At 44.1% G+C, this 72089-nt stretch overlaps 2 protein-coding genes across 3 annotated transcripts; one reads left to right on the forward strand and one right to left on the reverse strand.

Moving 5' to 3' along the window:
* The first annotated feature begins 16595 nt into the window (after positions 1 to 16595).
* LOC123397295 (protein SCAI) lies at positions 16596 to 20923 on the forward strand. Of its 2 annotated transcripts, XM_045091901.1 has the most exons (9): positions 16596 to 17211; positions 17320 to 17526; positions 17620 to 17835; positions 18567 to 18633; positions 18726 to 18872; positions 19105 to 19196; positions 19937 to 20122; positions 20212 to 20348; positions 20433 to 20923. In XM_045091901.1, the coding sequence occupies exons 1-9, from the start codon at positions 16597 to 16599 to the stop codon at positions 20674 to 20676; spliced, it is 1911 nt and encodes a 636-aa protein (XP_044947836.1). In that variant the 5' UTR covers position 16596; the 3' UTR covers positions 20677 to 20923. The 2 variants fall into 2 exon arrangements, with proteins under 2 accessions (XP_044947836.1, XP_044947837.1); XM_045091902.1 differs by lacking the exons at positions 20212 to 20348; positions 20433 to 20923 and having other exon boundaries at positions 19105 to 19200; positions 19937 to 20038.
* A 961-nt stretch (positions 20924 to 21884) lies between these two features.
* On the reverse strand, positions 21885 to 22665 carry LOC123397297 (copper transporter 5.1). Its single transcript, XM_045091903.1, has one exon. It carries the CDS (start codon positions 22537 to 22539, stop codon positions 22078 to 22080), a length of 462 nt encoding a protein of 153 aa, XP_044947838.1. The 5' UTR covers positions 22540 to 22665; the 3' UTR covers positions 21885 to 22077.
* Between the last annotated feature and the right edge of the window lie 49424 nt (positions 22666 to 72089).

The following is a 72089-nucleotide window of genomic DNA, read 5'->3' on the forward strand; positions in this document are numbered from 1 at the left end:
TGCGTGAGTAGTTCACCACAGACCTTCGGGTCCATAGCTAGTAGCTAGATGGCTTCGTCTCTCTCTTGGATCTTCAATACAAAGTTCTCCATGATCTTCATGGAGATCTATCCGATGTAATCTTCTTTTGCGGTGTGTTTGTCGATATCCGATGAATTGTGGATTTATGATCAGATTATCTATGAATATTATTTGAGTCTCTCCTGATCTCTTATATGCATCATTTTGTATCCTTGTAATTCTCTTCGAGTTGTGGGTTTCATTTGGCCAACTTGATCTATAATTCTTGCAATGGGAGAAGTGCTTGGTTTTGGGTTCATACCGTGCGGTGTCCTCACCCAGTGACAGAAGGGGCAGTGAGGAACGCATCATGTTGTTGCCATCAAGGGTAAAAAGATGGGGGTTATATCTATTGCATGAATTTATCCCTCTACATCATGTCATCTTGCTTAAGGCGTTACTCTGTTTGTTATGAACTCAAGACACTAGATGCATGTTGGAGAGCGGTTGATGTGTGGAGTAATAATAGTAGATGCAGACAGTATCGGTCTACTTGTCTCGGATGTGATGCCTATATGTATGATCATTGCCTTAGATATCATCATGACTTTGCGCGGTTCTATCAATTGCTCGACAGTAATTCGTTCACCCACCGTAATACTTGCTATCATGAGAGAAGCCTCTAGTGAACACTATGGCCCCCGGGTCTACTTCACGTCATATTTTCAGCTCTACACTTTTACTTTGTTGCACTTTCCACCTTCAAATCTCACCTTGCAATTAATCGTGAAGGGATTGACAACCCCTTTATAGCATTGGGTGCAAGTTTGTTTGTTTTTACGCACGTACATTGGTGACTTGTCTTGATACTCCTACTGGATTGATACCTTGGTTCTCAAACTAACGGAAATACTTACTGCTATTGTGCTGCATCACCCTTTCCTCTTCAAGGGAAAAACCAATGCAAGCTCAAGAGGTAGCACGTTTCGAGACGAGCTTTATCGCAAAACGAGAATCTATGGGGTCCCCATAACAACCCCAAGCATGTTAGGAGCGTTCAATTATGGAACATAACACCGGTAGCCGAAACTAAGGCGACAAAGGCGGAACAAAACACCATGCTAGAAGGCCAAGCCTTCCACCTTTTACCAAGTATATAGGTGCATTAATTTAAATAACATTAATAGGGTGATATAACAAGGAACCCATGTTATCACATGGAAGCAACTGCACCTGGAACTAGCAACACTATCCAATGGTTAAGTAAGCGTTAACATAGCCAATGAGTGGTTTGCTAGGTTGTGATCAGGTTGAAGGTTTTCATGGCAGTGTTGGAATACTGATATTTAACAGGTGGTAGGCAGCGAGACATAACGATAAAAACGAAACAACTAGCATGGCAATGATAGTAATGGTATCTAGGGAAATGATCATCTTGCTTGAGATCCCGCATTGGAAGAAGAACGACTCCGTGAAGCAGACGAACCGACGTAGTCGAACGGATCCTCACATTCTGACATGCTTGCAGAAATCTATCGAGACGAAGTAAACCGAAACAACAAGAATCAACACACAACAACACCACGACAAAAGCACGATAAGATGCACCTCCTAATATGATCCATGATCAGCTATAAATATGCAAGGCTTGGCATGGCAATTCACACAACCAAACACTACACATTAAGTAAGGCTCGGTATGCAACGGGTTGCATATTGACGAAACTCCAAGTTTAATTATTTAGTTTACTAAAGTTTATTTTCACGGCAATATTAAACATTGTTAAACATGGCAAGGGGTGAAGCACAAATAATATACCTATCTAGGCATTTTAAATGAGGCCGGAAGTTCTAATTCTGTCCAGATTTATCCTAATCACATTTTATGTTTCTTACACGGCAAAACAAAGTGGTTCTCGTGATTCTACTTGTCGTTCTAGTCCATTTACATATATGGCTCATCTCCAACAGAGCTAAGGGTAAATAACTATTACCTAAACCGTTTTTATCGCGTCGACACACAAAACAATGCAAACAGCACACTAAACAACATTAAGTATGCATGAGAGTTGGAAAATAATATTCTACATGAAATTTTAACCAAGTTACATATCTAACTCATCAGAATCTGACGCACGGAATAGAAATTACGGATGTTTGAAAAATATGCTATTTTGTGAAAATAAATAAATTCGCGGACCTAAAAAAATATTAACGGGTCGAATCTTTACACTCGGCCTAAACAGCACAGGGGCGCGGGATAGCTAAAAGGTGCACGGGCGCAAAATAGACGGTTGTGGGGGTCAGCTCACCTAACTGGGCTCGACCCAAGTCGGCTCGGAGGAGATGGCGAGACAGGCCGAAAGGGCGATCTGGGCCGGCTCGGGCGCTGGGCCGAAGCGAGGAGGAGGCCGGCTCGCGAGCGGAGGGAGCAAGCTGGGCCTCCACGGTTGGTGGAGCTGGGTCGGGCGAGGCGAGGCGTGATGACCCACAAGTATAGGGGATCTATCATAGTCCTTCCGATAAGTAAGAGTGTCGAACCCAACGAGGAGAAGAAGGATCTGACAAGTGGTTTTCAGCAAGGTAATGTCTGCAAGCACTGAAATTATCGGTAACAAGTAGTTGTGTGACAAGATGATTCGCATCAAGTAGCAAGTAACAAAAGTAACAACGATGCAGAAAAGTGGCCCAATCCCTTTTGTAGCAAGGAACAAGCCTGGACAAACTCTTATAGGAGGTAAAACACTCCCGAGGACACATGGGAATTTCTGTCAAGCTAGTTTTCATCATGTTCATATGAATCACGTTCGCTACTTTGATAGTTTGATATATGGGTGGACCGTCGCTTGGGTACTGCCCTTACTTGGACAAGCATCCCACTTATGATTAACCCCTCTCGCAAGCATCCGCAACTACGAAAGAAGAATTAAGACAAAGTCTAACCATAGCATTGAACTAGTGGATCCAAATCAGCCCCTTACGAAGCAACGCATAAACTAGGGTTTAAGCTTCTGTCACTCTAGCAACCCATCATCTACTTACTACTTCCCAATGCCTTCCTCTAGGCCCAAATAATGGTGAAGTGTTATGTAGTCGACGTTCACATAACACCACTAGAGGAGAGACAACATACAACACATCAAAATATCGAACGAATACCAAATTCACAAGAGTACTTATAGCATGACTTATCCCATGTCCTCAGGAACAAAAGTAACTACTCACAAAGCATAATCATATTCATGATCAGAGAGGTAATGAGTAGCATCAAGGATCTGAACATATAATCTTCCACCAAGTAATCCAACTAGCACCAACTACAAAGAGTAATTAACACTACTAGCAACCTTACAAGTACCAATTGGAGTCGCGAGACGGAGATTGGTTACAAGAGATGAACTAGGGTTTGGAGATGATATGGTGCTGATGAAGATGTTGATGGTGACGAGTCCCCTCCGATGAGATGAGTGTTGGTGATGACGATGATGATGATTTCCCCCTCCGGGAGGGAAGTTTCCCCGGCAGGATCGTCCTGCCGGAGCTCTAGATTGGTTCTGCTCAAGTTCCGCCTCGTGGCGGCGGTGAATCCTCCCGAAAGCCTCCTCCTGATTTTTTTCTGGAACGTAACCCTTCTTGTAGCAAAAGAGGGGGGACAGAGGGCCAGCTGGGAGCCCACAAGCCCCCTAGGCGCGGCGAGGGGGAGGTCGCGCCTAGCAGGCTTGTGGCATACTGTTGGCTCCCCTCTAGTACTTCTTCGGCCCAGTATTTTTTATAAATTCCAAAATAAATCCTCGTTGATTTTCACGGCTTTTGGAGTTGCGCAGAATAAGTATCTCAAACTTTCTCCTTTTTCAGGCCAGAATTTCAGCTGTCGGTATTCTCCCTCTTCATGTAAACCTTGCAAAATAAGAGAGAAAAGGCATAAGTATTGTACCGTGAAGTGTAATAACAGCCCATAAAGCCATAAATATCAACTTGAAAGCATGATGCAAAATGGACGTATCAACTCCCCCAAGCTTAGACCTCGCTTGTCCTCAAGCGAAAGCCGAGATCAATAAATATGCCCACATGTTTAGAGAGAGAGGTGTTGAGAAAACAAGATACGGACATGCACGCATCATGATCCTATTCAGAACAGAAATACCATCATATGAACTCTTATGCTAAAGTGACAATTCCTTCACAAAGTAAAGTATGGGTCAAGAGCCTTACCGAGAATTAACAACCGATAGCCTTTAGTCATTGAAGCAATTGCAATTTATCATAACATCAGAAACAGTCAAGTAAGAGCTTGTAAAGAAAATCCACATACTCAATCATCATTTTGTCTTCTACAATTGCTACAATTCACGTGGTACTCATGAGACCAAAGTTTTAGTCGGACACAGAGAAAGATAGGGGCTTATAGTTTCGCCTCCCAACCATTCACCTCAAGGGTAAAGTCAACAATAATAATTCATGAATACTTACTTCCAAGCTGACATATGAATATAGATCTTTCCCTAACATATGACATTAGCCAAGATAAAGGCGAAATAAAGAATTGGTGTACATCACCATGACTCTTTCAAGGGAAAAAGGTAAAGGTACAAGATAGGCCCTTCGCAGAGGGAAGCAGAGGTTGTCATGCGCTTTTGAGGTTTGGATGTGTGTCCTCTTAGTGTGGAGGAACGTCACTTTATATTGCCTCCTATGATAAAGAACTTTATTATGCAGTCTGTCGCTTTTATGTCTTCCTCATCACAAGTTCGTACAAAGCTTATTTTCCACACACTAATAGATCATACATATTAGGGAGCAATTTTTATTGCTTGCACCGATGACAACTTACTTGAGGGATCTTATTCAATCCATAGGTAGATATGGTGGACTCTCATGGCAAAACTGGGTTGAAGGTTTATGGATGCACAAGTAGTATCTCTACTTGGTGCGGGAGTTTTGGCTAATATGAGGTGGAAGCAATCGTCACATGCTAAGGGATCTCTAGTCATATAACATTGTTCGGAAATTAGAAAACACAATTCATTATGTTGTCTTCCTTGTCCAACATCTACTTCTAAGCATGCAATAGTTTAGTGAGTGTTCACAATCATAGATGGTGTCAAAGAAGATGTATTTATATGTGAACCTCTCCTTCTTTATCACTCCCTATTAATTGCAGCAATGACCAAGGTCTACGTTTGTCTAGCCTCAACAAGTTTCAATCAACATTCTTTTTATATGTGAAGCCATCACTTCCCATAAGATCACTACATGATCTTTCATGCTTTTGTTCTTTTATCATTCTCTTGATCATGGCATGAGGCAAGGCCCTCAACTAAGACACTCTTTATTATATGGCGAGCTCGAATACATCGGGGGTGACACAAAGCAAAACTCAAGCCTAAAACACTAAGACCTTTATTCTACTAGAGAAAGATAAAGCCAAAAAGGATCGAACTAAGAAAAGGTAAAGGCAAAAGATGTGATGGTGATACGATACCGGGGCAACTCCCACAAGCTTTGCATAAGCCAAGGGGATTGCCCATACCCATGCTTAGTTGTCTTCCTTTGGAGGTGATGCTGGTGGAGTTGTTGCAACATGGGTTTGATCCTCCGTCTTCCAAGGCATAGGTGCTCCATCATGGAAAGATGACCGAGTCTGCGGAATCCTCAAATCTGCAGCCAACCGTATTGATTGAAATCTATACTCATACTCACAATTTTGGTTCTGCAGGTCATAGATCTGGGATTGGAGATGATCAATTCTGTCATAGAGCCTGGAGAGGTGCTTCCCGATGTCATTGGCATCGATCTTGTGCTTGTTGGTGAACTCCGTGATCATCATGTGGTTGGCGTTGAGTCCACGCTCCACCATCCCTTGGCACTTGAAGACTTGTTGCTCCATTGCTTTGAGCCTCGCCTCCATGCTTCCGGTCTTCTTGGGCCCCTCAACATCACGGATGTGCAGCATCCCCTCACACATCTTAATAGATTGAGGGTGTTGCAACACTCCCGTGAGGTAGGGATTGATGACCTTCTCGAAGATCTTGTCCTTCGGAGCTTTTGGTGACGCCATAGCAATCTAGATCTGCAGCAGAAACAGGCTCAAAACGAAAACAGAGGAAATTTGCGTGATACGAGGGTCAGACCTTTTGGGAGAATATATAATGATTTTTTTTCCGACCAGAAGGAGTACTCCGCAAGAAAACGGAGTCCAGGAGGCACACGAGGTGGCCACAAGCCCCCAGGCGCGGCTAGGGGGTGGCCGGCGCCTGCCAGGCTTGTCGCCTCCTCATGTGCTTTCCGGACTACTTTAAATTTTTCTATTTTTTCAAAAATTCCAAAACGGAGAAAAAATCTTACTGGAAAAGTTTTGGAGTCTGTTTACTTACCGAATCACATACCTCTTCGTTTTCGGAGTCTGAAACAAGCTGACAAATATCCCTTAGGTACTCCTCCGGAGTTATGGTATTGATAATATTGCTTTCAACATTTATGGAAGTACGTGAGATATAATGCTTGATTCTTTGCCCATTTACCACTCTCGGAAAATTACCTTCCGTGTTGTTGATCTTGATGGCACCGGAACGATATACTTCCTCAACAATGTAGGGACCTTCCCATTTAGAGAGAAGCTTGCCTGCAAAAAATCTTAAACGAGAATTATATAGCAAGACATAATCACCTACATTGAACTCACGTTTATGTATCCTTTTATCATGCCACCTCTTAACCTTTTCTTTGAACAACTTGGTATTCTCATATGCCTGAGTTCTCCATTCATCAAGCGAGCTAATGTCAAATAACCTCTTCTCACCAGCAAGTTTGAAATCAAAGTTGAGCTCTTTGATTGCCCAATAAGCCTTGTGCTCTAGCTTAAGAGGTAAATGACATGCTTTGTCGTAAACCATTTCGTACGGAGACATGCCCATGGGATTCTTATAGGCAGTTCTATAAGCCAACAGTGCATCATCGAGCTTCTTAGACCAATTCTTTCTAGACCTATTGACAGTCTTTTGCAGAATTAGTTTAATCTCTCTATTTCTTAGCTCTACCTGACCACTGGACGGAGCATGATAGGGAGAAGCAATTCTATGATTGACATCGTACTTAGCAAGCGTCTTATGGAAAGCACCATGAATGAAATGTGAACCACCGTCGGTCATTAAATATCTAGGGACTCCAAAACTAGGGAAGATAACTTCTTGAAGCATCCTGATAGAGGTGTTGTGATCAACACTACTAGTTGGGATAGCTTCTACCCACTTAGTAACGTAATCAACAGTAACTAGGATATGAGTATACCCGTTGGATTTTGGAAAAGGTCCCATATAATCAAAGCCCAAACATCAAATGGTTCAATGACAAGTGAATAATTCATAGGCATTTCCTGACGTTTACTGATATTACCTATTCTTTGACATTCGTCACAAGACAAGACAAACTTACGAGCATCCTTGAAGAGAGTGGACCAAGAAAAACCTGATTGCAATACCTTGTGTGCAGTTCTATCTCCCGCATGGTGTCCTCCGTAGGCCTCGGAGTGACACTTCTATAGGATCTGTCCCTGTTCATGTTCAGGTACACAACATCTAATAACACCATCTACTCCTTCCTTATAAAGGTGAGGATCATCCCAAAAGTAATGTCTCAAGTCAAAGAAGAATTTCTTCTTTTGCTGGTATGTGAAACTAGGTGGTATATATTTGGCAACAATATAGTTTGCATAATCAGCATACCACGGTGCACTACGTGATGTATTGATGACATTCAATTGCTCATCAGGAAATCTATCATCAATAGGTTGTGGGTCATCAAGAACATTCTCCAACCTAGACAAGTTATCTGCTACTGGGATCTCAGCACCCTTCCTATCGACGACATACAAATCAAATTCTTGTAGCAAGGGAACCTATCTGATAAGTCTAGGTTTAGCATCTTCCTTCTCCATGAGGTACTTAATAGCAGCGTGATCAGTGTGAATAGTGACTTTGGAATCAACTATGTAAGACCTGAACTTTTCACATGCAAACACGACTGCTAAAAATTCCTTTTCAGTAGTAGCATAGTTTCTTTGGGCACTGTCTAGAGTTTTACTAGCATAGTGAATAACATTCAACTTCTTGTCAACTCTTTGTCCTAGAACAACACCAACAGCAGAATCACTAGCATCGCACATGATTTCAAAAGGTAAGTTCCAATCAGGTGGTTGAACAATAGGTGCAGTTATCAAGGCATTCTTAAGTATTTCGAAGGCTTCCTCACAATCATCGTCAAAAACAAAAGGAATATCCTTTTGCAAGAGATTGGTAAGAAGCCTAGAAATCTTAGAGAAGTCTTTAATGAACCTTCTATAGAAACCAGCATGACCAAGGAAACTTCTTATACCTTTGATGTCTGTGGGGCATGGCATTTTCTCGATTGCATCAACCTTAGCCTTATCGACTTCAATACCTCTTTCAGAAATTTTATGTCCTAAGATGATGCCTTCATTAACCATAAAGTAACACTTCTCCCAATTCAAGACAAGGTTGGTGTCTTTACATCTCTGCAAGACTCGATCAAGGTTGTTGAGGCAATCATCAAAAGAAGACCCGTAAACGGAGAAGTCATCCATAAAAACCTCAACAATCTTTTCACAAAAGTCAGAGAATATAGCCATCATACATCTTTGAAAGGTAGCAGGTGCATTACATAAGCCGAAAGGCATACGTGTGTAAGCAAAGGTACCGAAAGGGCGGGTGAAAGTGGTTTTCTCCTGATGAGCTTGTGCAACTGGTATTTGGGAGTAACCAGAATAACCGTCTAGAAAGCAGAAGTGTGTGTGTTTAGACAGTCTTTCTAGCATTTGGTCGATAAAAGGCAAAGGGTAATGATCTTTCCTAGTGGCTTTATTCAATTTGCTAAAATCGATCACCATCCTATAGCTAGTAATAATCCTTTGTGGGATCAATTCATCCTTATCATTAGGGACAACGGTAATACCTCCCTTCTTAGGGACGCAATGCACCGGACTCACCCAATCGCTATGAGCAACAGGATAAATAATACCTGCTTCCACGAGCTTTAGTATTTCTTTTCTTACTACCTCTTTCATCTTATAATTTAATCTCGTTTGATGATCAGCAACTGGTTTGGAATCAGGATCAGCTTTAATCTTGTGCTGGCATAGAGTGGGACTAATGCCCCTAAAATCATCAAGAGTATATCCAATAGCAGCACGGTGCTTCCTCAGAGTTTTTAATAACTTCTTTTCTTCATGCTCTGAGAGGCTAGCACTAATAATAACAGGATATATCTCCTTTTCATCAAGATAAGCATACTTAAGAGTATCTGGAAACTATTTAAGCTTGAACACAGGATCACCCTTTGCTGGGCGTGGATCTCCAAGCAGTTCAACAGGCAAGTTATTCTTAAGGATAGGATTTTGTTCAAAGACAACTCTATCTATCTCATCCCTTTCATCCATATGCATATCATTTTCATGCTCAAGAAAGTATTGCTCTAAAGGATCAGTAGGAGGCACGGCAATAGAAGCTAGGGCAATAGTTTCATCCTTACTAGGCAACTCCTTTTCATGAGGTTGTCTACCAAACTTGGAGAAATTGAACTCATGTCACACACCTTCAAAGCCAACAGTGACGGTTTGCTTCTCACGGTCAATACGAGCATTGCCAGTATTGAGAAAAGGTCTGCCAAATATGATGGGACAAAAGCTATATTGTGTGGTAGCAAGAACGAGGAAATCAGCAGGGTACTTCGTTTTACCACACAAGACTTCAACATCTCTAACAATTCCCACAGGGCAGATAGTGTCTCTATTGGCAAGATGAATAGTGACATCAATGGGTTCTATCTCGACAGGTGCAATCTCGTCTTTAATTTCATCATATAATGATTGAGGTATTGCACTAACACTAGCACCCACGTCACATAAACCATGATAACAATGATCTCCTATCTTAACAGAAACAACAGGCGTGCCAACAACAGGCCTATGTTTGTCTCTAGCATGTGGTTTAGCAATTCTAGCAGCATCTTCACAGAAGTGAATATCATGGCCATCAACATTGTCGGACAGGATATCTTTGATAATAGCAATGCTAGGTTCAACTCTAATTTGCTCAGGGGTCTAGGTGTTCTAATGTAGCCCCTGCGTATCACAGTTGAAGCTTTAGAATGATCCTTAATCCTAATAGGGAAAGGTGGTTTCTCAATGTAAGCACTAGGGACAATAGGATCATTATAGGCAATGACTTTCTCTTCAACTAGTTTGGGTTTAACTACATTGACTTCTAAGGGAGGATGATATTTAAATCATTTCTCTTTAGGGAGATCAATATGAGCAGCAAATGATTCATACAATGAAGCCACTATCTCATAGTCTAGTCCATATTTAGCGCTAAAATCACAAAAGGTATTCGTTTCAACAAAGGATTTAACGCGATCAAACTTGAAATTCATACCTGACTCCTTACCTTCATCAAGCTCCCAATCTTCATAGTTGCGTTTAATTCTTTCCAATAAATTCCATCTGAAGTCAATATCTCTCTCCATAAAAGAACTGGTACAAGAAGTGTCAAGCATGGTGCGATCATCATGAGAAAGCCGAGCATAGAAGTTCTGAATGATAATTTCTCTCGAGAGCTCATGGTTGGGGCATGAATATAACATTGATATAAGCCTCCCCCAAGATTGAGCGATGCTTTCTCTGTCACGAGGCCAAAAATTATAAATATAATTCCGATCACGATGTACTAGATGCATAGGATAAAACTTTTGATGAAATTCCAATTTCAACCGGTTGTAATTCCATGATCAAGTATCATCACATAGCCTATACCATGTCAACGCCTTATCCCTCAAAGATAAGGGAAAGACCTTCTTCTTGACCTCATCCTCGGGAAAACCTGCAAGCTTAAATAAACCACAAACTTCATCTACATAGATTAGATGCAAGTCTCGATGTGACGTTCCATCTCCTGTAAAAGGATTAGCCAGCAGTTTCTCAAGCATACCCAAAAGAAATTCATAGCAAATATTTTCAGTAGGTGCAGCAGGTTGAGGAGCAACTCCTTGTGCTTCCGTTCGAGGTTAAGATACCCCGAACAAGCTCCTCAAAGGATTAGTTTCCATAGTGACAAGTGGCAATAAATTTCAGCACACTATATAAATGTTTCCTTACCAAATTCCACTTACCAAAGGCGCTTCACTCCGTGGCAACGGCGCCAGAAAAGAGTCTTGATGACCCACAAGTATAGGGGATCTATCGTAGCCCTTTCAATAAGTAAGAGTGTCGTACCCAACGAGGAGCAGAAGGATCTGACAAGTTGTTTTCAGCAAGGTAATGTGTGCAAACACTGAAATTATCGGTAACAAATAGTTGTGTGACAAGATGATTCGCAGCAAGTAGCAAGTAAAAAAAGTAAAAACGGTGCGGAAAAGTGGCCCAATCCCTTTTGTAGCAAGGGACAAGCCTGGAAAAACTCTTATAGGAGGTAAAACGCTCCCGAGGACACATGGAAATTTCTGTCAAGCTAGTTTTCATCATGTTCATATGATTCGTGTTCGCTACTTTGATAGTTTGATATGTGGGTGGACCATTGCTTGGGTACTACCCTTACTTGGACAAGCATCCCACTTATGATTAACCACTCTCGCAAGCATCCGCAACTACGAAATAAGAATTAAGACAAAGTCTAACCATAGCATTAAACTAGTGGATCCAAATCAGTCCCTTACGAAGCAACTCATAAACTATGGTTTAAGCTTCTGTCACTCTAGCAACCCATCATCTACTTACTACTTCCCAATGCCTTCATCTAGGCCCAAATAATGGTGAAGTGTTATGTAGTCGACGTTCATATAACACCACTAGAGGAGAGACAACATACAACACATCAAAATATCGAACGAGGGGTCGGTGGGTTGGGTCTCTCGCGCGACGGATCTGGCTCGGCCCCGGCCACATCCGGCGAGGAGGAGTCGATTCCGGCGGGCGAAGTTGGCGGACGGTGGAGTTGCGACCTGCTGCAGGTCCGGCGCGGGAAGCTGCTGCTGCTCGGGGGCGACCAGATCGGGGCTTGACGACAGCTGACGGAGGCTGCGTGAGACTGGAGCGCGAGGCAGCAGCTCGGGCACGAGCTGTGGGGCTTCGGGCGGCTCGATTTGCGGGCGCCAGCGACAGCTCGATCCGGGCCCGAGAGGGCCGGATTTGGGCCTTGGCGGGCCTGGCGGCTGGGGGAGGAGGGAGAGGCTACGCTAGGGTTTGAGGGGGCGCATGGATCCCGAGGCAGGGCTGGGGCTGCCCGAATATGGAAGAGGGAGTTGTCTATTTATAGACACGGGCTAGGGTTAGCTATTTTTTCGCCCTGATTTCGACCGTAGGATCGAAATCGGACGGTCCCGGTCGCGGGAACGGCTAGGTGAGCTGTGTAAAGTGGCTAGACAGAGATGAGAGAGAATGTGTGTCCCGACACGATATTTTTTAAGACACCGAAAAAACGTCCGACGATAACCGATGACAGTGCCGCTAAGGTCGACCGTTTGGGTATCGAACGGACTCCGATTGCGACGAAATTTGGCAGGCGGCCTACCTACATTAAAATAAGACTACACGCAAAGTTTAAACCCAATCCGAGAATATTTTATACACACCTTTTAAAATAAGAATTATAACGGTTCCGCGGGCGCGGGCGTGTGTGGTTGGTCTCGAAACGGTCTACGACGAGAACGGAGTGAACCAACAATTAATAACGTATGCATATTTTGAAAACTAGCGGCACCGGAGTGCCGATGCAATGCTGATGATGCGAATGATGTGACGATGAATGCGACACACAAACGAACCATACGACGAGAACGGGATAAAAGAGGCATCTTCTGGAGCGTCGGTCTCGGGTTGTCACACCAACGGACAGCCTGCACGCACTAGTACATATATAGATAATTAATTTCTCAAACAAAACATATATAGATTAGTACCACCTCAAATATTGAAAATATAGTACGCAGGAGGTGGACGGACGAAATTACGGTGGTAAGGAGTAGCTCCTTTATTAGTAGGTATACATAAGAAGAAAAGTGAGAGTTTTCGAAAAATACACTTTGGTTTCTGGTTGTATATTCACCCTTTATAAAGAATTTTTTAATAATTAATTAAAATGTTAAAATAGTTTCGAAGTATTTTAGATTAAACTTGACTTTGTTTTACACTAGTATATAAAATTTACGAAAAAATCAACATTGACTTTTGGGAAAAAAGGCAAAATTTATTTGTTATTAGAAGTCACTATTCACACTATTTATCGAAAATGTGTTTACTTTAAAAAAGTCAAAGTAAATTTTTCTTTTTGTGGAATTTTTCTTATACAAGTAAGATGAACGGTTAAGATTATTTCAAAAATATTTTCATGTCTTTTGACTTTTTATTGTAATTCTTTTTTTTGCATATAGGGAGTACATACACCGAGTTTCCAAAAGTTCCCCCTTGGAGTTTTTCAATTAATTTGCGAAAAATGCCCTAAAACCGAAGAAACCCAACCTACATGACACCGGCTCGGATTTGCTGCTTTTTCTTAAACGAGCCAAGACTTGCCATTTTCATTTATTAAAAAGAAAGTAGGAATTGCACGGTTAATTGATAGAAACTCGGCTAAAACCGATACAATCCAACCTACAAAACTTGGGTAGCATCAGCCAACCTCACCAAGGAACACACATCTGCAAACAATAAAAGACATTCCCCAAGGGGTCGCAAATGTCATGGTCATCACTTTCCCTCCGAACGAGCGACTCTGACTTCATCATAGACCTTCATGTCGAAGCTAACCCACAAACGGCTGCACAAAAACACAAATATTTTCCGAATTTGAGGAACAGTTCTTGAAAACCCATACTCCCTCCATTCCCTTATACAAGACCACAAATTCATATTACACGTACCAAGGCAAATTTAAATGACCGGGTTGAAAGTCAAGGTTTTCTTTTCGTTAACCGGAATCATTAATACGCTGCATGAATGCAACGAATGAGTGAGAAGAAAGCAGCCCACTGTCATTATGAATACATGCATGCAATTATTAAACAAGTTGCTAGTATGAGGAAACATCATTAATGTTACCTCGATTATTATTGGTGGCCTTATATAGGTGCAAAATGTATTTTCCATAATGACCTTGTATAAGGTAATGGAGGGAGTACAATTTTTGAAAATCCAAAATATTTTCTCAAAATCTAGGACATTTTTTTGAAAACAAGCAGAAATAGAATTTGCGAACAATTTTTGAAAACACGGTACATTTTTTGAAAAAATCGAGAACATTCCTGTAATAAACAAAACATTTTTCTAATTTAAAGAATCATTTTTTCAAATCCTGAACATTTTCTAAAAAACCAGAAGATTTTTTTAAAATCCAGAAAAAAATTCTAAAACACAAAAACTTTTTCTAATTTGAAGAACATTTTTTGAAAGTCTTGAACAAAATTTTGAAAAAGAGCATAGATATTTTCCCAATTTGAAGAATATTTGTTGAAAACCCAGTAAATATTTTGAAAATGCCGAACATTTTCTGAAAATCCAGAATATTTAAAAAAAAAAAGTAGAAACAGAATTTGAAGAACATTTATTAAAAATCGAGAACATTTTTCTAATAAACAAAAACTTTTTGGAATTTGAAGAACAATTTTTAAAAATCTGGAACATTTTGTGAAAATCCTTATGATTTTCTGAAATTCGAAAACATTTTTTGAAATTTTATAACATTTTTCTATAAAGCAAAAAACATGTTTCGAATTTGAAGAACATTTTTTGAAAATCTGGAACAGTTTTGGAAAGTTCAGAATATTTTTTGAAAATCAAGAACAATTTTTTGAAAAAAAGGCAGAAACATTTTCCAAATTTGAAGAAGATTTTTTGAAACCCAGTACATTTTTTGAAAATCCCGATGATTGTTCAAAAATTAAGATCTTTGTTAAAATCCAGAACATTTTTTTGAAAAAAGCAGAAACAGAATTTGAAGAACATTTTTTGAAAACCCAGTGCATTTTTTGAAAATTGAGATTTTTTTAAAAAACTAAAATATTTTTCGAATTGAAAGAACAATTTCTGAAAATTGCAAACACTTTTTTAAAAACCAGAACATATTTTGAAAAGCCACAACATTTTTGAAACAGAAATGAAAAAAAAAGGAAGTAGACAAGAATAAAGAAAAAAACCGATGCCAAGAACCTTCTAAAAAGATTATAAAACCGTAAAAAATGGCTGAAAAGTCTACAAGGTTCCTAAACCGGGATCCCGGCAATTGGTAATGGGCTGGTCCAGATTGTGTCGCTCCCTTTTCGTTTATGTGCGAAGCCCCGACATCTTGACGCAAAGAGCGACAAATAACATTTTTCGATAGGATTTTTCGAAATCACTAGTTAGCGAATACACCTTTCAACGATTACTTCACCTTCACAGGTTGTGACAAGTGGACACTGCATGCGTGCCACTTGCCGTAACCTGAGAGTTTCCCTTTTTTCGTAGATTCGTATTTTTAAAACGTTTTATCTTATAAACCTTGCGTTCAAATCTTGAACCGTTTTCACCGTTGGCTTTCTCGCGTCGAGATCTTCAAAACTAGATCCCATGTTGATAAGTTTTGAAGATTTTTTTCATGAAAAATCGGAAGAAAAAACCGGTCGAAAAAACCATGCCTCACGCGATAGAAAAAAAAACAAAAACGCGGATTTTTTCCGTTTCCGAGAGGCACGGATCTTGCCTCTCACGAAGGCAAAACCGTGCCTCTCGCGGAAAAAGAGAGATTAGAAAACGTGTTTTTCCCCTCTCGCAAAGGCAAAATCATGCCTTTCACGGAAGCAAAACCGTGCCTCTCGCAAAAAAAACAAATAGAAACGCGATTTTTTTCCTTTTGGAAGAGGCACAGGCGTGCCTTTTGCGAAGGCAAAACCGTGCCTTTCGCGGAAACAAAACCATGCCTCTCATACAAAATACAGAAAACATGTTTTTTTTCTTTTCTGAAAGACACGAGCGTGCCTCTCGCGAAAGCAAAACTGTGCCTTTCATGAAAGCAGAATCGTGTCTCTCGCAAAAAAAAATGAAAACGCGTATTTTTTTCCTTTACGAGAGGCACGGTCATGCCTTTCGCGAAGGCAAAATCGCGCCTCTCACGAAAAAACAGAAAACGAGTTTTTTCGCGTAAAATAAAAGAAAATGCATTTTTTCATGAAAAAAATTAAAAAAATTCGTCAAAAAGTTACGAAAGACCGGTGAAAACCATAACACCAAAAAAATTCGAAAAAAAACCATACAAAAAGACGAAAACACGTGCGAAAAAAATAATCGAAAGGAACGCTCAGAACGCGACATGTGGTGGCGGCTGGAAACGCGCCCAAGTTACGATGCGCGGGAGTGATCGCTGGAAGGCTCGCGGGGAGCATTCGCTAACTAGTTGCTCCCAGGATTTCCCCGTGGTGTGGCCGCACCCTGGTTGAGAGTGTTGGGCTAACAGTGTGGGCTCACGTTCGGTCATATCACCATTTGGGCTTGGGCCGGGCTCCAAACTGACGGAACGGAACGGAACGGAACGGGAGAATGGAGGAAAGAAGACGGCGATGACTCCAGTCTCCAGCACAACTGTCCAAGGCAACTCCGTAGGAGGGGAACGAAACGCATCAGGCGGAGCGACCATGGCGTCGTCGCCGCAGCAAGGCCAAGGCCAGGTCCAAGGCGGCGGCGGCGGCGGCGGCGGCGGCGGAGTCTGCCCGGCGGAGCAGTTCTGGTCGCTGCTGGACAAGGCGGACCGGCGCTTCGCCCGGGTGCGGGACCTGCCCCTCTTCGGCCGCCAGGAGCCCGCGGAGTACGGCAAGGCCTTCCGCATCTACACCCAGCTGTGGCGCATGCAGCAGGAGCACCGCCACCGCCTCCTCGACGCCGGCCTCCGCCGTTGGCAGGTCGGCGAGATCGCCGCCCGCATCGCCCACCTCTACTACTCCCAGTACCAGCGCACCTCCGACACCGCCCTCCTCTCCGAGGCCTTCGTCTTCTACCACGCCGTCCTCGACCGCGCCTACTTCCTCGACGACCACCTCGGGGCCTCCACCAAGCACCTGCGCTTCCTCGCCAGGTTCCTCCTCGTCGCGCTTATCCTCGGCCGCCGCGCGCAGACTGTGCCCCGCCTCGCCGGCCAAATCCGGACGCTCCTCGACGAATCCAAGAAGACCCTCCAGGTCCAATTCAATTCTTCTCTCTTTTGTTTCATTCCTCGCTTCCCGATCCCGACACAATTAGCTCGCTCTTCGTTCACCGGCTCGAATTAAGAAGATGAAATCTTGCAGGAAGCTGATTACAGGGAATGGAAGCATGTCGCGCAAGAAATCACGAGGTTTCTAAAGGCTGACTCGCCCTACATGAACATGAGACCTCTCAGGTACAGCTATGCATTTGATCCTCCCCCGGAAACTCTTCCGTCCATCCCACCTACAGTCAAGAAGCGCGGTCTGCTCTTAAGCGATGCCATCCTATGCAGCTATTATCATAACGAGGTAATGCTTCCCTGGTTGCTCGCAGTCAGATGCATCGTACTTGCTCCTTAGTTTTAACTGCAAAAAGATCATGTATCTATGTGTTACCTTCAGGTCAAATTTACCGACCTCACTCTAGACACATTCAGAATGCTTCAGTGTCTTGAATGGGAACCATGTGGTTCCTTTGCACAAAACAATGGCTACAGCGCCCATGATGAAAGCGGGCAAAATCACCCCAATCTCTTGAAAGATCTGAGAGACGCTGCGTTGCCCCCCAACCCACTAAAAACAGTTCTCTATCGCCCCTCAGTGCCACATTTCCTGACAGTAAGTTCAGTTTCTCATTTGGCATCTTGTCAACTCAATGTTTGATTTATTGTCTTCATCCTGAATATACACACTGCTCATTGTTACTCAATGCACTGGTTTGGTCCTAGGAGAGAACTTGTGGAGCAAACTCTTCTAGATTCATTTCAAATTAGGAAGTGCAAGTGTAATGTGTAAATGGCTGCCAATGTATGTTTATTGGAATGATCAGAAACGGGCTAGTAGGAGAATTGGAAAAGGTGGGGAATTCTGCAAAATAGGTACACTATGCTACTAACTAACTCATCTGAATTACGTAGCGAGGAAGCATGATGATGAGGGAAGATAATGCAACTATACTGATTATATTTGTTCCATTGCCAATAATACCATCCTCTCCATTATCCACCCATCATAACCAAACAGTCCTTCCTTGATTCCTTTACATCCATAGCAGTTAGGAATTCTAACCTGAAATATATTTGAGGCATAATGATATTAGTGATTCCTGGGGTGCTATGCTATTGAAATGATCCAATAGAGAGATGATTGCTGTTGAACAAAATGGCAATGTTTGGTGCATGCCCTCTGGGTCCTCCTCTCATCCGCACCCTCCTTTTACGGTCGAACATTCAAATTCTTTTTTTCTTTCACTTCACAAGAAAATATAGTTATATGAACTCCTATGTTTACACCATTTTATCATAAATGAAATATTTGCCTGGATAAAAAACATTATGATGGAAATCCAGGTCCTTGCCACCAAATGTGAGGAGCTCCCGTTGAATGCTATGATGTTGATATACCTTTCGGCTTCAGGTTGGTGCCCCAGGCTTGTAGAACTAAAATGTTATCAGCCGTCTGTTAGGGAGTCATTCTAGTTAGCATTCAAATGTGATAATTTCTTTCAGGTGAGGTGGGCTCCTCTGGACTTGGTCCTGATACAAGCGAGAGGGTTGTGAACAGTTTTAGTAAGTTTGACATATCTAATACCAGGGCCGTCACTTCAAAGGAAGATAATGAACCATGTCTCTGGTTAGGTTGCCGTGAAGGTGAAGGTATTTTTTCGATGCTGAGTTCATTCGATTATGTTTGATGTCTCTAATGCAACACATAACTAGTTTCACTATGCTGAGTTCATGCGACTAGGTTCATTATCTGTAATGCGGTACAGAACTATTTTGATGGCATATGGTTGTTTGAAGTTGCCTTTATACAGACTTAAGGATATTTTTTCTTTTCAAAAGAAGTGTATTGTTTCTATCTTTCTGATACATGTTCAACATCTAGGCTCAAACTGCATATACCCTTGTGACCTGATCCCGTTTACAAGGAGACCTCTCTTTTTGGTGATTGACAGTAACGTCAGCTATGCATTTAAGGCAGGTTTGTTTACTCTTCTTTATTTTTGCTGCCATATCTGTTATTCTGGCTAGTGAATACTGAATATATATTCTTAGTGGAAGTGGAGTATCCATGATCGATGGATGCTTCGCGGAATATTGTTATGCTTTCTTGAGATGAAACAGAGGTTATTGGGCCGCTCGTATGCGCATACACAAGCTTATATTTTAATAACATTTTAAAGTTCTGTTCAGATTTGGTGCTTCTCTCAGCATACTTCTTACTCCCTCCGTCAGGAATTACTTGTCGCCAAAATGAAAAGGAACGGATGTATCTAGACCTAAAATACGTCTAGATACATACATTTCTATGACAAGTAATTCCGGACGGAGGGAGTATTTGGCAAAATATGTATTTTATACTTATCCAAATGGCATTCCATGGTTCTTATTCTCATATTCACAGGCCTTTTGCCCTTATGCTCTTATTGTGGAACAAAGTTCCTTTTGCATTTTTTGTTCAAAAAAAGGTTCCTTTTGCATTTTCTTATTCTACAATTCAGTTTGCTCCTTTTCTATGTTTTCTTTTCTTTTTCGTTTGATGCTCATGTTTGTAATCTTACTCTCTAATCTTAAATGAAAAGGCAGAGCACCTGCCATTTGCCTGTAAAAAATTCTGCTCCTTTTGTCCTGTCGTTATTCTTCTCTGTAGGCTGGCTGTAACTGCTAGTTCTGTCACTGATTTTGTCCATGCTAATTGTTGTACTTAATAATTGCAGTCAATTCATGGGGCTGAAAAGGGCGAGACAGCTGCAATGTTACTTTCTCCAAGCTCCCGATCTTGCTCTGCAGGATTCAGTGGGGACTCTAGTCGGCAGAGTGGTAGTCAATTTACTATGTTCCTCGCAGCTCCATTGCAAGCTTTCTGCTTTTTGATCGGTAATAATAGGCTGGACACTGACAAGGTTTGCATTTTTATTTTGTGATAAATTTCTTATTTCTGCCTGGCACTGCATTTTGCAGTTTGAGAATTAATACGATATTTTTTCTGTAGGATTCTTATAACAAAGCCGAGGAGCTATTATCCTTGTCATTGAATGAATGGGCCATGACTTTAGTTGCATCGTCTTCACTTGACCCTGTCTGGGTTGAAGTTTTAGGCGATCCACTCCTGAGGCGGCTGCTTCTCAGGTTACCTAGCTTGTCAATCTGTGATACTATATTCCCCGCTCCAGTTCACGTCCTCGGTATTAAGTTCATTCGCGTTTCTTGCAGGTTTATCTTCTGCCGAGCCACGCTTTCGCTGTTGAAAGCGAGCAACGATAAGGTGGAGTGCCTGCCAAGCTGCGTGCCTCCATTGCCGGAGTCGGTTGGGGGAGAAAACATGCTGTCGCAATCCTGTGTGATGCGAGTGGCATCTTTCTTGGGCGCCATTGACCAATTCTCATTCGCCGAGGTTACTACATGGCCTGACATCGATGAGCCGACCAGCAGTGGAGGTGCCGACAAAGAGTTATGAGCAGAAGCTTGATCGGCAGTATTATGGACCCATTTCTCCTCTTGAGATTTATTCCTCCTGAACTGCTAGTAACAGTTGTTGATTTGTGAGCTCCCGTGGTACAAAGAGAAAGTTGTAGCATCATTCACCCCAGTGTGACATTAGTGAAATTTGACTAGGGAATAAAACCCAAGTACTTGATTGATCTTGTAAAATCGAACGGCGAGAGTTGCAACTGAATTTTGATGTCGCGAGCATAATGATCGAATCTGCAGAAGTGGTCAGTTTTTTTTTTTTTTTTTGGAAACGGATGCAGAAGCCAGCATAATGATCGAATCTGCAGAAGTGGTGAGTTTTTTTTTTGGGGGGGGAAACGGATGCAGAAGCGGTCAGTAAAACGTGGGGATAATCTTTGGAATGTGAGTGTCAATTGTCAAACAAAATCAAAAGGAAAATTGGAAAAGCACACCACTGCAATCAGGAAGCCATGAAGGGTAATTTCAGGTCCGGACTGCTTTATTTTTCTTCTTTTCTTTGGATTGTGATCAACACCACGTCTGTGCTCCGGCACTCTTGCTGAACAAATAGGCGCAGTGGCATGGCGAATGTCGAGATGGCGCCCAGAAATTCGCAGTGTGCCTTCAAGATCAGTCACGGTTCGACCCCTTCCGGGCTGAAGAACCTTCATGAACAGGACTACTCCATCCGATCCATATTAATTGCCGCTGATTTAGTACACCTTCCGTGCAAGTATTTGAAATTTTCTCTTGCGAGTATTTGAATTTTTCTCTTACTCGAAGACAAAGTATAAGTAGTGCTGCCGTACTGAACCTTTACTTCAAATATGAGTAAGCTCACATCGATCACCGGACAAGCAAGGCTCTACCAGCAAAGCATGGCAGAGGGGACAATGACCTCCAACTCCAACGAACTGGATGGAAACAATACGGTCATACCTTTCGCTTCTCCCCTGCCCTGCGTTCCAAAGCGATCGAATCTAACCCGATCGGCCGATTTCTTCTCTTCCCTATCAAATATCGCCTCTTGGATTCGTGACAGCGAAACACAGAGTACGATGCCCATTCTAATGGTTAATAAGTAAGTAAGTAAGAGCATCAATAGGCGATCGACTCCAGAACCCTTAATAATCAAAGGAATCGTCTTCGCACACTCTTCGTCGACTCAGAAACGCGTCAAACAATTTGTTGTGAGAAACACGCATCAAACACTTTCCTGAATCCTGATTCTGTATTGTACAATTTCCTCCCGGGTAAAACGAACGTCTGCAATCCCCCCGAACCACACCAAATCAATTTGTACACCATCTTATTACCACCTGTGTTGTACAACATCCAGTAATCACACACATTCACACCTTGGGGGCAAGCCGGCGACCCACCCCTCGCCTCGTCGGATTCCCTACTAGGCGCAGGCGCAGGGGTTGTCGACGACGACGAGGTCGTCGCCGTCCACGTCGCCGCTGCGGAACGCGAGGTACCCGGCCGCGAGCCCGAGAACCACGGCGATGAACACCCCGCCGTTGAACGACATGACGGCGAGCATGAGGAGGTACCCTATGCCCGCGTTGACCCCGAAGAGCGCCGCCGTGGCCACCCGCGCCGGCATGCGCCCGCCCGCGAAGGCGGCGGCGCCCGGCGCCAGCAGCGGGGCCCGCGCGTCGGAGCCGGCGGGCGGGGGGAGGGGGTCCGCCTTGGCGCCCGCGAGCAGCTTGACCCGGATCCGGAAGGCCTCGAGGTACTGGTAGAAGGCGGCGGCCAGGAAGAGCGCCAGGAGGGAGAGGAGGTAGCCCGTCCACGCGGACGTGCGCCAGCCGTCGAACAGGATCGTCGCGGACGTGCCCCAGTAGAAGGTCATGTGCATCATCGTGGCTCGCAGGCGGGCGGCGAGGGAGGGAGGGTGGGGTTTGGGATTTCGACGCGGCGGGGGAGGAGGGGCGCCGCCGGACGGGGAAAGGGGCAGGCGGGGCGGGACGGCGGAAAGGGAAAGGAAGGACGAGGATTTCCGGCGAGGCGACCGGTGGGATTTTAAAGGGGCGGCCTTTGTTAGCGAGCCGCGGCTTTGGGGCACGGGGTTTCGATTTATTTACGTTCCGCGCCATTGGGAATGTAACGGAAGTTGGGCTTCCCGGCACGTTACTAGTACATCTTGCCTCGCTGTGGTATTTTACCGTAACTTCTCCCTCAAAAAACAAACAGAGCAAGCGATGTCTAATTTCAAAAAAAAAAAAAATGCGCTAAGTTTTGTCTCGTTTTTCCCAAGTTTCAACACATTCTTGTTAAAATGGTAAGTGATTCTCTGTTAAGTTTAATCTAGATTCTTTCGTCAACATCTAGATTCATCATCACACACAATAAACTTTGCATATGCCCCGAAACAAATGTCAAACAACAAGAGAGGCAGAGAGATTTAGAACATATGAGTTCCATGGTGGTGAAAGATGACGTAGCCTTTCACCGTAGAGGGGGTAGACGGTCGGTCGTCAGGGGCGTAGTTGAACTTGAGCAAGCAACCGTGCTCCCCCACAACCCTACCTCCCTCACCTAATGTAGATTATCAAGTGACGCTATTTTAAAGGCATCGCTATTTTCTCAATTGGAGAGAAATGAGGCGATGAGACTGCAGAGATTTTCGATGTAAAAAATGTGTTTACAATGAGTTTCGGTATTGACACGTATATTATTGAATTTGAGTCATATCACACAAGCGCGTGATACGGAGTGAATGAGTGAGGTGTGTGTTGTACTCTCGTTTCATGCTACAAGGACTATATATCTTGGTGTTTTCTACTCAACTATCAATACGGGACTAAAGTTACACACATGTCGTATGCAATATGAACTGGCCTTTGAAATATTTTATTGTGCTCAGCAGAGACCCTTAAAAGCTATTACCTCCATTCCGAACTATATGAACTTTAGGATATTACAATATAAACTACTTTTGCCGTAGAAAATATAAAAGTGTGTATAAATCACTAAAAGTAGATATGAACTGACACTAAAACACATCTATATGCATCTGACCTAAAAAAAGAATATTTTGTAATACGAAAAGGATCTACTCCCTCTGTTCCTAAATATAAGTCTTTTAAGAGATTTTATTAGGTGACTACATACGAATCAAAATGAATGAATATACATTCTAAAACATGTCTACATACATCCATATGTAGGTCTCTAGTAGAATCTTTAGAAAGACTTATATTTAGGAATGGAAGGAGTAGAAGAAATACAAGTCTTGAGAATTCCCCCTACCTCGCCCATTGTTTTTTTTCTTTTTTAAACGCACCACGTCCATGGTGGAAATACGGTGCCACGTTCGAGCTTTTAAATTACAAAATGTCTTGACTTCTTGGATATGCATATACACTCTTTTAAAAACACTTTTTTAAGGTACCACGGCGGGTCAAAACTGCGAAACCCCGAGCCGGCTGGCACGAGGCGCGAAACTCGCCTCCCGCGCGACGCGTCGTGACAACTTGCCAACGGAATCGTGGGCAAGCGACGGAAAAGGAAAAGGGCACCCGAAAGTCCACACCAGCGGATGAGACCGGTAGGCGTCGGCCATAGGGGCACCCACGTAATTAGCCGGGTAGGCCTGCCCGATGAAACACATCACCGGGGTAGTACTCGCGCGGCAAGGGACGCGGGCAGTACATGCGCGCGACCTGTACTGCAGTTGTACTCCCTCCCGCGGCAACGGCAGTGCAGGCGCGCGCCCGGCCCGGCCGGCAGCGCGGTGGGTGTGGGGGTGGAGGTGGCGTGTCCGCAACACGCCAACAGTTCGTTTTCTCCGTTTTATTGCCCCCCGTTGCACTGCACCGTTTTCTTTCTTCCGTCCCTGTTTACTCCGGGCACCCCTTGGTCAAATACTACTCAAATAGCACAGGAATTAAAGTATCAGACTAAGAAAATATATATCCTGATTTGCTCGTGATGTAAAATAGGGCATTTGGTGATGCGAATTTACATCGCCTGCAGCTCTTGAGAAAAACAAGAGTCGTCGCGCGAACACCCGATGATCGCTATAATTTCATACCCCAACCACAAAAAATGCTAGACTTACGGAAACTTTTTACAAGATTTAACGGATTGGTCTTTCTTCTCACTAATCTCTCCTTCCCTGATTTTTAGGATGGGTCCGCTCCATCTTAATCATCAATCAATACATTTCACCTCATCTCAGCCTGTAAAACTCCTGTAAAACTCTCGTACGTGTAGCATTGCTCCCCCAACCACACACGGCCGCCGTGCCGCCGCAACCCACCTGCATCACCCCGTCGCTGCTGGATCTGTCCATTCCAACCCCGTCATCGTCGGATTTGTAACTTCCTCACGGTGACATGACCCCACATGGCCATCACTGCCGCACTTCGCCCAACCATCTCCCATCTACAGTAACATTGCCGCCGTCATCAACACTGCATACTATACTTTTTAAAATTGTGTGAAAAAAATATGAAAATGGAAACATATTTTGAATTTATGAACATAATTTAAAAATAAGAATGTTTTTTGAAATTTAAAACACCTATCGATTACGATTTCAAAATAAATAAGATGTCTTAAAATTAATTAATATTCAAAAGTAAAAGGTCAGTTCACGAACCTTCAAATTTAAGATGATTCATAAATCTTGCAATGGAACTTCGAGAAGGTTACCAAATCAGAATTCAACGCTTGCTCGTTGTTAAAATAAGCTGGCCCAGGTAGGAGCTCGCTCGCTCGGTTTTATGCAAAGGGTCAACAATATGAAGCATTGAGTGTTGTGTAGGGATTGCGGACACGAAACGGCGCCAAATAGAGTGTATTCGGTACGCGACGTACACTCCCTTGACTGACACGACGCGACCCATTTGCTCTTCTTGCGTTTCTTTTTCTGGCTCGTATTTTTTCTATTTTGTTTTTGTCTGGTTTTATGCCCGTGTTTTCTGTTTTTATTATTGCTTCTTTTGTTTCTCCATATTTTTATTTTTCATTCTAAAATCCGGGATTTATTTTTTAAAAAATTCGTGAACTTTCCCAAATTCGACAGTTCTTTTCTAAATTTAAGCTTTCAAATACTTATTTTTTCCAAAATTTGTATTTCCCCCCTCAAATATGTGAACCTTTTCAATTTTGTGAACTTTTTTGTCTCAAATTTATGAACTTTTTTTAAAATTGGGGGACTTTTTTCCTCGTATACGAGAACCATTTTTAAGATCCGTGAGCATTTTTCTCAAAATATTGAACTTTTTTATGATAGTTGGTTTTCTAAGAAAAATGGCCTTTTTTAACTCGTGAACTTATTTTTTTCTAGAATTTGTGAATATTTTCCTAAATTTACTTTCCCCCAAATCCTTGATCATTTTTTTAGTATTCATGGACTTTTTAAAATTCATGATTTGTTTCCACCCCGTGACCTTTTTTGAAATCATGGATACTTTTTAAATCCCTGAACCTTTCCAACTTGTGATTTCTTCCAAATCTATGAACCTTTTTTCAGTACTGTAGACTTTGCTCAAATTAGTGATCTGTTTTAAAATCTAAGAACTTAATTTAAAAACGGCAACCCTTTTTGTGTGTGAACAATAATACAACAGCATAAGAGAAACTAGTTAAGAGATGCCCCCTCCGTAACCTAATATAAGGGTATTTAGATCACTAAAATAGTGATCTAAACGCTTTTATATTAGTTTACAGAGGGAGTAACTCTTAGGACTGAAGTTGACAGTGGGTGTTTGCATTTTCAATCTCCCTGTAGGTCTGAGAAAAAAGTACTGATTCGGTTAGGGTCTCAAGCTCGTTTGACATGGCTACCCACTTTGTCATAGAAGTACTTCAAGTTCATGCATCTCTCATCTTCGAGAATCATATTGTGAAGAATAACACAACATGTCATGATGCTTTTTTAAGGATCGCTTGTCTCAAAACCGACCAGGACCATGGACAATGGCAAATCTAGATTGCAAAACCCCAAATGTTATTTCACTGCCTTTTCGGGCTGCCTCTTGTGCCCTTGCGAATTCAGACTCTTTCTTACTTTGGAGGTCTTTGATGCTCTTCAGAAATGTACACCAAGAAGGGTATATACCATCTGTAAGATAATATCCTTTTGTGTATTCATGCCCATTGATAGTATAGTTGCAAGCTGGAGAATCACCACTAGCAAGTCTAGCAAGCAAATGAGATCGTTGCAACACATTGATATCATTTAGAGTATCCGGCATACCAAAAAAGCAATGTCAAATCCATAAATCATGTGAAGTTATCACCTATAGCACAATTGTTGCATCAGGAGACTTGCCACAATACATTCCCTGCCATGCTTTTGGGTAATTTTTCCAAGTCCAATGCATGCAATCTATGCTTCCTAGCATGTCAAGCCAATCTCTTCTTTCGTTAAATGCCATCATTTTTTTATGTCTTCCTCATTCGGTGCGCGGAGATATTGAGGACCAAAGAAACGGACAATAACTTTGACAAACATACGCACTGACTCAATTGTACTATCTTCCCCAATGTGAAGATACTCATCGGTATAGTCAGCCGGAACGCCGTATGAAATTACCCGCATAGCTGCCAAGATTTTCTCATATGCACTAAAGCCCTTCAAGCCCGCGACATTCCTTCTTTGAGTAAAATATCGACAATTTGCTTCGCAAGCTTCAATAATTTTAACAAAGAGGGATCTGCGCATACGGTACCTTCTCCGGAAGAGGTGCGGCGGGTATGTTGGATTGGCGGCGAAGTAGTCTCACATCAGCATCTCGTTGTCGAGATGGTGATTTTGAGGAATCCAAAGACGACCGACAGTCGATCCACGTCGCCTCTTTCGGTTCTCGTCTCCGTGCTCCTTCACGGCAAGGGCCATCACCAAGCTCTGCTCGCGAAATGTGAGAAGCATCCTCTCAACATCTGAGTCATCCAAAGAGGATGAATCCTCGAGCAGAAACTTCTCAGAAACTTCTCGCACAGGCTCAATTCCATCTTCGGCGGTGGCTCTCCCGCCATCGTGGATTGGTGAATCCAGGGGAGCCGGTTCGCTGGCTTGGCGGAAGAGGGCAGCGACGCACCAGCGACGCGATTCGCCTCGAATATTCGGCTAAAAGTGACGCCCCAGAGCCGGTGGCGGACTAGGGGAATCAGTGGCGACGCGGCGGAGAAAGGGGGTGGGAAAGGGCGCGGGCTGAAATATCCGTCCCGCCAACCGCTTCCCTGCAATACAAGGCACCGTATAGGCGAGACGGAAACCTGTGTTTTCGCGGTTCGGAAGGGGATTTTACGGGGACCCTCAAAAAAAAAATTACAGATCGAACGCGTTTGCGGGGTCTGGTCTCGCAGCATTTCCCGCCCTCACCCTTATTTTTACGGTTACTTTACGGGTTGGGGCATTATACAAGGTCTGCTAGAGATGTTCTTAGACACCTAAAGCCGCAATGCCTCTATTTGGTACGCATGTCGCGTGCGAGCAGCATGGCGTGTAGCCCCACTCACGCTATGGGTATTCGTACGGGCCAGCCCATTCCTAGATATGATCACCGTTTTGGGAAGGTTCTCTCCTTTCCTTTTGTTTTCTCTTCCTTTTTTTTCATTTTTTTGTTTTACTTCCCCTTTTATTTTTCAATTTGTGAACACTTTTCAAATTCATGAACATCTTTTCAAATTATTAACATTCTATGAGACTGTGAAGATTTTGCAAACACATGAACATTTTTTTAAATCGTGAACATTGTTTTGCAATTTTGTGAACATTTTTCAAGGTCAAAAATATTTTTTGGCATTGATTACATTTTACGGAACATGTGAACAATTTTTTAAATTCAGGAACATTTTCAAAACTGTGAACATATGTTATCAATTCATGAATATATTTCAAATTCATGAACATTATTTGAAAATTATGTACAATGTTTTGAACCAGTGAACATCTTTTTTAAATTCAGGAACATTTTTTGCTTTTGACGAACGTTATTTGTAGTCATGAATACTTTTTGAATCGGCAATTTTTTTTTAATTTTGAAATTTGGGTACAATTTTACTAACTCCCAATTTTGTGAATAATTTTTAGGAATTCATGAACATTTGTCAAATAGACGAACATTTTTTTGAAATCATGAACATATTTTAAATCCGTGAGCATTTATCATTTCTTGAATTGATTGTCAAATGATGACCATTCTATAATTTCGGTAACATTTATTTCACAATCCACATGTTTTTTAAATCCCAAATTATTTGTAAAAAAGAAAAAAACTAAAAACAGAAAAAGGGCTTCCCGTCCTCCCCATGGGTTGGCTCATGAGTGCGCGTGGGGGAGCGGGTTGGGGTGAGCACTGCCTTCGTTTCACGCGCGCTAGTTGATGATTACGAGCTCCCTAAATCCTCAACGTACTTCCGTCGTAAGTTACATTTGTGGCCGAGTAATGAAAACAACGCGAATGACCTCTATTGAAAATATGCCGTAGAGGTAATAAAATTGTATTTTTATATTTTTATATTTATAATTAAGAGTTTATATTCTATGCTATAACTGTCATGATCCTGGAATACACTATTCAGTGGTCAACTCATATGCACGTATGGAATGATAAACGGTAAAATAAGGTTACTAGTCTCGCCTTTAAGACTGGTTCAAGTGTTGTTGGTGATCAAGTTTTTTGGATCTTAGGATATCGTTAAGTGTAACGATGATTCTAAAACAAGGTTGAGAGTATGATGTTAGAAGAACAATCATATTGAATCGACCCAAACTTGTTTGTTATACTTTGGGATAATATCGTCTGAAATCAATTGTTATAACATGGAGTGTTGACATGTGTTTTATGTTAGGGCAACACTAGGCAACAGACTACTGATGCTTCTTTTCCATCAGACTAGTATATAGCCCTCCGATTGATTGCATCCTAGTCGTCAGATCAACTAATAAACCCGTGCATGATTTCTCGAGTGAAGCATTAATTGCGTGGTGCATGCTATTGCTACCCATGCGTGGACCCTATGGGCATCCTACTCCTACGCATGCATGGACCCTATGGTCGTTCCTTTTATTTCATTAATTGCTTTCGAGATTGCCTTAAAAAAATTAATTGCTTTCGAGAATTGTTTTCTAGATTTATTACAGGAGATAACGTGCATCTTTCTACCATGCTGACGTTCCTTTGTCATGGAAACATTCCTTTGAACCAAAGGAAGCATACAATTCAAATAAATCCGATACAATAGCTATGTTTTTCCGAGACACATTTTTATGCAACAACATAGATTTTGTGTCATGGAAGCATTTCCTTTAACTTATGGTAAAATATACTTCGTGGTGTGGCGGGAAAATATTTTTCAACAAAAGGATTTGATCTATCTAATGTTTTTAGAAGGTTTGGAAATAGTTTTTTTGGTGTTTAGCAAACACTTTTGTTGTATGACGGAAACATTTACTTAGCAACAAAAATCATGGGGAAGCACAACAAGAATGATCAAGCGTTGATACAAATTAATAATGGACAATATATTATAAGTCTTTTTGCTAAATAAAAGACTACTACAATGCCACTTTTATAGGATGGTCATGGACAAGATCCGCGCATGCCACGATCTCTCCGCCATTCTAATTCAACCGACAACTTAGAGCGGTCATTGAGCTGTCTCAGTTATAGTGAACTTAACGTCATTGCAACACCATTGGCATCTTGTTGGCAACAAAGAAGCGCATCTGGAATCGGGTGCATGTATCTATAAAACAGAAGCATTATGTGAGAAACAAGGAAGCACATATATAGTTATTGATACGCTGGAAGATGTGAAATGTATGTACAATAAACTTTCACCAATAGAAGCAACACCGGCAATGGTTAAAGAAGCACATACCATTAGTAGTTGAAGCATACACTAGTGCCGCTAATGGTACCATCAAAAAATTGTACAACAAAATAAGCACACAATTATAATGCCTGAAGCAAAAGTTCTATACCATATAAACGTAAGAAAGAAATAATATTAGGAAGCTTGGCTATTAGGAAGCAACAACTTCATTATATAGTAACATATACAAAACACGTCTGAAGAATATGGATTGCTAGCATGATTGGATGCAGAATAACACAAGATAAAACTACTGGGATAAATTCAAAAGGAAATACCCCCTGGTCATATAAAAATATAACCTATTTAAATAAAATAAGATCAAGATTTTTAGGAGCAAATAATATTTTACAAAACAACATTAGTTTGATCTGTTTTGTAATTTTATATGCACCTATAAACACCCATTCAAAACCAGCAACTCACATCTCTCATCCACCACAATTTTAGCTAAAACATGGGCATTATTTTAAAAGGGAAAGGAAGAGGTGAAATTTTACATAGGGGAAAATAGAGAGGGGGAGAAGGTGGTTGGTTTTGAAAAAAAATAAGCACTTGCTAACACATGCTACACTCCACACAAGTCACACATCACATGATCACATGAAATATAACACCACAATACTCACTCCTAGTAAGAACATATGCAAACATGATCATGACATGCAATCATAAGGTATGGCAAGGAATGATATGTTATGCATGCATGCAAGGGAAGCAAGTAATAAGGGACACACATGAAATCATGGCTCAAAATGACAACATCACAATCTCTGACAAGGTGGTCCCACATGAAGTAGGTCCAAAAAGGGTAGGTTCTACACTTGGGGCATTACAAACTCTCCCACACTACAAAGAAGATCTCGACCTCGAGATCTAAGACTGAAAGAAATCGGGGAATTCGGAACGGAGGTGATCCTTGCGTTCCCACGTAGCCTCTTTATCGGAATGGTGTGACCACTGCACTCTGAGAAACTTGACAGACTTGTTACGGGTCTTGCGCTCAGTCGCCTCGAGAACCGCAACTGGATGCTCACGATAAGAAAGGTCAGGCTGAAGATCGATATCTTGAAGATGCACAGTGCGCTCGGGGTTCTTGAAACACCTCCGAAGCTGAGAAACATGGAACACATCATGGACATTTGCAAAGGTTGACGGAAGCTCGAGCTGGTACGCGAGGTCGCCCCTCTTGCCAACCACTCTGAACGGACCAACGAAACGAGGCACAAGTTTGCCTTTGATGCCAAAGCGCTGCATGCCCTTCATAGGCGACACCTTGAGATAGACAAAATCATCAAGCTCATATGACATGTCACGGTGCTTGCTATCGTAATAGCTCTTCTGACGGGACTGAGCTGCTCTGAGGTTGTCGCGAATGATCCGACACATCTCCTCAGCTTCTTCTATCATATCATTGCCAAGGATCTGACGCTCGCCTGCCTGGGACCAGTTGAGCGGAGTACGGAACTTCCTGCCATAGAGAATTTCAAACGGAGCCTTGCCAGAACTAGCTTGATAACTGTTGTTATACGAGAGCTCCGCAAAAGGCAGACAATCTTCCCACTTCATGCCAAAAGAGATGACACAGGCTCTCAGCATGTCCTCAAGAACTTGATTCACTCTCTCCACTTGACCACTAGTGTGAGGATGGAACGCTGTGCTGAAGCGGATCTTCGTGCCCATAGCAGACTGAAAGGAGTCCCAGAACTTGGAAGTGAAGATACTGCCGCGATCTGATGAGATCATCATAGGTACACCGTGCAACGAGACAATCCTCGAGGTGTACAAGTCTGCCAGCTGAGCTGCTGAAATGGACTCCTTGACTGGAAGGAAATGCGCCACTTTACTCAATTTGTCGATGACGACGAAGATAGCGTCATTGCCCTTCTTGGACTTCGGAAACCCTGTGACGAAGTCCATCTCAATGTGATCGAACTTCCACTCGGGAATCGGCAAAGGCTGCAAGAGGCCCGATGGTCTTTGATGTTCTGCTTTCACCCTTCGACATACATCACACTCGTTAACGAATTGTGCAATTTCACGTTTCATACGAGTCCACCAGAAAGTCTGCTTCAAGTCATGGTACATCTTGGAACTTCCAGGATGAATAGAAAGCAGAGAATTATGAGCTTCTTCCATGATCACCTTCCTGAGATCACCTTTCGGGACGACAAGGCGGTCCTCAAAAAACAAAGTGTCCCTGGCATCCACAGTGAAACACTTATACTTGGGAAGACTCTTTCCCACACCAATCTTGACCTTCTTCACCATAGTATCAAGTAGCTGAGCTGCTCTGACCTGATCTTCCAAGGTAGGAGAGATATGAAGGTTCGCAAGAAAACCCTGAGGAACCAGCTAAAGATTGAGCTTCCTGAAAGACTCAGAAAGACCCGGCTGGAGAGGTTGCAGAATCGGACTGTTGCAATATGCCTTCCCGCTCAATGCATCTGCCACAACATTTGCCTTGCCTGGCGTGTACTCAACACTCGGATTAAAATCCTGGAGCATTTCCACCCAATGTGTTTGCCGAAGATTCAAGTTAGGCTGAGTGAAGATATACTTGAGGCTCTTGTGATCGGTGAAAACTTCAACCTTACGTTCCAACAAGAGATGTCTCCAAGTCATCAAGGCGTGCACAACAGCTGCTAGCTCGAGATCGTGCACAAGATAGTTCTTCTCCGTAGGCTTCAGTTGCCTGGAGGTATAAGCAACCACCTTCCTATCTTGCATCAAGACTGCACCGAAACCCTGGAGAGAAGCATCGCAAAAGACCTGGTACGGCTTGGAATCATCCGGAGGAGCCAATACCGGAGTGGAGGTAAGCTTCTCTTTGAGTGTATCGAAAGCCAGTTGACACTCTGGAGACCACACATACTTGACACCCTTCTGAAGAAGACTAGAGAGCGGCTTGGCGATTTTGGAGAAATTCTCAACGAATCTTCTGCAATATCCGACAAGACCGAGAAAGCTTCGAAGCTGCTTCACATTTTGCGGAGGTTCCCATTCAACAATGGCTTGAACCTTGGACGGGTCAACCTTAATGCCCTCGACAGAGATAATATGCCCAAGATAAACCACTTCTTTCAGCCAGAACTCGCACTTGGAAAACTTGGCATACAGCTTGTATTCTCTCAGTTTATCAAGCACCAATCTGAGATGTTTCTCATGTTCTTCCTCATCCTCAGAAAAGACCAGAATGTCGTCGAGATAGATCAAGACAAACTCATTCTTGAATGGCGAGAAAATATAGTTCATCAATCGGCAAAAAGTCGGAGGAGCATTAGCCAGACCAAAATACATGACCGTATACTCATACGAGCCAAAACTGGTCCTGAATGCCGTCTTCGGAATGTCTTCCTCGCGAATGCGAATCTGGTGATAGCCCATTCTGAGATCAAGCTTGGAGAATACTTTAGCACCTTTAAGCTGTTCGAACAACTCATTTATGTTCGGAAGTGGATATTTGTTCTTGATTGTCTTCTTGTTCAATGGGCGGTAATCGACACACAGCCGGTCCGAACCATCCTTCTTCTTGACAAACAGAACACCACATCCCCACGGAGACGAGCTTGGTCTGATCAAACCCAAACGCTCCTGCTCATCGAGTTGCCTCTTGAGTTCCTTCAACTCTTCTGGACCTAGCTTGTACGGCCGCTTGCACACTGGCTCTGTGCCTGGCTCAAGCTCAATGACGAACTCCACTTCACGGTGCGGAGGCATCCCTGGCAGCTCTTCAGGAAACACGTCTTGATATTCACAGACTACTGGAACTTGCTCAATGGGATTGATCTCACCCTTTTCATTCAAGGAGAACAAGCGGATTGTGTCATCGCGCGCCGCGAATATAATCACATCCTCCGAAGAGTGGGTAAGTTTCACTTCTTTAGCTTCACAATCAATTGATGCCTTATTCATGGCCAACCAGTCCATACCAAGGATCAAATCAATGTCGGAATTGCCCAAGACATACAGAGACGCCAGAAAAGAATAATTGCCCATCTTGATAGAAGCATCGGGAACTTTACAATTTGACCTCATCTGAGCAGCCGGAGAAACAACACCCAAAGGTCTATGCAAACTTGTCGAGGGAAAATCATGCTTGATGAAAAATGACTTTGACATAAAGCAATGTGAAGCACCAGAATCGAACAAGACTTTAGCAGGAAAATCATTGACTGAGAGATTACCCATGATCACATCCGATGAATTTTCTGCCTCAGCTGCATTCACCATGTTGACTCGAGCTGATCTGGGGTTGAACTTCACAAGAGCGTTGCTAGGAGGTTTGCCTGGAGGAGGAGGCGGTAGACGGAGCTGAGAAGTGCATTTGTTGGCATAGTGACCCTTCTGTCCACATTTGTGACAAGTGACATCTGTTGGCTGCCGAAACTGAATCTGAGGAGGCCCTTGCTTCTGATGCTGGTATCTCTGCTGGAAGCCAGGGTTGGGTGGGTGGGAAGAACCACGTCCACCTGAGTGCTTCGGCTGCTGAGAGTGCCGAGGAGGAGGAGGAGAAACCCAAAACCTCTGTTGCTTCTGAACCACCTGAGTCGAGGAAGAGCTGGAATCTCTGAAACGTTTCTTGGAGTTCTCCACCCTGAGCAAGGCTGCCTCTGCTCTGAGAGCTAAGTTATAGAATTTGTCAAACTCCTCGGGATCGTGCAAAGCGAGTGCTAACTGCAAATCCTCCTTCAAGCCACCCCTGAACTGGTATATCTTGCTCTTCTGATTCGGAACATCCTGCAGCGCGTAACGGGCCAGCTCGTGGAACTCAACATTGTACTTGTACACAGAATTGCTGCCCTGCTTCAAGCGCCTGAACTTCTCACGCATCTCCTCAACAAAACTGGAAGGGATGTAGTGGGACATGAAGTCATGACAAAACTCGTCCCAAGTCATCACCCTGCCACCTCTGGAGTCCTTAAGCTGCTGCCACCAAATAGAAGCCTGCCACTTCAACTGAAACGTTGCAAACTTGACATAATCCTATGGACGCACATTGCTACACTCGAAATGCTTGTTCATATCACGGATCCAATCTTCCGCATCAAACGGCTGGTCGCAAGAAGTGAACGTCTTAGGCTGGTTTGACAGGAACTGACTCAGACTGGCGAAGTGATTGCCACCCTGGTGGAAATTGCCCTGCTGATGATTGGCTCTCTCCTGGATCAACTGCAACAGCATCTGAGTGTTTGCATTGGTAGCTGCCATCATCGCCTGCCAGGCCTCTGCAGGAGGAGGCGGCGGCGGCGGTGGAGGAGGAGGAGGAGGTGGAGGCGGCATATCCTCACGCGCTGGGGTCTGACGAGTTGGTGGAGCCATGCTGAAGACGAACAACATATTAGACCACAGAATAATTGAAGATATTGCTGAATCAAAAGACAGAATATCTGAATAGAATTTAGCATAGCACTCGAACAACGTAGCAAGAGTGCATCCTCAAAGTAACAGACGACAAAATTCCGATAAGGGCCACTGCAAACAAGTGTGAGCTAGAACTGCTCGGAACAAACATATGACTGAGATTTCCCAAACCTCAATCAAGCGTCTGTAGGAAGATAGTCCTATAAGATACTACTAGATACCCCACCTATGAATTCCCGAAATAACTGGTCATGCAATCAGGCACACGGATACAAGGAGTATTTCACACAACTCCTAAACTAACCTGTCACCTGTATCACATCCTTCGACACACAACCAGCATCTCGGACCTTCGTCTACAACAGATCCTCGTGATCACAACGATACAAAGTGTGGTAGTACCCCCGAACAATCTAGACCAGTACTGGGGACATCGGGCTTATCTCACCACTACCCGTATTGAAGCAATAACGAACACCCTCCGTTCTTAGATACTCAGAAATCTGAATGATGGCGATGTGCGCGATAATCCCTGGAGCTCAACTCCCCTGATACTTAGAGCAGATAGGAGGCACCAGGACATGATTCCGTCACATCGAAATCATATAGATTTCACAAATACCCGCGTGATCCTAAAAAAAATTTTGAGGGAGAAAAGGAGTAGAGTTAAAGATTTCCTAAGACGGGAACCTCACCAAAGCAAAGAAGAGGAGAAAAATGAAACCTACTCTCCGATATAACTACGACTCAAAACATTTTCTAGACTCGACTCGGCCAAATACGATCACACTAAGGCTCCTATGGTCGTAAGGCTCTGATTACCAACTTGTAACGACCAAGATGCGTCCTTTACAATCTGGGGGTCGAGGCCCCCGAATAGGAAAGAAGCGCATCTAAGCGTTTCGCAAGCAAGTAACATAGCACAAAATAATATTACAAGTAGACAATTTGGGATTCAACTGTCTTCTTATTAATAACTCAGAGTACAACGCAGATACAAACAAGGTAGTTCCGGTACGGACTACAAAAACAAGGAAAAAATGCTATGCTACCCGCTGCAGGCCCACGATCACGACCACGGCTCAGTCCTCTGGATAGTTCACGTAAAGGCGGTCTGTCTCCTCGTCGTACTGCCACACCAGCTGGGTGCCGTCAGGATCATCTGTCTCTGGGGTACCTGTACCTGCTGGGAGTTTCGGAGGAATCCGTGAGCCACGGGACTCAGCAATCTAAGACCTTGGTGCCAGAACTAGTCATGTTATTGGGTACTGTAGGGGAGAAGTGTATCAGGCTGCTGCAACCTATGTTTGAACAAGTGGCTAACTTACGCAAAATGGAAGTAAAGGTGGTCTACACTAACGGTCGGGATTACTTGATCAGTAAGTGATCCTGAACACCTACCTACGGCATTCATAACCCCACCATGTTCCCGTTCGAAGAGGGATCTTCGAAGGGACAGTCACGGTTACGCACACAGTTGGCAGTTTTATTTATTTATGTTTAAGTTCTCTAATACCGGATGTTAACAAAATATTCCAAGTTGCCACATAACCGCGGGCACGGCTTTCCGAAAGATTAAATCCTGCAGGGGTGCTCCAACTAGTCCATCACAAACGAACACAGGCCGCAAAGGCATCCTCTATCACGAATCTCGTGATCTCGTCGGATTCCTTAGAGGAAAACCTCAACTCTGGGGGAACCCAAAGTTTCACCGGGATTCCTATACGCAAGATATACCGCTAAGGTAAGACAAGGCTAGCAGGACCTCCCGACGTGTCGACGACCCTGATAAGAGCCGCGTATCTTAGTCTCAGGACACGCCGGATAAGCGAAGCGTACAGTGGCCAGAGAAATCTCCCGAGTTGCCCCGGGATGGACCCGCACGGTGCTCTAGTTTGTACCAACACTCATGAGGAGCACTGGCCCGGGTAGTTGATTAAATTCCTCGGGGTAGCCATTCCCTATGCAGTTTATTATTAGGTGATTAGCAAATAGTACCAATGTTGGGTCCTGCCGGACAAGTCTTAGCACTACGCGATTTATCAAGGGGGTCCCCATAACAACCCCGAATGTGTTAGGAGCGATCATTATGGAATCAAACACCGGTAACCGGTAACTAAGGCGGCAATAACGGAACAAAGCACCCGGCAAAAGGCTAGGCCTCCCGTCATTTACCAAGTATATAGGTGCATTAATTAAATAACAGAATTTAATATAATGATATCAAGCTCATGTCATCCCATGAGTTTAAAATACCTGCAACTAATAATGTTAACATTAGTAGCTGAGCAAGCCTACTTAGCCACACAAGTTTGCTAGGAAGGGGAACGTTGTATGGGCTCATGGCATATGAAGAGGCAATTTAATTTCAGTGGTAGGCAGTGAGCAATGTGACATGGAAACGAAACTAACATAACAAGTCTAGAGATGGAATAAAGGTCATATCATCTTGCCTGTGATATCCTCAGCTTGGAATGGTTCTGGATCGTCCTCCACGTACTCTCCTGACTCCACGTATTCGTTCTCCGCTCCCGGTTCTACCCAACATAAGAATAACAGCCAATGAACAGCAGCACCACAAGATGCAACAATCACATGATGCATGAGATGAAAGTTGAGCATGCACCACTATTTCTATCACTAGCACAAGCAAAATAAACTACAGCAAGTTTCTGGACAGAACTGTACACTTAGCTATTTTCACATGCATGAGAATGACATGAACAGATGCGGCTCGTGAAAACGGTACAAAACCATATAAAGAACATTGCAAACGGAGCTACGGATCAACGGGAATCAACGAAACAAGATACGAAGCTCTACGTGGAAGTTCCAACACCACACTCACATTTGGCACAAATGTGGTATTCCCAGGTTGCCAAGACATGTAACAACCCAACATGAATGAATTTGAGCAAGGAAGAACACCACAACATCAATTAAGCACACACATTGATCAAAATGACAAAACTACATAATCTGCCATAACCTGCATCTTAGCTACTTGGGAGCTACATGCAACATAGCTACAGGCCTCCAAACATGACAAATAATATATGTGGCTGTTGCCAACCAAGAACACTACAAGCACCAGCAAGAATCACAGCAAATGGAACTAAACTCTAGAAGATACAAGGCCACAAACTTTCCCAAAACCATCAGATCTCAGGGACTTGGTGAAAATTCCTGCACCTGAGTTTCTGTCCCAGTTCTGAAGCTTTTTGACAGCAATCAAAACACAACCTTGTGGACTCCAAATGATCTGACATTTGACAGGGAGCTTCACAAACATACCAGGTTCAAAATCCTAGCACTGAACTAAGGCCAGTTCTCAACAGAATGACCAGCACAATCTCATCTATAAGAGAAGAAAATGTTTCCAGCATCCCAGACTTAGTGAAATTTCAGAGTTCACTAATCTGGAAATTTTCAGCCACATGCCCACTTTGTCTAGGCATAGTTTGCACACACATAACACCAGGTGATAATTGACACCACTATAGCGTAGAGCAAAACCCCTACTTCTATCACACAAAAACTCATGCCCTTGGGCTCCACCCATTCCATGGAATCAAAGATCAAACTTGCAACAAAACTGAATATGCACCTCCACAAAGCACCCTACTATGACAACAACTACCAAGGTAGAGTTCATGTCCACAATGACAAAGTGACATGGGGGTTTGAACCCCATGTTTGTGTCATGCACATCAACAACATCAACACATCTACCCACCTATCCCCACACACAAACACCATGCCCTCTCACATATAGACATGTGAGGGTGCATAGTTTTTGCAAAGGTGGGGAAGTTCCACACACAAACATATACTCCGCATCATCCACAAGCACCTCTTGCTCTAGATCAAGCACATACCTACACATGTAATGGTTGCAATAAACACTAGAATAAGCTCACACACACATATATATGTGGTGTGGGAGGGCACCCCTACACTCACACAAACTTGCACAAGGCCACCATCATGAGGACAACTAGCACCCACATGCTCTAGCCTAGCAAGGCACACAAGTAAACTCACAAGTAAACACACTCTTGCATGCAACACTTCCATACAAATGCCCATGAATCCACAAGCTCAACCTCAAGTTGGGTGACTGGAGCAAAAGGAACAGAATCCACAAGCTTTGATAGTAGCAAAAATACTGCCTCCAATCTACCTAGTGCTCACAGCACACTTACATGCCCACGAACATGGAAGATACACACAACAAAAAGAATAAAAATGGGGGAAGGGGATTCGAACTCTGCACCTTCCCCTAGTAAATAGCAACATCACACCACTCTGCTAAGGACAAGGTACTCGACATAGGAGGATCGAAGCAAGGGATCTACTTGCCGCGCTACCCTACTTTCTAAACAGAAAAGGAAACAAAAAAAGGGGGGAATGCTCCTGCTGGGATTTGATCTCTGCACCTGACGATAACACACCCACACATCTACCACTGCGCTACGTTGCGATGACTGATAGAGGAGGGATCTAACGCCAAGTTTACATGGTCTCGATCCTACTCCCTGGGCTGCACCTGCGAGCCGGTGACAGAGAGATCACCGGAGATGGTATTCTCTACCACAACCTCTACCACGCTCGCGGGAAAGGGGAAGACGCACCTGCAACTAGACTGCATCTACTCACACCGAGCGCTCTACACGTACACACACATTTATAGCAAGCTTCTGCCGTTCTCTCCTCTGAACAGAGGAGCACGGCTGCCACACCGGCAGATCCAACCGAGGGGAAGGGAGGAGGAGCGGTCGTCATCTAGGGCAGGAAGAGGGGGCACCGACCGGGTAGGAGGAGCCGTCGGGAGTCGACGAGGACGCGCTGTCGAAGGCCTGCTGCAGACCCGATGTAGAGGAAGGAGTTCGTCGGGTTCACGCCGAAGACAAGCTCCTGCCCGTTGCTGTGGTCGCTCCCCGACCTCAACGACGGCGGGAACGGAGCGCGGGCACCCTCCCCAAGCTCCCGGACATGGTGGCCATGCCGCTCGACGATGTGCGCGGGGGTAGACGCCGGCGTTCCTTCTCTTCCTCTCTGTACTGGCTACAGGCTACCTCTGGGAAAGAAAGAGAGAGGAGGGAGATGGGGATTGGAGTGGCGGCAGCGGATGGAAGAGAGGGGGAACCCTAGGTCGAGGGGGCACGGACGCCAACAATATAAGGGGGGGCCTCGACGTTTGTGCCACGGCACCGTCAACTCCCTCTCTCTCTCTCGTCTAGCGGAAAGGTGCAGCGAGGGGACGGCGTCAGGAAAGGAGAAGGGGGGGGGGGGTCGCGCCCTGGGCTCTCGCTGGACAGGGGGAACATGGGCCACACCGAAGGGAGGAGGCCCATGCTGCGCGAGGGGGAGAGAAGTAAAACGCTGGGGGGTTTTCTATTTAGAAAAACACACAGGAAGGGAAAAAAATAACACAAGATAAAACTACTGGGATAAATTCAAAAGGAAATACCCCCTGGTCATATAAAAATATAACCTATTTAAATAAAATAAGATCAAGATTTTTAGGAGCAAATAATATTTTACAAAACAACATTAGTTTGATCTGTTTTGTAATTTTATATGCACCTATAAACACCCATTCAAGACCAGCAACTCACATCTCTCATCCACCACAATTTTAGCTAAAACATGGGCATTATTTTAAAAGGGAAAGGAAGAGGTGAAATTTTACATAGGGAAAATAGAGAGGGGGAGAAGGTGGTTGGTTTTGAAAAAAATAAGCACTTGCTAACACATGCTACACTCCACACAAGTCACACATCACATGATCACATGAAATATAACACCACAATACTCACTCCTAGTAAGAACATACGCAAACATGATCATGACATGCAATCATAAGGTATGGCAAGGAATGATATGTTATGCATGCATGCAAGGGAAGCAAGTAATAAGGGACACACATGAAATCATGGCTCAAAATGACAACATCACAATCTCTGACAAGGTGGTCCCACATGAAGTAGGTCCAAAAAGGGTAGGTTCTACACTTGGGGCATTACAGTGCCATTTCCATCCAGTCAAAGGGGTTCGACAGTCTTCAAGACATTTCCCGGTCAAGTATGCCCCTCCTTACAAGTGGGACCTATCCGAACAATTATCTCTCTCGCTCTTCTTCTTCTACCTCCTGACAGCAATAGGAGATAGGAAGGTGGTCGAGCACCGATGATTGGAGCTCCTCGAGGGAGGCAGGACTAGGGCCCATGCATGTGCATGTCTCCAATGTCGTTCGTAAGCTCCTCCATGGTTAGTGAGGTAAGTAGATTCAGATTTAGGGTTCTTTGGCTTTGGGGATTTCTCCTCTAGGATTTCGTGAAATTGTTCGTAATATGTCCCATTTGAGCTCGTAGGTGGATGGTCGCGGGATTATTCAGTTCCAATCTGAGTTCTTCATGCCCAATCCCAATTTCTACGGCCTTGAGGAGCGCTCAAAGCATCGTTGCCTGGGGCACGGGCTAGTTCCTACTCGATGTGTTTCTTGGGGTGGAGCAAGCACCGGAAGAAGGTTTTTGGGTTGTCCACCCGATGGAAATGACTTTGTAGCCTCACTTTGTCCTCTATTTTTTGTCGATTTGTTTTGAAGTTATAAATTGGACCAATTCTTTTGTGAAATATGATTTTATAGCCTTGTGATGATTGTGGATGGATTGTATGGATCGACCCTCCTCCGAGTGAGCATGTGGGGCAAGCTTTTGAGGAGCTTCATGGCGGCCCTGAACGCAGTTGGATCAAAGCAAGCAGGCTGGAGAGGAAGGTTATGGACCTGAGCAATAAGAACAAGAAAATGCAAATGAAATTGAAGAAGGGGAATGAGCTAACGGAAACAATGGTTTTTCTCATTGTTCTTTTCATTAGCATTATGGCCAGTTTAGTTTCTATTTGGTCTAAGCAAGCAAATTAAGTGACAGTGTATGTGTTATGTTTCTCGCAATGTGAAATTGATGCAATGTTGTGAAATGTTGATGTAATGTTGCCATTTGTGCACTCTTGGAGCTACCAGTTTGCTTAATTTGTGTTGAAATTTCTAGCATTTATATATGATCTATGTTCAACACATATTGACAGCAAAAGTGGCAGATTTGAGCACCTAACAATATTTTAAGGGAAAAACTAAGCATTCATAAGATATGTAGGGGAAAATGTGAGCACAAATCAATAGTTCATAGCACATTAAACTGGAGTAGTTCACAACAAATCAGTACAAAGCACATCAGTTCACACCCCATCATTTAAACAAAAGACAAACTAATAAGTTCACACCCAGCACCTTAAGACAATACTTCACACCAAAGCATTACAAACCAACATTTATTTCACAAAATCATACACATCATGATCACTCCAGTTTGGCCATCTTGCTCCTAGTGTTGGCAACAGGAATATAATGCTTGCTCCTTGTGCTCATAGTTGGTACCATGCCGCCTTTCGGCTTCTTATTTGGTGGGCCCCACTTGATACCTCTAGCAGCTCGCCTTTTGAATTTCTTCCTTGGACCGAGAAACATGAACACAATCAAGGTCAATTACAACATTTACAGTTATAACATTAATGAATTCACATACAATACAATATATTGCATACCTAACAAGTAGATCACTATCAACAGTGTGAGAGGAAGTAGCAGCTCGAGAGTTAGGAGCAGCTGGAGAGCTTGTAGCAGTTGGAGGAGATCTAGGAGCTTCTATGAGTTGTTTCTTCAGGAGCTTCTGTTTGAGCAGTTGCATCAGTAGGTTCAGTCTAAGAAGTTGCTTTATTAGCTTCTCGAGGTTCACACCCATCATTTGCCGCACCCCAATGCTCATCTTCTCCAAAAGGAGGATCAATTGACTCTTTGTAGTGGGTCCCATGGTGTCCTAATCTTCCATGACGAGAGCACTTCTTTCTCCTGCCTACTAGGCCTTTTCCTTTAGACCGTGCCCTTATCCTATTTTTCCTTGGCCTGCAAGGAGGTCTGTGTTGCACAGGTGAAGACAGTTTAAACCCTGGGTTAACAATGTCCCACTATTGTTTTCCCTCCATTGCACGCAAATTTTCAACATAAGTGAGAGTGAATTTTTTAACCGAGTAAAATTCATGCACATAGTGATCTATCTCACTAGATGGACCTCTCATTGAAGTTATGAAATAGAGAGCATGTATACAAGGTTGTCCGCTAATTTGCCACTTTCTACAACTACATGTCATTGCTTGCAGATCCACATGATACCTCCAGTGCCTCTTCTCTTTGTCAATTGCAGTTATCTCTGCCTAATATGTACTTCTATTCACAATGGACATATCCAAGCCCTTGGACTTTAGCAACAACATTTTCATCACTTTCGGGATTATGATGTGCCCTACATAAGGAGCAGCAACAATGTTGTGGGTCAAATTTTTCCATCAAATATTGCCTGATCTTGTCAAACAGGTCTACAATGTTTTTATTTTTTATATTTTTTTTGTTTTATAGTTAATTTTATCACAGATTGACTTTTATATAATATGTAACTAGTTCCATTTTTCATATTGAAGAATGAGGCAGTGTCACAAAAACTTTGAGAATTAATTAAAGTACTTTGGAATTTCTAAAATTTAAAAGGCATTTAAATAATAGTTTTGGCCTCGGTTTTAATTATTTTGAGGCACTTAGATACTCACAAAAATGTTGGTTGCAATTTTTTAATAGCATAGGGAATATTTGCAACCCGTACATGATTTTTAATTTGAAGTTTGCAAAACTTTTAAATCCACCTTTGAAATGAATTTGAATTGCAAATGAATTTGAATCAGGGTTTGATTCCAAAAGTGAACACAACTTGATTAGCAAAAAGGATTAGCTTAATCCCCGTGTTAATGTAGCTTAATTACAAGGGGTTAATCTAGCATAATCCGTGGATGTCATAAATGGGGTACATAGTGCCCCTGACTTATGCACGGACGTTAAGAGCATAACCCCTCGAAGGTAACCGCCAACCCAAGCAAACATCTGAAACCACACGGCGGCAAGACATACACAGCAGCCCAGGACGGGCCCAAGACATGCCAAGAACCCCCGACATCTGCCGGGGAACAAGGGACATGAATCCTCAAGAAGACCCGACAAGTCACCTCCTCGGCAAGCGCGAGCCAATCTGCCACCGCTCTACCTCATCGCCAGACCAATCACTTATCGTTGAGGTGTCGAGCTCCCAGATGGCTACGTGGCTCTCGTTGGGCACGTGGCAACGCACCAAAAGACAGATTACGGCCAGTTGACACCCGTCCATAGGCGTGTCAAGACACCAAGCAATAGTCAGCTGAGTGGTGGCAGGAGCTTGCCGGGGATGCACCCCCGCACGCCACCTAAGGCTGCATTTATGACATTTTGTCTTGAGTGCCAGAGTTAGGTATGATAGCACTGTTAGCTATCTAATCATGTTTGTTTGTCAGTGTGGACGCTTCTTAAGCTATAAAAGGAGGCCCAAGGCAATCTAGCACGGGATTCGGACCCCCGAGGATTAGGGCCCTAGAACATTTGTACGCACGTAGTGGCTCTCCACGGCAACCCTTGCGGGGGCAGAACACCGTGCGAGCTCCGTCTTTCCCGAATCAATCCATCAAAGCAGGAGTAGAATTTTACGCTCCACAACGTCCAGAACCTGGGTAAACGCCTCGAGTCCCACTATCGTGTTGCCTCGTAGTTTCTGCTCTTTGTGCAACACGATCTTCTTGCCAAACCACGAAGGGGACAATGGTCCCATAGGTGATCGAGTGCACGTCTGCCCTGACACTTTCGGTCTTCGGTTCGAGGGATCGTTCGTGGGCGATTCACGGGATCGTTCATCTACGGTTTGAAGGACTCCAAGTACGATCGACACCGTCACACTTTCTTCCGCTGCTACTCGGTGACGGTAGCAATCGTAATCCTAACCGTTATTGTATCTTCATATTTTTCCTGGTTGATCGTAGGGCATTATTTTTTGTTTTCTACTATGTTTTCGAACAACCACGGCACTGAGCCGGCCCATTTGTATAGAATACTCACAGTTCATAATTCTCGTCAATAACGAACCAACCTATGGTTGAATGGTTAGGAGAATAGTGATATCCCTTTCCCACTAGAGCTCAAGTCCTATATTTGACATCGATGCTCATATTTTCCTGGATTTAGGGAGCTTTCGACGATGCGTGTTCATTATGGGGAGACGTTCCCGTTAGCCTGGTCTCTCAAAATTGCTTATAGAGATAAGGTGTATGTATGCGTTAAAAAAGATGAACATATATGCGTATGTATGAGCATCTGCGTGTATATTATGCTAAACAAAATTTCGTCAACAACAAAAAACATGAAGTCTCTCTAAAAAGAGAGGGAGAAGCATGAAGTCCCAAACTAAGAAGAATAGAACAATTGCACGGATAAGTGCCTTTCTGCTCCCGAGTTCAAATGAGCTCGATGAAGAGTAAATTTAAAAAAAAAGTAAAAACATTGACAAAAGTTCTAAGTGCATGCAAAAAATTTGACCTGAAGTAACACTTTTATAAAACAATGTTGTTTATAAATTTCTTTTAGTATTTTTAAATGTTTTTTTAAAAAATTTACTGTTCACCAAGCTCAAATGAGCTCGGGAGCGCAAACTCCGCGTCGAGTTGCACGAGCATTTTTTCCATGCTTAGATCCGGGAGAGCTTCAAGTTTTAGATAGCTTATTATACTGTCACACTTGTGTTCGGAATAATTGTTTCACTTTTTGAAATGGAAGAGAGAAGGATCGTTTCCAAAGGAGAGAAGGTTAATTTATCTTTGAGGTGCGCACTGAGTCACTGCTGAGAGAGGGAGGCGAAGACGTCTCTCCGACGTGGAGCCCGTGTGTTCCTTCCTATCTTGAGAGTGGGCGAGTGGCCAAGCTAAGCACGGATCACGGAAGGCGACGGACAAACAGTAGCAAAAGCCACGCCTTTGCTTGTGAGCTGTGATCACGCTAATCAGTCACCTGTCGTTTTCGAACTTGCCTAGTACTTCTACAGTACTGCTCCTACTGGCTTCGTGGCATGTGACAGGGACATCGCTCCATGATATCCTACGGAGCACAGCTGGGGTTTCACACACGTGGATGGTTCCCTCGAGAAAGCTTGGGCAAATCACTCCGCGAGGAACACTACTGCTCGCTCGGTTTTTAAATATAAGTCATTTTAAAAATTTCATAAAAAGACTACATACGAAGTAAAATGACTGAGTTTACATTATAAAGTATGTTTATATACATATGTATGTAGTTTTTAATAAAACTTTTAAAAAGACTTATATTTAAGAATGGAGAGAGTAGACACAAGTTGTTATGAAAGCTGAGCCGTTCTTTGCACGCTCCGATGGGTGATTATTATTTTTTTTAGATCAACACGGGGCTTCCCCCGGCTCCATTTTGATAGAAGTTCGAAAAATCAGGAACTGGTCCGCAAGTTGTTACAGACTCCACTAAACACGATCACACAATTGAGCTCTACACACGAGAACCTACACTAGCTACCAGAAAAGCAGGGCAAACTGATAAACTAAAAAACATCAATTGGTGATAAAAGCCAGACAGGCCCTGGCTATCGAAATAAACACTAAAGCAGTTTGCAAAGGAAATCAGGAAACCGAAAACAATGTTTGAATTAGGCCACTAGACCAGGAAGCATCGAAACTGGCGAGCTGAAGGCGTCCAAGGTGGATGTTGGGCTTGCGGTATTCTGGTCGCCATAGCTATGAAGCTTGTGTAGCAGCAGAGGTCCAAAGTCTTGCATCACCCCGTCTCCAGCCATTCTGCTCTTTGTACCAAGGTCCGAAGATGTTGGCAGAACAGGTTTGTCTGATCCAGCATGTGGTCCTTGAAGATCACGTGCCATCTCCCGATTGTTCTTCAAATTAGCGACCAAACCTGTTTCAGTGACAGCCACACGACACCGTTAAACACCATGTTTTTTTGTGCTTCCACAAAGCCCAGAGAGTAGCAGCTGCAATGGTATTAAAGGCATCAAGTTTTTTTTACCATCAATCCAATATGAAGAGACAGATTCTATATTTGGTGTCCACTGGTTTGGAAAGGAAGTGGCTAATTTCCTTCCAAATCAGCTTGGCAACGGAGCAATAAAAAAGAAGGCGTTGAACACTTTCCTTCTCAGAACAGAAAACACAATTCAATGGCTTGTTCATTCCTCTCTTCTGCAGGTTATCTCTAGTCATGATCTTATTATATGAAACTAGCCAGAGGAATATGTGTATCCTAGGGGGAACAACTAGTTTCCATACAGTAGGTATGAACACATGTGTCACCCCTCTATAATTGATGATAGCATAGAGAGAACTTGTGGTGTAAGTGCCTAAAGCGGTGTATTGCCAAACAAGGGCATCTATATCATCAGAGCAAGAGATGCCCCTAGCAACAACTTCTAGCTCATACCATGAGTTCATCAGGTTTGGAGGAAATGTTCTCCTCAAGGTGAGCTTCAGGGTTTCCCCATCCCAAACCTGACTGATTGTTTTACTTTGCTCTCTACATATCAGATATAGATCCCAATATTGCATCGAGAGAGGGGAGGTTCCAAACCAACAGTCCTCCCAAAATCTAATTTGCTTGCCATCCCCCACAAACCACCTATAGCCAAACTTAACTGCTTTGGAGGCCCAAACTACTCCTTTCCAAAAGACAGAGGCTTCACTACTTTGACTACAGAGTATGTTGGGGGCAGGATTATACTTATTATCTATGATTGTTTTTCAAATCTTACCCTCGCCGCAAGAGTACCTCTTAATCCATGCCCCTAGGAGGCAGGTATTAGGATCATGAATATTAGGGATACCTGGTCCACCAAACTCCTTCCGCATGGTAACGAGAGGCCAATTGGCCAAGTGAATCTTCTCGTGGCCTTCATAATCATCCCACATGCAATTTACTATTTGGGTATTGATCATATCTACTACCCACTTAGGAAACTTGAAAAAGGAGGGAAGGTAAATTGGTATACTTGCTAAGCAAGATTTCATCAGAGTAAGCCTAGCAGCATAGGAAAGAAGCTTCCCTCTCCAACCTACAATTCTTTGCAGAATCTTGTCTACTAGAGGCTGGATATCATCTCTCGAAAGTTTGTCAAAGTGAGGGGGATACCTAAGTATTTAATGGGAAATTTACCTACAGGACATCCAAAAATGGTAGTGAAAGAATCAATCTCAACCTCATCATGTTTCAAAGGGATTATTTCACTTTTTAGGTAGTTGATCTTCATCCCAGAGACTTGCTCAAAGCAAGTTAATACCCATTTGAGATTAGTGACCATGGATGGGTCACCATCTGCAAACAGGATAGTGTCGTCAGCATACTGGAGGGGATGACACCCCGAGGGCAAAGTTCAGACCCTAGTCCTTTAATCAACTGCCTAGTGGAGGCCTTAGTAAGCATTCCCCTCCCCTCCTCTCCTCTCCTTCCCCGGCGGCAGCGGCCGTTTCGCCTCACCCCGACGTTCGTTTTGCCCCATCCCTGGCGGCCATTTCGCCCCATCCCCGACGGCCGGTCCCTCCCATCCCCGCCGGTCGGTCCCTCTCATCCCCGCCGGTCAGTCCCTTCTCTCCCCACTGGCGGGTTCCTTACATCCCTGTTGGTCGTTTTCCTCCTTTCTCTACTGCCTACTAACTCTGCTAACTCTTTTTCTCTCTTGTTTTGCAGCAGCTCGATAGAAGGAAGCTCGACAATAGCTGGACAGAGGGAAGACTCTCTTGTTTTGAAGGTAAAATAACCCAGTGCTCATGTATATGCTGCTAGTGCTCATGTTTATTTGGGGAAAGGTAGTCAGTTTGAAGAATTTAAGTGGAGCTCTATGGGATGAAGATACTTGCACAATTAGGCTCACCGAGGATCACTATACAGGGGCATTGTATGGTATGCTTCTCAACCCACAAATTTGATGCCATTTTATGTTTGTATTATGCTAATCATTTTGAGCATTTTTTTGTAGCCCCACAAAGCTGATGCCCCCTTCTTGAATACCCCAATTGAACACTATCATGCCTTGGCTTCCATTTATGGGACAATCGGGGCTAAGGGGCTGGGTGCTAGGTCTGGCAATGCTCTTCTTTCTATTGATATTGAAGACGAGGAGAATGCTGAGGTGAACACGTCACCAAATGTTGGTGAGTCTTCTGACCCCAAAGCACCACCCAAAAAGAAGGCTAAGGTAAAGAACGTTGTTGATGATCCACTAGTAATCACTCTCAAAGATGAGTTCAAACTTGTGGCTGAAGTGCTTGTGAAGTCTAATGGAGATGATGGTGACATACCCGATGACCTTTGGGATGTAGTCTCTGTATTGCCAGATTTTGATAAAGAGCACCTAGCCTACTACTATCCTCATCTTGTGGACAAGCCCAAGATAGCAAGAGCCTTCATGAAACTAACCCAGATCAACAAGTCTGTTTGGGTGAGTAGGTATTGAAAAGACCTCGATGACGCCTAGAGGGGGGTGAATAGGCTATTTAAAAACTTCTTCGGATTTGGCTTGAAACTAATGCGGAAATAAACTAAGAGGGTACTTGTCAAGCACAAATCCTAAATGCACTAGGCACTGCAACGTGTATCAACAACACGATCTACCAAGATGGACACAATACAGTTACTAACAAGCACAAGTAAGTTACACAAACTTACTTGAGCTATATCACACGACAAGTAGGTGAACAACACAAGATACTAGATCACACTATATCACACGATATATCAAAAGCTGCAAGTATGAACGTGTGGATATAGAAGGTATGCTTGAATGATTAATCTTGTACAAGAAATAGCCAACACAATATAATGAGCACAAACAATATGCAATGTATGTATGCTCAAGTAACACAAGTAAACCACAAGTAAGGAGTTAGGGTTAAGGATAACCAAGGTCACTGAGACGAAGATGTATCCCGATGTTCACTTCCTTGGAGGGAAGCTAGTCACCGTTAGAGAGGTGGATGTTACCACGAAGGCACACCAACGCCACGAAGGCTCACCCTATTCTCCCTTTGAGATAACACCACGAAGGCGTTTCTCAACCACTAGTGGTAAGCCTTTGAGGTGGCTTCCAAACCCTCACAAACTTTTTCGGGGGGTAATCACACGGATTGATTCCTCTCCGAAGAACTCCTACCGCCTAGGAGTCTCCAACCTCCAAGAGTAACAAGATCACGGGGAATGCTCAAAACTTGCTCAAATCTCAAATAACTTGGGTTGAGAGAAGGAGAGGGAGACGATCTATCTTTTGATTGGAACAACTCTCAAAGGGGCTCACAAATGCTCTTGGGATGTAAGATTTGGTGTGAGAAAATGTGTGTGAGGTAGAAATGTGTTCTTATGAGGATATGGCTGTGTTGAACACCCTCTCATGAAGTGGGAGGGGGTATATATAGTGGGGAGTGTAAAACAGCCGTTGGGGACACTTTAAGTCACACAGGGCTCAGACGTCCGGTAGTTTACGGAAGTCCGGGCGTCCGCAAGGGGTTGGACGTCCGACATGGGTCGGTCGTCCGAGAGTTGTAGATATGTCTGGAAAACTGTGGGTTGAACAGGGACCGGACGTCCGGAGAAGGCCGGAAATCCGAGTTATTCGACTGAACTACTTCTGGTGCAAGGTTCCGGATTTCCGAAGGTGTCGGACGTCCGGAGGGAGCCGGAAATCCGAGTTATAGAGCTCACGTTCTTCTGGTGCAGGGCTCCGGATTTCCGAAGCTGGTCGGTCGACCGGCCCTCGGATGTCCGAAGGGTGCCAGAAATCCGAGTTATAGGGCTCAAGTTCTTCTGGTGCAGGGCTCCGGATTTCCGAAGCCTGTCGGTCGTCCGACCCTTGACCGGCCCTCGGACGTCCGGAGGGAGCCGGAAGTCCGAGACATTAGACCTGTTTTGAGATAGGAGCAGAGTAGAGAATATGTGGTATTGAGCAAAATAGTGGATATCTAGTTTGAGCAAGTTCATCACAAAAACCTGTGATCCCCTCTTAATAGTGCGGGATCCCTAAAGACTCAAGAATTGTAAAAGGGATACCGATGATCCATACTTGAGTGTGTACTTTTATTCGCTGATCATCACTCCACACCGCTAACATCAAAGTAACTGATACCTTGAGTTAGCCCTTTCACTTGAGCTTGATGTTGTTGTTCCTTCTTGGCTCAAGTTGAAAGCAAGACATGATGAAGTCTTCAAGTAGCTCTCCCATACACAATGTGGAAAGCCTAGCTTATGTATCCATCTTCATTTGTCCATCATGTGAACATCCACAAGAATCAAGCATGTAGTGCTCAGGAATGCCTATCTTGATCTTGTCCTTGTTAGCACATGAGCTTGTCCTTATCAACACATGATCATTAACAATAGCTTAAAAAGGATTAGTGATTAATTATCTATATGTGTGTTGTGAGCAACACCAAAACACGATTAAGGGTATGACTGCACTTTCAATCTCCCCCTTTTTGGTATTTGATGACAACATACATATAGCTCTCAACAATAGTAATAGACATGCGTGGCTTAGGAGAGTTTTGTTACGATGCTTATGAAGCTCCCCCTTATTATATGGATAGTAAAATTGGTAAGTGCGAGAGCTCTCCCTTAATGTGTGCATTGAAGATAATAGCATGATATAACAGCATAATAGTTCAACAATACATAGCATATCATATGAATCAATAGGATAGCATAAAACTCATCATCATATGACACAACGATAATATCGTGATATCTCATCACCACATGATAGTTCAACAATACATCATCCATAGGTGATGGCATAGCACACCATGCAGGCATAGCACACCATCCATAAGTATCGTTACATGATGATACATCATTAAGTTCGACATAATACATCATACCATACATTGTGAGAGGAACTAAAATTGAAAACTAAGATAAGATAATGTTCTCCCCCTTTGGCATCAAGGACCAAAAAGGAGGGAAACCCGGCAATGCTATCACATACTCAAGGATCACCCTCATCAATATCATCATTAATCAGGCATCATCCTCAACATCATCATCCGCATCATCAGGCAAACCACTGCCACCAGCCTCGTCAAGAAAATCAGCCCACTCAGAACCAGATGGGAAACCAAAGTCAGAAGGAGGAGCAGCAGGAAGGGCCTCATCATCACTCACATCAAGAGCGCCCGAGTCTCTCAGACGAGCCTTAAGGGCATTCTTGGAGGAGACTAGGCGAGAAACCACATCATGGGTTTGACCACACTGGAAAGAGACGGCCCTCATCACAGCAGAATGTGCCTTGCCAATGAATTTGGCAAAGCGACCGAGAGGAGCGGAGCTAGATGAGGGGGTTGCTGACCGGGCAGTAGTGCGGCGAGTGGATGTGGAGGATGGGGTTTTCTTGGGAGCATTGTTATCCGCCATGTGAGCGGGAATGACCCACTTGTGATGTGTGTGAGTGACAGCAACAGAAAAATCAACAACATGATTAATAAGAGCCTGGATGAAGGGGGCATGAGGGAAAGCTCGCTTGTATTGAAAACTAGCAAGCCGAATCTCATGCCATAAAAAGTGAGGCACATTAATTTTGCTCTTGGGGTGCTCGTACAAGTGTGACATGATGTCAATACAGTAGCCACTGCAAGAGCCCTTATCACCCATCTTGGGATAGATAGTGCGGATAAGACACTGAAAGATGATAAAGTAAGGTGAACGCCAGATGGATACCTGGTTAAGATCCTTCATGCGTTCATCCGCATCAAGCTCACGAAGTGGTTTGAGGAGATACCCACACGCCTCAATGGACTTAGGTGCATGGTTAGGATCATTCCTATGTATTTTGAAGCCGGAGTTGGGGAAACCAAGTGCGGCAACAAACGTATCATAAGAATCTGTGAAGCGAACGTCAGAGGTGATCCAGCTAACAGTGTGATTTGGAGCAAAGAAGCATGTGGCATAGAACTGGTGAATGGCAGCAGCGTTAAAATCGCGATGAAAAGCAAACGGGGTGGCAAGCCCCGATGCCTCAATAAGCTCAATGGCACCCGGGTATTTCGCCGAGTGCATGCGAATATGCTCAAGATCTATGTGTTGGAGAACGTCGCATGGGAAACAAAAATTTTCCTACGCGCACGAAGGCCTATCATGGTGATGTCCATCTACGAGAGGGGATGAGTGATCTACGTACCCTTGTAGACCGTACAGCAGAAGCGTTAGAGAACGCGGTTGATGTAGTGGAACGTCCTCACATCCCTCGATCCGCCCCGCGAACAATCCCGCGATCAGTCCCACGATCTAGTGCCGAACGGACGACACCTCCGCGTTCAGCACACGTACAGCTCGATGATGGTCTCGGCCTTCTTGATCCAGCAAGAGAGACGGAGAGGTAGAAGAGTTCTCCGGCAGCATGACGGCGCTCCGGAGGTTGGTGATGACCTTGTCTCAGCAGGGCTCCGCCCGAGCTCCGCAGAAACGCGATCTAGAGGAAAAACCGTGGAGGTATGTGGTCGGGCTGCCGTGGAAAAGTCGTCTCAAATCAGCCCTAAAACCTCCGTATATATAGGTGGGAGGGAGGGGGCCTTGCCTTGGGGATCAAGGAGCCCCAAGGGGGTCGGCCGAGTCCAAGGGGGAGGACTCTCCCCCCCAAACCGAGTTGGACTAGGTTTGGTGGGAGGGAGTCCCCCTTCCTTCCCACCTCCTCCTTTTTTTTTCTTTCTCTTTTGATTTTCTTCTCCTTGGTGCATAGGGCACTTGTGGGCTGTCCCACCAGACCACTAAGGGCTGGTGTGTCTCCCCAAAGGCCTATGGGCTTCCCCGGGGTGGGTTGCCCCCCCCCCGGTGAACTCCCGGAACCCATTCGTCATTCCCGGTAACTCCGAAAACCTTCCGGTAATCAAATGAGGTCATCCTATATATCAATCTTCGTTTCCGGACCATTCCGGAAACCCTCGTGACGTCTGTGATCTCATCCGGGACTCTGAACAACATTCGGTAACCAACCATATAACTCAAATACGCATAAAACAACGTCGAACCTTAAGTGTGCAGACCCTGCGGGTTCGAGAACTATGTAGACATGACCCGAGAGACTCCTCGGTCAATATCCAATAGCGGGACCTGGATGCCCATATTGGATCCTACATATTCTATGAAGATCTTATCGTTTGAACCTCAGTGCCAAGGATTCGTATAATCCCGTATGTCATTCCCTTTGTCCTTCGGTATGTTACTTGCCCGAGATTCGATCGTCAGTATCCGCATACCTATTTCAATCTCGTTTACCGGCAAGTCTCTTTACTCGTTCCGTAATACAAGATCCCGCAACTTACACTAAGTTACATTGCTTGCAAGGCTTGTGTGTGATGTTGTATTAGCGAGTGGGCCCCGAGATACCTCTCCGTCACACGGAGTGACAAATCCCAGTCTTGATCCATAGTAACTCAACTAACACCTTCGGAGATACCTGTAGAGCATCTTTATAGTCACCCAGTTACGTTGCGACGTTTGATACACACAAAGCATTCCTCTGGTGTCAGTGAGTTATATGATCTCATGGTCATAGGAATAAATACTTGACACGCAGAAAACAGTAGCAACAAAATGACACGATCAACATGCTACGTCTATTAGTTTGGGTCTAGTCCATCACGTGATTCTCCCAATGACGTGATCCAGTTATCAAGCAACAACACCTTGTTCATAATCAGAAGACACTGACTATCATCGATCAACTGGCTAGCCAACTAGAGGCATGCTAGGGACGGTGTTTTGTCTATGTATCCACACATGTAAATGAGTCTTCATTCAATACAATTATAGCATGGATAATAAACTATTATCTTGATACAGAAATTATAATAATAACTATATTTATTATTGCCTCTAGGGCATAATTCCAACACTATGAAGTGATGAACAGAGAGACCTTAGGAACTATGATTGTAGTAAAAATGTCCGCCTGGACGTGTGTGCGGAAACGTGAGTCCGTAGAGTCACGTACGACAGAAAATTGATCAATGTCGCGGCAGAAAGTGAGGTATGAAGACTTGGCAAGTGTGGTGAAGTTCGTGACTTCACGACCTAAGGTAGCAGGGGGTTAAAGTAAGATGCGACGAGCTTCACGTGCGGGCTGAGCAGGAAGAGGTGGTGGCATATAGGACGCCCTGCGAGTCCCGGGCTTTGGCATGGACCTCCGATCGGCGGGCTGGTCAGCAAGGTCCTTGGAGGCAAGCTCATCCTCGAAGTCAGAGCCATCACCATCAGACGACGAGGGGAGCTGTGGAGACGGAGGACGCCAGACAGTCTGTTTGAAGGGACGACGTTGCCCTTTCGAGTCCGACCCCGTGCCAGTAGGGGCACGAGCGGATGAGCCAGCAACGTCCTTCCGGGCGGCGTGCTTAACCTTGGGCATGGTGCACAACAACCTACACGGATGGAAACCCCAAAAGAGGAACGAACATGGTCAAACCTTACGAATGAACACGTGGACTTTGGAGAGAGGGAACCAAACGCGAGGGGAACGGAGGAGATACCTGTAGACGGATCCCGCGGAGGAAGAAGAGGAAGAAGAGAAGGATCCGCGAAGGAGATCATGCAGATCTCGGGAGTGGCGGCGCGGGCGAGCGCTACTGGAGCTGGCGGCGGCGGCTGCAGGGGGAAAAGGGGGCGCGTGAGGGCTAGGGCAAAGCCCAGCCCCGCGCATCCGACAGGCGTCGGACGTCCGAAGAGGATTTTGCCGTCGGGCGACCGACACTGGTCGGACGTCCGGAATGAGGTTATCCGCCGGACGTCCGAGACACGTCGGACGACCGAGAGAGAGGAGGAGGCAGAGGCTGATTCTGGAATTTTTTATGATGAGGTGATACTAAGTATTCTCACATGTGTAGCATCCAAAGGGACCTCTCAACTAACATATTTTGGACATGGTCTGATGTAAGTCTTTTAATACGATTACTACGATAAATGTGGGTCCAAAATACGTCAAACGCATGAGTGCATAGAATCATGCACAAGTTATCCTCTTATAAGAGCAAGGCACATTACACAAGGGTCATGGCACAAATTTGTCTCATTCATATGACCATGAAGAGCTAAGAGAACACCAACACTAAGCATTTCATCAATGTGATTGACAAGGACATGCAGGAAATTACAAAGTGGAAAAAGTATTATGTTCATGCCATGATGCAACCTACACAGTGTTGACTCTAATATTGTGTCGGGGAACGTCGCATGGGAAACCAAAATTTTCCTACGCGCACGAAGACCTATCATGGTGATGTCCATCTACGAGAGGGGATGTGTGATCTACGTACCCTTGTAGACCGTACAGCAGAAGCGTTAGTGAACACGGTTGATGTAGTGGAACGTCCTCACGTCCCTCGATCCACCCCGCAAACCGTCCCGCGATCAGTCCCACGATCTAGTGCCGAACGGACGGCACCTCCGCGTTCAGCACACGTATAGCTCGACGATGATCTCGGCCTTCTTGATCCAGCAAGAGAGACGGAGAGGTAGAAGAGTTCTCCGGCAGCGTGACGGCGCTCCGGAGGTTGGTGGTGTTGGGGAACGTCGCATGGGAAACAAAAAATTTCCTACGCGCACGAAGACCTATCATGGTGATGTCCATCTACGAGAGGGGATATTCGATCTACGTACCCTTGTAGACCGCACAGCAGAAGCGTTAAGAAACGCGGTTGATGTAGTGGAACGTCCTCACGTCCCTCGATACGCCCCGCGAACCGTCCCGCGATCTAGTGCCGAACGGACGGCACCTCCGCGTTCAGCACACGTACAGCTCGATGATGATCTCGGCCTTCTTGATCCAGCAAGAGAGACGGAGAGGTAGATGAGTTCTCCGACAGCGTGACAGCGCTCCGGAGGTTTGTGGTGATCTATTCTCAGCAGGGCTCCGCCCGAGCTCCGTAGAAACGCGATCTAGAGGTAAAACCGTGGAGATATGTGGTCGGGCTGCCGTGGCAAAGTTGTCTCAAATCAGCCCTAAAACCTCCGTATATATAGGGGCAAGAGGGGGAGCCTTGCCTTGGGGTCCAAGGACTCCCAAGGGGGTCGGCCGAGCCTAAGGGGGGCAACCCTCCCCTTCCAAACCGAGTCCAACTAGGTTTTGAAGGAGGAGTCCTTCCCCTTTTTCCCACCTCCTCTTTTTTTTCCTTTTCTCTTTGATTTTCTTCCTATGGCGCATAGGGCCTTCTTGGGCTGTCCCACCAGCCCACTAAGGGCTGGTGCACCACCCCCAAGGCCTATGGGCTTCCCCGGGGTGGGTTGCCCCCCCGGTGAACTCCCGGAACCCATTCGTCATTCCTGGTACATTCCCGGTAACTCCGAAAACCTTCCGGTAATCAAATGAGGTCATCCTATATATCAATCTTCGTTTCCGGACCATTCCGGAAACCCTCGTGACGTCCGTGGTCTCATACGGGACTCTGAACAACATTCGGTAACCAACCATATAACTCAAATACGCATAAAACAACGTTGAACCTTAAGTGTGCAGACCCTGCGGGTTCGAGAACTATGTAGACATGACCCGAGTGACTCATCGGTCAATATCCAATAGCGGGAACTGGATGCCCATATTGGATCCCACATATTCTACGAAGATCTTATCGTTTGAACTTCAGTGCCAAGGATTCATATAATCCCGTATGTCATTCCCTTTGTCCTTCGGTATGTTACTTGCCCGAGATTCGATCGTCAGTATCCGCATACCTATTTCAATCTCGTTTACCGGCAAGTCTCTTTACTCGTTCCGTAATACAAGATCCCTCAACTTACACTAAGTCACATTGCTTGCAAGGCTTGTGTGTGATGTTGTATTACCGAGTGGGCCCCGAGATACCTCTCCATCACACGGAGTGACAAATCCCAGTCTCGAGCCGTACTAACTCAACTAACACCTTCGAGATACCTATAGAGCATCTTTATAGTCACCCAGTTACGTTGCGACGTTTGATACACACAAAGCATTCCTCCGGTGTCAGTGAGTTATATGGTCTCATGGTCATAGGAACAAATACTTGACACGAGAAAACAGTAGCAACAAAATGACACGATCAACATGCTACGTCTATTAGTTTGGGTCTAGTCCATCACATGATTCTCCTAATGATGTGATCCCGTTATCAAGTAACAACACTTTCCTATGGCCAGGAAACCTTGGCCATCTTTGATCAACGAGCTAGTCAACTAGAGGCTTACTAGGGACAGTGTTTTGTCTATGTATCCACACAAGTATTGTGTTTCCAATCAATACAATTATAGCATGGATAATAAACGATTATCATGAACAAATAAATATAATAATAACTAATTTATTATTGCCTCTAGGGCATATTTCCAACAGTCTCCCACTTGCACTAGAGTCAATAATCTAGTTCACATCACCATGTGATTCCAACGAATCCAACACCCATATAGTTATGGGGTCTGATCACGTCTTGCTCATGAGAGAGGTTTTAGTCAACGGTTCTGAAATTTTCAGATCCGTGTGTTCTTTACAAATCTTTATGTCATCTTATAGATGCTGCTACTATGTGCTATTCGGAAATACTCCAAATATCTACTCTACTATACGAATCCGTTTCACTACTCATAGTTATTCGGATTAGTGTCAAAGCTTACATCGACGTAACCCTTTACGACGAACTCTTTAACCACCTCCATAATCGAGAAAAATTCCTTAGTCCATCAGTTACTAAGGATAAATTTTGACCGCTGCTAGTGATTCAATCATGGATCACTCTCTGTACCTCTCAACAGACTTGCTGCAAGGCACACATCAGGTGCGGTACTCAGCATGGCATACTTTAGAGTCTATGGCTAAGGCATAGAAGATGACCTTCGTCTATTCTCTTCATTCTGCCGTGGTCGGGTTTTGAGTCTTACTCAAATTCACACCTTACAACGCAACCAAGAACTCCTTCTTTGCTGATCTATTTTGAACTCCTTCAAAACTTGTCAAGGCATGCATCTTGTTGAAACTTCCATTAAGCGCTTTCGATCTATCTCCATAGATCTTTGATGCTCAACATTCAAGTAGCTCAATCCAGGTATTCCTTTGAAAACTCTTTTCAAACAACCTTGTATGCTTTACAGAAATTCTAAATTACTTCTGATCCACAATATGTCAACCACATATACTTATCAGAAATTCTATAGTGCTCCCACTCACTTCTTTGGAAATACAAGTTTCTCATAAACCTTGTACAAACCCAAAATCCTTGATCATCTCATCAAAGTGTATATTCCAACTCCGAGATGCTTGCACCAGTCCATTCAAGGATCGCTGGAGCTTGCATACTTGCTAGTACCTTTAGGATCGACAAAACCTCATGGTTGTATCTCATACAATGTTTGCTCAAGGAAACCGTCGAGGAAACAATGTTTTGACATCCTACATGCAATATTTCATAAATAATGCAGCAACTACTAACATAATTCTAACAGACTTTTAGCATCGCTACGAGTGAGAAAGTCTCATCATAGTCAACTGTTTGATCTTGTCGGAAACATCTTTGCGACAAGTCAAGCTTTTCTTAATAGTGACTTATCACTATCATCGTCTGTCTTCCTTTTAAAGATCCATCTTTACTCAATAGTCCTATGACCATCAAGTAGTTCTTCCAAAGTCTACACTTTGTTTTCATACATGGATCCTCTCTCAGATTTCATGGCTTCCAGCCATTTGTCGGAATCTGGGCCCACCATTGCTTTCTCCATAACTCGTAGGTTCACTGTTGCTCAACAACATGACCTCCAAGACAGGGTTACCGTACCACTCTGTAGTAGTACGCGACCTTGTCAACCTACGAGGCTTGTAGTGACTTGATCCGATGCTCGATGATCACCATCATCAGCTTTCACTTCAATTGGTGTAGGCGCCACAGGAACAACTTCCTGCGCCCTGCTACACACTGGTCGAAGTGATGGTTCAATAACCTCATCAAGTTCTACCACCCTCCCACTCAATTCTTTTGAGAGAAACCTTTCCTCGAGAAAGGATCCGTTTCTAGAAACAAACACTTTGCTTTCGGATCTGAGATAGGAGATGTACCCAACTGTTTTGGATATCCTATGAAGATGCATTTATCCACTTTGGGTTCGAGCTTATCAGACTGAAACTTTTTCACATAAGTGTCGAAGCCCCAAACTTTCAAGAAACGACAATTTAGATTTCTCTAAACCTCAATCTATACTGTGTCATCTCAACGGAAATACGCGGTGCCCTATTTAAAGTGAATGCAGTTGTCTCTAATGCATAACCCATAAATGATAGTGGTAATTCGATAAGAGACATCATAGCATGCACCATACCAAATAGTGCATGGCTATGACGTTCAGACACATCATCACACTATGATTTTCCAGGTGGCATGAACTGCGAAACAATTTCCACATTGTCTTATTTGCGTACCAAAACTCGTAACTCAGATATTCATTTCTATGATCATATCGTAGACAGTTTATCCTCTTGTTACGATGAACTTCACTCCGAAATAGAATTGAACTTTTCAATATTTCAGACTTGTGATTCATTAAGTAAATACTCTAGTATCTACTCAAATCGTCATTGAAGTAAGAACATAATGATATCCACTGCGTGCCTCAGCACCCATTGGACTTCATACATCAAAATGTATCACTTCCAACAAGTTACTATCTTGTTTCATCTCAATGAAAACAAGGCCTTGCTCATGTGGTATGATTTGCATGTCACTAGTGATTCAAAATCAAGTGAGTATAAAGATCCATCAGCATGGAGCCTCTTCATGCAATTTACACCAACATGACTCAAGCGGCAGTGCCACAAGTAAGTGGTACTATCATCATTACCTCGTATCTTTTTGGCACCAATATCATGAACATGTGTAACACTACGATCGAGATTCAATAAACCCTTGAAGGTGATTATTCAAGAAAATAGAGTAACCATTATTCTTTTTAAATGAACAATCATATTGCAATAAACACGATCCAATCATGTTCATGCTTAACGCAAGCACCAAATAACAATTATTTAGGTCTAACACCAATCCCGATGGTAGAGGGAGCGTGCGACGTTTGATCATATCAACCTTGGAAACACTTCCAACACGTATCGTCACCCCGCCTTTAGCTAGTCTCCGTTTATGTCGTAGCTTTCATTTCGTGTTACTAATCACTTAGCAACCGAACCGGTATCTAATACCCTCGTGCTACTAGGAGTACTAGTAAAGTACACATCAACATTATGTATATCAAATATACTTCTTTCGACTTTTGCCAGCCTTCTTATCTACCAAGTATCCAGAGTTGCTCCGCCTCAGTGACTGTTCCCCTCATTACAGAAGCACTTAGTCTCGGGTTTGGGTTTAATCTTGGGTCTCTTCATTAGTGCAGCAACTGTTTTGCCGTTTCACGAAGTATCCCTTCTAGCCCTTGCCTTTCTTGAAACTTAGTGGTTTTACAAACCATCAACTATTGATGCTCCTTCTTGATTTCTACTTTTGCAGTGTCAAATATCGCGAATCGCTCAAGGATCATTGTATCTATCCTTGATATGTTATAGTTTATCACGAAGCTCTCACAGCTTGGTGGCAGTGACTTTGGAGAACCATCACTATCTCATCTGGAAGATTAACTCCCACTTGATTCAAGTGATTGTCGTACTCAGACAATCTGAGCACACGCTCAACGATTGAGCTTTTCTCCTTTACTTTGTGGACAAAGAATCTTGTCAGAGGTCTCGTACCTCTCAACAAGGGCATGAGCATGAAATCGCAATTTCATCTCTTTAGAACATCACTTATGTTCCATGACGTTTCAAAACGTCTTCGGTGCCTTGCTTCTAAGCCATTAAGTATTTTGCACTGAACTATCGTGTAGTCATCAGAAACGTGTATGTCAGATGTTCACAGCATCCACAGACGATGCTCGAGGTGCAGCACACCGAGTGGTGCATTAAGGACATAAGCCTTCTGTGCAGCAACGAGGACAATCCTCTTCAAAGTTTGCTACTATCAACTTTCAACTAAATTTTCTCTAGGAACATATAAAATCAGTAGAGTTATAGCGCAAGCTACATCGTAATTCGCAAAGACCATTAGACTATGTTCATGACAATTAGTTCAATTAATCATATTACTTAAGAACTCCCACTCAAAAAGTACATCTCTCTAGTCATTTGAGTGGTACATGATCCAAATCCACTATCTCAAGTCCCATCATCACGTGAGTCGAGAATAGTTTCAGTGGTAAGCATCTCTATGCTAATCATATCAACTATACGATTCATGCTCGACCTTTCGGTCTCATGTGTTCCGAGGCCATGTCTGCACATGCTAGGCTCGCCAAGCTTAACCCGAGTGTTCTGCGTGTGCAACTGTTTTGCACCCGTTGTATGTGAACGTTGAGTCTATCACACCCGATCATCACGTGGTGTCTCGAAACAAAGAACTGTCGCAATGGTGCACAGTCGGGGAGAACACAATTTCGTCTTGAAATTTTAGTGAGAGATCACCTCATAATGCTACCGTTGTTCTAAGCAAGATAAGGTGCAAAAAGGATTAACATCACATGCAATTCATAAGTGACATGATATGGCCATCATCAAGCGCTTCTTGATCTCCATCACCAAAGCACCGACACGATCTTCTTGTCACCGGCGTCACACCATGATCTCCATCATCATGATCTCCATCAACGTGTCGCCATCGGGGGTTGTCGTGCTACTCATGCTATTACTACTAAAGCTACGTCCTAGCAATATAGTAAACGCATCTGCAAGCACAAACGTTAGTTTAAAGACAACCCTATGGCTCCTCCGGTTGTCGTACCATCGACGTGCAAGTCGATATTAACTATTACAACATGATCATCTCATACATCCAATATATCACATCACATCGTTCGCCATATCACATCACAAGCATACCCTGCAAAAACAAGTTAGACGTCCTCTAATTTTGTTGTTGCATGTTTTACGTGGTGACCATGGGTATCTAGTAGGATCGCATCTTACTTACGTAAACACCACAACGGAGATATATGAATTGCTATTTAACCTCATCCAAGGACCTCCTCGGTCAATTCAGATTCAACTAAAGTTGGAGAAACTGACACCCACGAGTCATCTTTGAGCAACGGAGTTACTCGTAGCGATGAAACCAGTCTCTCGTAAGCGTACGAGTAATGTCGGTCCGAGCCGCTTCGATCCAACAATACCACGGAATCAAGAAAAGACTAAGGAGGGCAGCAAAACGCACATCACCGCCCACAAAAACTTTTGTGTTCTACTCGAGAAGACATCTACGCATGAACCTAGCTCATGATGCCACTGTTGGGGAACGTAGCATGGGAAACAAAAATTTTCCTACGCGCACGAAGACCTATCATGGTGATGTCCATCTACGAGAGGGGATATTCGATCTGCGTACCCGTGTAGGCCGCACAGCAGAAGCGTTAAGAAACACGGTTGATGTAGTGGAACGTCCTCACGTCCCTCGATCCGCCCCGCGAACCGTCCCGCGATCAGTCCCACGATCTAGTGCCGAACGGACGGCACCTCCGCGTTCAGCACACGTACAGCTCGACGATGATCTCGGCCTTCTTGATCCAGCAAGAGAGACGGAGAGGTAGATGAGTTCTCCGGTAGCGTGACGGCGCTCCGGAGGTTGGTGGTGATCTATTCTCAGCAGGGCTCCGCCCGAGCTCCGCAGAAACGCGATCTAGAGGTAAAACCGTGGAGATATGTGGTCGGGCTGCCGTGGCAAAGTTGTCTCAAATCAACCCTAAAACCTCCGTATATATAGGGGGAAGAGGGGGAGCCTTGACTTGGGGTCCAAGGACTCCCAAGGGGGTCGGCCGATCCTAAGGGGGGCAACCCTCCTCTTCCAAACCGAGTCCAACTAGGTTTGGAAGGAGGAGTCCTTCCCCTTTTTCCCACCTCCTCTTTTTTTTCCTTTTCTCTTTGATTTTCTTCCTATGGCGCATAGGGCCTTCTTGGGCTGTCCCACCAGCCCACTAAGGGCTGGTGCGCCACCCCCAAGGCCTATGGGCTTCCCCGGGGTGAGTTGCCCCCCCGGTGAACTCCCGGAACCCATTCGTCATTCCCGGTACATTCCCGGCAACTCCGAAAACCTTCCGGTAATCAAATGAGGTCATCCTATATATCAATCTTCGTTTCCGGACAATTCCGAAAACCCTCGTGACGTCCGTGATCTCATCCGGGACTCCGAACAACATTCGGTAACCAACCATATAACTCAAATACGCATAAAACAACGTCGAACCTTAAGTGTGCAGACCCTGCGGGTTCGAGAACTATGTAGACATGACCCGAGTGACTCCTCGGTCAATATCCAATAACGGGACCTGGATGCCCATATTGGATCCCACATATTCTACGAAGATCTTATCGTTTGAACCTCAGTGCCAAGGATTCATATAATCCCGTATGTCATTCCCTTTGTCCTTCGGTATGTTACTTGCGCGAGATTTGATCGTCAGTATCCGCTTACCTATTTCAATCTCGTTTACCGGCAAGTCTCTTTACTCGTTCCGTAATACAAGATCCCGCAACTTACACTAAGTCACATTGCTTGCAAGGCTTGTGTGTGATGTTGTATTACCGAGTGGGCCCCGAGATACCTCTCCGTCACACGGAGTGACAAATCCCAGTCTCGATCCATAATAACTCAACTAACACCTTCGGAGATACCTGTAGAGCATCTTTATAGTCACCCAGTTACGTTGCAATGTTTGATACACACAAAGCATTCCTCGGGTGTCAGTGAGTTATATGATCTCATGGTCATAGGAACAAATACTTGACACGCAGAAAACAGTAGCAACAAAATGACACGATCAACATGCTACGTCTATTAGTTTGGGTCAAGTCCATCACATGATTCTCCTAATGATGTGATCATGTTATCAAGTAACAACACTTGCCTATGGCCAGGAAACTTTGGCCATCTTTGATCAACGAGCTAGTCAACTAGAGGCTTACTAGGGACAATGTTTTGTCTATGTATCCACACAAGTATTGTGTTTCCAATCAATACAATTATAGCATGGATAATAAAAGATTATCATGAACAAAGAAATATAATAATAACTAATTTATTATTGCCTCTAGGGCATATTTCCAACAGGTGGTGATCTTATCTCAGCAGGGCTCCGCCCGAGCTCCGCAGAAACGCGATCTAGAGGAAAAACCATGGAGGTATGTGGTCGGGCTGCCGTGGAAAAGTCGTCTCAAATCAGCCCTAAAACCTCCGTATATATAGGAGGAAGAGGGGGAGCCTTGCCTTGGGGTCCAAGGACCCTCAAGGGCTTCGGCCGAGCCAAGGGGGGCAACCCTCCCCTTCCAAACCGAGTCCAACTAGGTTTGGAAGGAGGAGTCCTTCCCCTTTTTCCCACCTCCTCTTTTTTTTCTTTGATTTTCTTCATATGGCGCATAGGGCCTTCTTGGGCTGTCCCACCAGCCCACTAAGGGCTGGTGCGCCACCCCCAAGGCCTATGGGCTTCCCCGGGGTGGGTTGCCCCCCGGTGAACTCCCAGAACCCATTCGTCATTCCCGGTAACTCCGAAAACCTTCCGGTAATCAAATGAGGTCATCCTATATATCAATCTTCGTTTACGGACCATTCCGTAAACCCTCGTGACGTCCGTGATCTCATCCGGGACTCCGAACAACATTCGGTAACCAACCATATAACTCAAATACGCATAAAATAACGTCGAACCTGAAGTGTGCAGACCCTGCGGGTTCGAGAACTATGTAGACATGACCCAAGAGACTCCTCGGTCAATATCCAATAGCGGGACCTGGATGCCTATATTGGATCCTACATATTCTAGGAAGATCTTATCGTTTGAACATCAGTGCCAAGGATTCATATAATCCCGTATGTCATTCCCTTTGTCCTTCGGTATGTTACTTGCCCGAGATTCGATCGTCAGTATCCGCATACCTATTTCAATCTCGTTTACCGACAAGTCTCTTTACTCGTTCCGTAATACAAGATCCCGCAACTTACACTAAGTCACATTGCTTGCAAGGCTTGTGTGTGATGTTGTATTACTGAGTGGGCCCCGATATACCTCTCCGTCACACGGAGTGACAAATACCAGTCTCGATCCATACTAACTCAACGAACACCTTCGGAGATACCCGTAGAGCATCTTTATAGTCACCCAGTTACGTTGCGACGTTTGATACACACAAAGTATTCCTCCGGTGTCAGTGAGTTATATGATCTCATGGTCATAGGAACAAATACTTGACACACAGAAAACAGTAGCAACTAAATGACACGATCAACATGCTACGTCTATTAGATTGGGTCTAGTCCATCACGTGACTCTCCTAATGACGTGATCCAGTTATCAAGCAACAACACCTTGTTTATAATCAGAAGACACTGACTATCTTTGATCAACTGGCTAGCCAACTAGAGGCTTGCTAGGGACAGTGTTTTGTCTATGTATCCACACATGTATATAAGTCTTCATTCAATACAATTATAGCATGGATAATAAACGATTATCTTGATACATGAATTATAATAATAACTATATTTATTATTGCCTCTAGGGCATAATTCCAACAGTCTCCCACTTGCACTAGAGTCAATAATCTAGCCCTCACATCATCATGCGAATTACATTGTAATCAATCTAACACCCATACAGTTCTGGTGTTGATCATGCTTTGCCCATGGAAGAGGTTTAGTCAACGGGTTTGCTACATTCAGATCCGTGTGCACTTTGCATATATTTACCTCCTCCCCTTCGACGTAGTCGCGGATGAGGTTGAAGCGTCGTTTGATGTGTCTGGTCTTCTTGTGAAACCGTGGTTCCTTTGCTAAGGCAATGGCACCCGTGTTGTCACAGAACAAGGTTATTGGATTCAGTGCACTTGGCACCACTCCAAGATCCGTCATGAACTGCTTCATCCAGACACCCTCCTTAGCCGCCTCCGAGGCAGCCATGTACTGTGCTTCACATGTAGAATCTGCTACGACGATTTGCTTGGAACTGCACCAGCTTACCGCACCCCCATTAAGAATAAATATGTATCTGGTCTGCGACTTAGAGTCGTCCGGATCTGTGTCAAAGCTTGCATCGACGTAACCCTTTACGGCGAGCTCTTCGTCACCTCCATACACGAGAAACATCTCCTTAGTCCTTTTCAGGTACTTCAGGATATTCTTGACCGCCGTCCAGTGATCCACTCCTGGATTACTCTGGAACCTGCCTGCCATACTTATGGCCAGGCTAACGTCTGGTCTAGTGCACAACATTGCATACATGATGGAACCTATGGCTGAAGCATAGGGGACGGTGCTCATATGCTCTCTATCCTCATCAGTTGCTGGGCACTGAGTCTTACTCAATCTCATACCTTGTAAAACTGGCAAGAACCCTTTCTTGGACTGTTCCATTTTGAACCTCTTCAAAACTTTATCAAGGTATGTGCTTTGTGAAAGTCCTATCAGGCGTTTTGATCTATCCCTATAGATCTTAATGCCTAGAATGTAAGCAGCTTCTCCTAGGTCCTTCATAGAGAAACTTTTATTCAAGTAATCCTTTACGCTCTCCAAAAACTCTACGTTGTTTCCAATCAGCAATATGTCATCCACATATAATATTAGAAACGCCACAGAGCTCCCACTCACTTTCTTGTAAATACAAGATTCTCCAACCACTTGTATAAACCCAAATGCTTTGATCACCTCATCAAAGCGTTTGTTCCAACTCCGAGATGCTTGCACGAGTCCATAAATGGATCACTGGAGCTTGCACACCTTGTTAGCATTCTTAGGATCGACAAAACCTTCGGGTTGCATCATATACAACTCTTCCTTGAGGAAACCGTTAAGGAACGCCGTTTTGACATCCATCTGCCAGATTTCATAATGAAAAATGCACCTATTGCTAACATGAATCTGACGGACTTAAGCATCGCTACGGGTGAGAATGTCTCATCGTAGTCAACTCCTTGAACTTGTGAAAAACCCTTTGCCACAAGTCGAGCTTTATAAACGGTCACATTGCCGTCAGCGTCCGTCTTCTTCTTAAAGATCCATTTGTTCTGAATAGCCTTGCGGCCCTCAGGTAGTACTTCCAAAGTCAACACTTTGTTCTCATACATGGATCCTACCTCGGACTTCATGGCTTCTAGCCAACTGTTGGAATCTTGGCCCACCATTGCTTCTTCATAATTTGCAGGTTCATTGTTGTCTAACAACATGATTGACAAGACGGGATTACCGTACCACTCTGGAGCAGCACGTGGTCTCGTCGACCTGCGTGGTTCGGCAGAAACTTGAACCGGAGTTTCATGATCATCATCATTAACTTCCTCCTCAGCCGGCGTCGCAACGACAGAGGTTTCCCCTTGCCCTGCGCCACCATCCAGAGGGATGAGAGGTTCGACAACCGCATCAAGTTCTATCTTCCTCCCACTCAATTTTCTCGAGAGAAACTCCTTCTCGAGAAAAGCTCCGTTTTTAGCAACAAACACTTTGCCCTCGGATTTGAGATAGAAGGTGTACCCAACTGTCTCTTTTGGGTAACCTATGAAGATGCACTTTTCCGCTTTGGGTTCCAGTTTTTCAGGCTAAAGCTTTTTGACATAAGCATCACATCCCCAAACTTTAAGAAACGACAACTTTGGCCTTTTGCCATACCACAGCTCGTATGGTGTTGTCTCAACGGATTTTGATGGTGCCCTATTTAAAGTGAATGCAGATGTTTCTAATGCATAACCCCAAAACGATAACGGCAAATTGGTAAGAGACATCATAGATCGCACCATCTCTAATAAAGTACGATTACGACGTTCGGACACACCATTACGCTGTGGTGTTCCAGGCGGTGTCAATTGTGAAACAATTCCACATTGTCTTAAGTGAGCACCAAACTCGAAACTCTGATATTCACCCCCACGATCAGACCGTAGGAACTTGATCTTCTTGTTACGATGATTTTCAACTTCACTCTGAAATTTCTTGAACTTTTCAAATGTTTCAGACTTGTGCTTCATTAAGTAGACATAACCATATCTACTCAAATCGTCAGTGAAGGTGAGAAAATAACGATATCCGCCGTGTGCCTCTACGCTCATCGGACCACACACATCGGTATGTATGATTTCCAACAAGTCACTTGCACGCTCCATTGTTCCGGAGAATGGAGTTTTAGTCATCTTGCCCATGAGACATGGTTCGCACGTGTCAAGTGAATCAAAGTCAAGTGACTCCAAAAGTCCATCGGCATGGAGTTTCTTCACGCGCTTTACACCAATATGACCTAAGCGGCAGTGCCACAAAAATGTGGCGCTATCATTGTTAACTCTAACTCTTTTGGTCTCAATGTTATGTATGTGTGTATCGCTATCAAGATTAAATATGAACAATCCTCTCACATTGGATGCATGACCATAAAAGATGTTACTCATATATATAGAACAACCATTATTCTCTGACTTAAAAGAGTAACCGTCTTGCAATAAACAAGATCCAGATATAATGTTCATGCTCAACGCAGGCACTAAATAACAATGATTCAAGTTCATAACTAATCCTGATGGTAACTGAAGTGAAACTGTGCCGACGGTGATTGCATCAACCTTGGAACCATTTCCTACGCGCATCGTCACTTCATCTTTCGCCAGCCTTCGTCTATTCCGCAGTTCCTGTTTCGAGTTGCAAATATGAGCAACTGAACCGGTATCGAATACCCAGGCACTACTACGAGAGCCGGTTAAGTACACATCAATAACATGTATATCAAATATACCTGATTTTTCTTTGGCCGCCTTCTTATTAGCCAGATACTTGGGGCAATTGCGCTTCCAGTGACCCATACCCTTGCAATAGTAACACTCTGTTTCAGGCTTAGGTCCAGCTTTGGGTTTCTTCATCGGATTGGCAACAGGCTTGCCGCTCTTCTTTGAATTACCCTTCTTGCCTTTGCCGTTTCTCTTGAAACTAGTGGTCTTATTCACCATCAACACTTGATGCTCTTTACGGAGTTCAGACTCTGCGACTTTCAGCATCGCAAACAACTCGCCGGGAGACTTGTTCATCCCTTGCATGTTGTAGTTCAACAAAAAGCCTTTATTGCTTGGCGGCAGTGATTGAAGGATTCTGTCAGTGATAGCTTCTTGCGGGAGTTCAATCCCTAGCTCAGCTAGACGGTTTTAGTACCCAGACATTTTGAGCACATGTTCAGTGACAGACGAGTTCTCCTCCATCTTGCAAGCATAGAATTTATCGAAGGTCTCATACCTCTCGATCCGGGCGTTCTTCTGAAAGATAAACATCAACTCCTGGAACATCTCAAATGCTCCATGACACTCAAAGCGACGTTGAAGTCCCGGTTCTAAGCCATACAAGACTGCACATTGAACTACTGAGTAGTCCTCCTTACGTGCTAACCAAGCGTTCTTAACATCCTGATCAGCCGTAGCGGGTGGTTCATCTCCTAGCGCAGCATTAAGGACATAATCCTTCTTCCCAGCTTGTAAGATTAGCTTAACATTACGAGCCCAGTCTACAAAGTTGCTTCCATCATCTTACAACTTAGCTTTCTCTAGGGACGTATTAAAATTCAGGGTGACTGTCGCGTGAGCCATGATCTACAACACAAATATATTCAAAGTGGACTTAGACTATGTTCAAGATAATTAGAGTTTAACTTAATCAAATTACTCGCTAAACTCCCACTCAAAAAGTACATCTCTCTAGTCATTTGAGTGGTTCATGATCCACTTACACTAGCTCAAGTCCGATCATCACGTGAGTTGAGCATAGTTTCAGTGGTAAGCATCCCTATGCTAATCATATCATCTATATGATTCATGATCGACCTTTCGGTCTCATGTGTTCCGAGGCCATGTCTGCACATGCTAGGCTCGTCAAGCTTAACCCGAGTGTTCCGCGTGCGCAACTGTTTTGCACCCGTTGTATGTGAACGTTGAGTCTATCACACCCGATCATCACGCGGTGTCTCGAAACGACGAACTGTAGCAACGGTGCACAGTCAGGGAGAACACAATTTCGTCTTGAAATTTTAGTGAGAGATCACCTCATAATGCTATCGTCGTTCTAAGCAAAATAAGGTGCATAAAAGGATTAACATCACATGCAATTCATAAGTGACATGATATGGCCATCATCACGTGCTTCTTGATCTCCATCACCAAAGCACCGGTACGATCTTCTTGTCACCGG

The sequence above is a fragment of the Hordeum vulgare genome, chromosome 5H (genome assembly GCF_904849725.1).
Source record: "Hordeum vulgare subsp. vulgare chromosome 5H, MorexV3_pseudomolecules_assembly, whole genome shotgun sequence".
Taxonomy (NCBI): domain Eukaryota; kingdom Viridiplantae; phylum Streptophyta; class Magnoliopsida; order Poales; family Poaceae; genus Hordeum; species Hordeum vulgare.

Coding starts and splice junctions, on each gene's coding strand:
- LOC123397297 (XM_045091903.1), bottom strand. CDS start 22,539: ATGATGCACATGACCTTCTACTGGGGCACGTCCGCGACGATCCTGTTC.
- LOC123397295 (XM_045091901.1), top strand. CDS start 16,597: ATGACTCCAGTCTCCAGCACAACTGTCCAAGGCAACTCCGTAGGAGGG. Junction 18,634..18,725: donor GATATACCTTTCGGCTTCAG/GTTGGTGCCCCA, acceptor AATTTCTTTCAG/GTGAGGTGGGCTCCTCTGGA. Junction 20,349..20,432: donor CTGAGGCGGCTGCTTCTCAG/GTTACCTAGCTT, acceptor CGTTTCTTGCAG/GTTTATCTTCTGCCGAGCCA.